Raw genomic sequence first — 66317 nt, forward strand, 5'->3', positions numbered from 1 at the left:
TCAGTGTGCAGAACAGGTTGAAGTATTTCCTGTAGAGCTGGTCTTGCTGTGGCGTATTTCCTCAATGTTTGTATATCCGTAAATGATTTGATTTCTCCGTCAATTTTGAAGCTTAGCTTAGCAGGGTACAGAATTCTGGGCTGGAAATTGTTCTGTTTAAGTAGATTAAAGATAGATGACCATTGTCTTCTTGCTTGGAAAGTTTCATTAGAGAAGTCTGTGGTCACTCTGATGGATTTGCCCCTGTAGGTCAACTGGCGCTTACTCCTGGCAGCTTGCAGAATCTTTTCTTTTGTCTTGACTTTGGACAGGTTCATCACAATGTGTCTTGGAGAAGCTCGGTTAGAGTTGAGGCGACCTGGGGTCTGATAGCCCTCTGAAAGCAGTGTGTCAGAATCTTTGGGGATGTCTGTGAAGTTTTCTTTTATAATATTCTCTAGTATGGCTTCCATTCCTCTGGGGCATTCTTCTTCCCCTTCTGGAATTCCTATAACTCATATGTTGGAATGCTTCATAAAGTCCCATAATTCTGACAGTGAACGTTCTGCTTTCTCTCTCTTCTTTTCTGCCTCTTTTACTATCTGAGTTATCTCAAGAACTTTGTCTTCTACCTCTGAAATTCTTTCTTCTGCATGGTCTAACCTGTTGCTGATACTTTCCATTGCATCTTTAAGTTCCTTAATTGACTGCTTCAGTTCCTTCAGCTCTGCTATATCCTTTTTATATTCTTCATATCATTCATCTCTTATTTGATTCTGTTTTTGGATTTCCTTTTGGTTATTTTCCACTTTATTAGCAGTTTCCTTCATTGTTTCCATCATTTCTTTCATTGTTTTCAACATGTGTATTCTAAATTCCCTTTCTGTCATTCCTAACATTTCTGTATAGGTGGAATCCTCTGCAGTAGCTACCTCATGGTCCCTCGGCGGGGTTGTTCTGGACTGGTTCTTCATGTTGCCTGGAGTTTTCTGCTGATTCTTACTCATGAGTGATTTCTTTTATCTGTTTCCTTGCCCTAATATTCCTTTCACTTCCTCTTGCTCTTTAAGTTCTCGCGCCTGTGGACTAAGGGTTACAGGACCAGAAGGGTGAGAAGGTGGAAGAGCAAAAAAGGGATGAAAGAAAGGAGGACTGAGTGAGAAGAAAAACAAAGAAAAACAGAGAAAGGAGAGGGGGTGGGTAAAAGGAATATTGAGAAAAAGAACAGAGGCACAGAAAGAGGGAGACAGAGCAATATAGGTATACAGTAGGGTACTTTGATACAACCTTAAAAAAAAACCCACCTTCTGGGGGTGCCCAGTTGGGCGGTTCCCTTGAGGTCAGCAGCTCTTTGCTAACCTGATCAGACACAGTACCCCACCTCCACCAAGTAGAGAGGAAAGACAAAAATGCTATAAATCAAACCAAAACAAGCAAACAGAAAACTTAAGGGATAAAATTGGGTGGAAAACCAAATAATAGCAGTAGAAACACTAGCAAAAATGAAGTTCTACTTATTGAAAAAGGCAGCAATGGGAAATTATAATTAAACTAGAAAAATTGAGAAGGAAAAAGAATCTGTATGGAAAAGGTTGAACTTAAAAAACAATACAACATCAACAGCATCAAAATAAACAAAAAAAAAAAAAAAAAAACCAAACCAAAAAAAAAACACACAACCGAAAACAAAGCAGTATGTATATGTTATTGAATATTGTCTGGGCAACACGTGGTCTTCTCGGGTATGAGATGTTAATCACAGTTCTGATACGTCTGGAGGCTGCTAATTTCTCAAACCCCAGCAGGTAGACACCCTAAATCTCTCTTCAGCCCACTTAAAAGGCACTTTGAACTTGTTCACTTGATGAGCGGAAGCTTTCCCAGGAAAGTGCTTGTCGCTGGAATCACTGCTGAAGTGGCTATCCACTTACCCAGTGTGCCAAAACTGGTCTCCCTCTGCCCCTGAGGGTTAGGGCTGCAAGGCGGCTCAGACCCCGCCCTTAGGCTACTTGGTCGCTGGGTTACCAGCTCCCACCCAATTCTAGCTCTGCAACCCTGAGGGCGGGGCTTGCCGGGGCAGATCGCTCACAATGACTCCCTGTGACCCAGAGCCAAACACTATTAGCTCTGTCTGGCTCAGCAGCTCAGACTGGGGCCCTAGACAAAGGCCAAAGTTCTCCACACTCCCGCTCAGGCTCTCCCCAAGGTAGTTCAACTGAGTGCCAAGTCCAAAGACACCAAAACAGTTCACAGGTAAGGCCTTTCTGGTTTGCAGTCTTGCTGCTACTGAACTTACAGTTGCAGGTGGGTTTAGACGGATTGAACACACGCGACCACTTGCCAGTTTTCCACTGTTTTAGTCCTCCTCTTGGGGTCCAGAAGTCTTTTGCTGACTCCCTGTATCCTCGCAGGGGTGATGATAGGCAGATCCCACCAGCCAGAGATGCCTGGAGTCCTATCTCCCCAGACTCACGGTGCCCAGATGCCAATACCCAGCTATTTTTAGAGATGAGGTCTCGCTCTGGCTCAGGCTGATCTTGAACCTGTAAGCTCAGGCAATCCACCCACCTCAGCCTCCCAGAGTGCTGGGATTACAGGCATGAGCCACGGTGCCTGGCCCCTCATTGTGTCCTTAGTGGCAGAAAGACAGCTCTGGTGTCACTTCCTCTTCTTTATAAGGCAACAGGTTTATCAGATTACGGCCTTAATTACCTGCTGAACGTCCTGTCTCCAAATGCAATCATCCTGGGAATTCACTGTATGGAATTTTGGAGGCCACAGCAGCTACAGTAACACATAGAAACAGCAACAGCTGCTCTTTATTCTGTGGTTATACACTTCTGTGCCTTGTCCACAATACTTCATTTGATGCCCCAATATCCTATCCTGTAACTGTCATTATTGTCCACTTTTTACATATAAGAAACAGAACCCCAAAAGGTTACATAATAAAAATCAGAACATGCCTCCCTTCTGTTTAAAATTCTCCAAAGGCTTCCTATTATCTTAAAATTATCCCCAAACCCTTTACAAGGCCTTCCTCACGCAGCCTTTAGGTCCTCCCTGCTAACCCTCTTCCCCTTCACTCACTCTGTTCCAGCTACACAAGGTCTCTTTCTGTCCCACCTCAGGGCCTCAGCACCTACTGGTCTCTTCAGTTAGAACATTATTCCCAGAGATCCTTGTGGTGTCAGCTGTTTTGGATTTAAGTCCTAAATGAAATAGATCTTCTCTGATCCAGCCAGTCTATCTGCCCCTCCCAATTAGCCTCCACTACAATAGTCTGTCTTTACTTTCTTCATATCACCATTTCAAATTATTTTATTATTTTATCATTTGTTTTATTTCATTTTTGGTTGATATTAGAATGTCAGAGCCGTAGGATAAAGGCCTTGTCCTTCTTCTTAATCTCGTCATCTCCAATGCCCAGAGTCTGGCACACACAGGCACGGATCGACGCTGAATACGCACATGAATAGATAAATGAGTGAACCACACAAGTAATGTCTGAAAGAATTTACTCCAAAATTATATGTCAAAGTTAAAAACAAGGAATAGATTAATTTTTGGAAGGATCTGATTCAATAATAATTATAGCTACAATTTAGGAGGGCTTACCCGATGCTGTGCATGCTGCTAAGTGTTTTCTAAGCACTGTCTATTTAATCCTCAGAATCATTCTATAAAGTAGCTATTATTATCCTCATTTTGCACTGAGGAATTGAAGCTCGTGGAGATTTGAGTAATGTATTCATGTCATGTCTAGGAGGAGACTGAACGAAGACAGAATCCAGGTCTATCCGTCTCCAGAATTTGAGCTATCAGACTCTGGAAGATAAAAATTGAGTCTGTTTTAAAATAACGTGTCACGATGTACATATTTCCTGGTCTAGATATGTATTTACTTGGTGCCTTAAAAATAAATTTTAAACAATTTGTGTCAAAAAGTAATATGTAAATTTTAACATCACTCCTGACAATTTTTTTTGACTAAAGAAACAAGATGTTATTTGATAGTGAAATTTTCCCAGCACTAAAATCTAGTATGTTATATAGAAGAACAGTTCCACTAGATAGAAATGATAAATGGCAGATGTCCAGAGCTAATTCATTGCCTTTTATATGAAATAGCAAGAATGTCTTTGAAGGGACATTTACTCCACCTAATAAGTAATCGTCTGAAGTGTGGTGTGTTGGTGATTAGCTAGTAGTTAGCTGACCAGCACAAATTACTGGAGATCATGAATGACACTAATCTGAACCCATCTGCGTTAACTCTTTCTCTCCATCTGCTTAGGATTTTTTTGTTCTAGAGTTCTCCTGAGATGTCTATTTACAAGCCAAAGTCACACTGACCCACTCAGGTGATAGACAGTCCTATTGACCCAGGTGATAGAGAAAGTCTCTAGACTGTTCCTTATCCAAGTAGTCTGTACCCAGCAGGCCTTAAAAAATAGCTTTCCAAGCAGACAAGTTACTGCATGTTAGATATACGATTCTCCAGGAAAACAAAAACTAAAAACATATACAACTAAAACAACCCCCCTAAGCAACCCAGAAATGATGATCAGATAGAAAGTCGTATAAGTCGCTAACGTGGGTAATATTCTAGAGCAGGCAAGTGAAGTGAAGACTAATTCCTGCCACTTAAAAAAAAGAACAGAAGGGAGGTTAGGAACTTCCCAGCTCACAGAGCCAGTACATAAATCCAATGCCTCCAATTTTATGAACATTGAAACATCAGATGCTATTGTCAAAATGGGTTTATCTTCACATAGTTAAGTTTTTCTAAATAAAAAACTAACATGTATCATTCTGTCCAGTGCTTCCATTTCTCTCTCTAAACTACTATGGGCGGCAGAAGGATCAAATTCCATGGTGGAAAAGTTCTCTGGATTCTCTGGAGTGAAGAACCCAGAACCAAATACCTCTTTATTAAAATCCAACTTTATCAAAGACAGGAGAAAGAGTATGGAAAACTTCTTCCAACCTGACCCTTCATTGGTGCTCCTCGAGTGTTTTCTCAGTTGGACGAACTTGCTTCCCAGCATCTGGTCACTTACCTAAAGTTATTCATCATACCTACCACTGTTAAAGGAGTTTACTTAAATTCAAAGATAAATACATCTCTTGGCAGCTCAAAACCTCTAATAATGCCTATTTCCTACAAAATAGAGTCCAAATTCTTCAGCCTTACCCTGCAGGCCCAGGAAATTTTTCAGTTTCCTAGTTCTTCAAACGAGTGTTCAGTAGACTCAACTGTATTTTAATTACACAGTTAGACACAGTTCCCTAAATGAACTCTAGAGTTACTTCTCTATGGCAGCATTTCCCAAACACCAGTACTCACATGCGTTTCTCAGAAATAATTTAGAAAATAATGTTCTGGTCTTTGCTCAGACAGCCCCAGTCTTCTTCAGAGACCCACATCAAAGTCTGTATCTGGCAAGAAAACAAATAAACCTATCTTTCCCAAGCTCTTGCAGATAATGTGGAATCTCTTTTATCAGTTTATAAACTAATATCTATACAATGCTTTATCACTTACAAAAAAGTTTTTACCCAGGCTGGGTATAGTGGTTCATACCTGTAGCCCAGGCAGGTGGATCCCTTCAGCTCAGGAGTTTGAGACCAACCTGAACAAGAGTGAGACCCCCCTCCCCATCTCTACTAAAACTAGAAAAACTAGCCAGGTGCTATAGCAGGCATCTGTAGTCCCAGCTACTCAGGAGACTGAGAGGAGAGAATCACTTGAGTCCAGGAGTTTGAAGTTGCTGTGAGCTTTGTCACCATAGCACTCAACCTAGAGTAACAAAGTGAGACTCTATCTCTAAAAAAAAAAATATATATATATATATGCGCACATATATATGTAAAATGTTCAAACGTATTGCCTCTTTAAATGCTCACAAAAGTCTTATATTTTCAGTAGTATTTTCTTGGGGAAATAGGAAGAGATTTTTCAGGACCTCAGATATGTTACTTTTATATGAACATTATTTTTGTTTGGAAAATAGTAATAATAATAACACACAACAAAGGAATCTTTGAGAATGTTGGTATTTTTAAACCAAGGTAGTTATATCTTACATAGTTCTCATACATAAAGTAAAAATACTCATAGACTATAAATAAAATTTGACAGGCACATAAATAGAGTTCTGTCTGCACAGTATTTTTTCAATTGATCCAATATTTAAAAATTAAAAGTTCACGTAAAATCCAAATCAGCTGCCCAGCTTCTCTCTCTCCCCTCAAAAGAAGATGATGAAAAAAGGAGAAGGAGGTGACGAAGATGAAGGGGGAGGAGGGGAAACGAGGAGGATATGACATTTCTGTAGCTGATAAGACCCTGGAGTTGAGTAGCTGGTGTTCCCTTTGGAGAATTTACTAGTTTCTAGTGTGTCACAGTCCCCACCATTCCTTATTACCTCCCTGATGCTGAAGCCAAATGTCAGCCCTCCTTCATTATCATACATTGATGTTTTCCTCATGTAAGATGTCTTTATCAGAAACGGAAGGGTGAATAATAATCTAAAAGTAGCTCATGTTTCAAGAAAAGAAGAAAGCACATGAACTGCAGAAGTGAAAATTATTTCTACGACCGGGTGTGGTGGCTCACACCTGTAATCCTAGCACCCTAGGATTGTCCTAAACTCAAAGCTTCAAGACTAGCATGAGTCAGAGTTGAGACCCCGTCTCTACCAAAAAAAAAAAGCCAGGCCTTCTGGCAGGCACCTGTAGTCTCTCAGCTACTTGGGAGGCTGAGGCAAGAGAATCGCTTAAGCCTAGGAGGTGGAGGTTGCTGTGAGTTATGACGCCACAGTACTTTACTGAAAGCCACAAAGTGAGACTCTGTCTCAATAAAAAAGAAAGAAAGAAAGAAAGAAAAAAAATGAAGAAAAACTTCAAAGTAAGAAGATTGAAAGCAAAATTAAAAAAAGAAAAGAAAAATATTTTCTTTAATAGTCAAAGAAAGTGAATCTGTGTCTCACGCCCAAGCTGCTTCACTCAAGCAGCCTGGTCCCTGTAAAATATTAGAATTTGCAACACCTAATCTAGACTTCAGAACCTGTGGAGAGAGTGAAACCATATTGTGTCACTGTTATTACTGAGTCTTCCCGGCCTAGAGCAATGCCCAGAACAAAGTGGGTCCTCAGTAAGTGTTTGCTGAATAAACATAGTTGAATGGTAAGGGAAACAGCTTTTCAAAAATAATAACTGCAATTGCATACTTTCAAGTTCTATAAAAGAAGTGTAAGCAGGATATACTTACAATGGAAACACAAACATCCTGCCCCCTCGTCCATTGTAACATATAATAAAGGTGAGCAAATGCCACCTATGCTGCCTTGCCCGTTACTCTCCACTCCACTCCCCACACTAAGTGGAAGTTTCTATAGCTGGAGTCAGTAAACATTTTCTATAAAGGACCATGTAGTAAATATTTTAGGTTTTTAGACTTGCCAAAACTTTACAACCCTGTCATTGTAGCTCAAAAGCAGCCACAGACAATATGGAAACACATGAACATGGCTGTGTTCCAATAAAACTTTATTTATAGGTAGTGAGCCGTATCTGGCATGCTGTAGTTTGCTGAACATTGTTCAAGAGGAAAGGAACTGTATTTGTCATCTTTGTAGTTTGTTGAATTGAATTGGAGAACATTATTTTGATTTGGGGCTCTGATCTTAGCTGACACACTCACACACATATGTATGTATGTGTGTCTGTGTGTGTATGCATTGGAGAGGTGGGGAGCAAGGGACAGGAGAGGGAAAATGGTAACTAACACTAACCACTTCCAAAAAATTCCACTACAGAAATGGAAAGGGAATGGGACATCTTTTTTATACAGTTTATCAATGGAAACAAAATCTCTGGACTTTCATAAAGTCCTGACCTCAATACTACTACTTGGAGGTAAAAAGATCCAAGGAACTATCAATTTAGAAACATAAGTACTGGCATAGAGAAAATTGACCTATTTTCTCTGATGAGAACTCTAGGAGTGATATTTACTGAGATTATGTTGCTTCCCTATATTATAGTTTGCATACTCGGAGATAACAAAAAATAAAAGGGTAACAGACAGTATAGTATATTATACATATGTAATACTCTCTTAATGAGAAAATAAAGCATCTCCTCAGATTAAAGGAAGGAAAATACATTTGAGTAGAAATTAACTGTCTGGTCCTGACTCTCCCTGATAGGCCTGGAAAATAACTATTCTGTGATAGAAAGTTAGGGAAATTACAGGGAAATAAGACAAAGAAAATAAGGAGATCAAGTAATGAGAATAAAAGGGACAGAAATTATAAGAAACAGACGAAAAGAGAAAAAGAAGAGATTAATGGGCCTACAACAGGGAGTGACAGTCTATCTGTAATTTCTTAAATGTCAGGCAAAAATTCCAGGGTCATGAATGACTAAATCCTGGTTCACAGCACTTTTCTAAATCTGTTCCAAGGTATTTTTACAGAAGTAAATGTAATTGGCTTATTTCAAGTCTATGAAACCAAAACCCTCTTTTTTTTTTTTGGTAGAGACAGAGTCCCACTGTACCGCCCTCGGGTAGAGTGCCGTGGCGTCACACGGCTCACAGCAACCTCTTAACTCTTGGGCTTACGCGATTCTCTTGCCTCAGCCTCCCGAGCAGCTGGGCCAAAACCCTCTTTTAAAACCGAGACCAACATAACTGACTCGATGAGACAACCTGCGTCTGCGCCCCCAGGGCCCGCGCTGTGCGCCCAGCGTGGCATCTCCGTCAGTGTGACCTCGTGCGTCCACGTCCTGCGTGGTGCCTCCATTCGTGTGACCTCTACGTCTGCACCCCCAGGACTCGTGCCGTGACCTCTACGTCCACACCCCCAGGACGCGTACTGTGCGCCCTGCGTGGTGTCTCCGTCATTTCAGATCTTTGTTGTGGGAGGAGCTGTGGTATGTTTGCCAATGAAGAAACATACCTGGTCCGTAAGACAGTCCAGATCCCACTAAAACTGTAGCAGCTGCCATTTAACGTGACTCGCTGATTTCAGTGAGTGACTGAGAACATGACTCTTAGAAGTGTGAAAGAGGTGTCATAGGAACTCCAGAGAAAATTAATTCCCATGGTCTAGATTCTGAAACTGTTGTTGAATCAAGATGGTGAGATAAAAATATGTGTCTTCTTCCAGTAGGAAACTATTCTGTCTACACCTCCATCTGTGACCTCAGCCAGACCTTCCAGATAACTCACCCAGCTTCTGCGTCAGCACCTGCTGCCCCCCGCACCTCACGCGTGAAGATGGCTTCTTTCCTTCAACCTCATGAACATCTGTGAGCTTCCAATTTTTATTCTCCAGCTTCCTCACCTCTTTCAGCCTTCATGGAATTAAAGGGCATCATTAGGGTCTTTCTCTGGATTAGGTCTGGTTTTAAGGGAATGTTGTGGCTTGTTTGATTTTCTGTCCGGACCCCTCAAACTTTTTCCATATCAGCAAGGCAGGTTCATGTTCATATCACTTGTGTGGTCACTGGAGGGACACTTGGCTGTTGGGTGCAGGAAGCTTTCACCCCATTCTGGCTTTTGACATTTCTTCCTCTCTAAGCTTAATCATTTCCAGATATTTTTAAATTTCAGAATATTACAGGTTACAAATGTTTTGGTTCCATGAATTGCTTTTATACAGTTGAATCCAAGTTTCCAGTTTTTTATTTAAGGTGAAGGATTTAAACCCTTAGAAGGGTTATTAACTGGCCTCCTTTCAATATTGTTAAGTCTCAGGGAATGGGGAGGTCCAACAATAGGGACAGAGATGGGGTAATCGTCAGTCAGTGGAGCCACCAGAACACACAACATTGATTAATACTGTCTTATATAGATTTGATTTGTGGTGCCCACAAAAGATTACAAAAGTAACATCAAAGATGTTTCCAGCCATCATAACAGACATAATAATAATGAGAAAGTTTGAGATACTGCACAAATTACCAAAACGTACATGCTGGATTGCTACAAAGTTTCGAATTGTACAAAATGCAGTATCTGGGAAATGTAATAAAGTGAAGTGCCATGAAATGAGGTGTGCCTATAAAAGAAATCTCTTACACCTAAGTGTTGTGTTGGAAGGAAACTCACTGCTGCTGTGGCACTTTTTAATGAGTCACTTTAATTTTGTACAGTTCAGTCACATCTCACATTAAATGCAAAGTATAATCATTCTGATTCTCAGCCTCCTCCACTCCCAACTCATGAGCTACAATGTGTCAGACACTGCTCTAAACAGTTTACCTCAACCTTGCAAGGGAGATATGGTGGCTGCCCCGGTATCACAGAGGAGGAAACTGAGGCTTGGGGAGGTTAGGCAACTCACTAAAGTCTCTTCTTGAAAGCGAAAAAACTAGGACTCACAGCCAGGTGAAGGGACTCCAGAGGCCACTCTGCACACAGATTACAGCCGGTTGCTCTTCCGGCTCTCCAGGCCTAGTGGGGCCTCTTGCCTCCAGACAAGCAAAGTCTAAATGCTGCAGGGTGAGAAGTTCCTTGGGCCCTCAAAATCCTGGTGTAGCCATACGACAGATGTGAAGACTCTGAACATGAGAACAAAATCAGCACCAATGAATAGCTGTTGATTAACTGAATGTTTTCCCTGACAAGCTTCAAAAGCAGAAACTTAAAAACCTCTTTCTATGATGCAGCATTATTCCAGTGCTTTAAAATTTAAAAAAAGGTGTGCTGAGGTCCAAGCAGTCCTTTGTTTTAGCATTCCACTGTGACAGAGAAATCCTCATCACACCCCTCTCTTTAAATCCCAGTGCGCCCTCACACAGAGAAAATGCCCCCCCACCCCCCCCACCCCCCCGCCGGCATGTGGATGTGGCTCCAGCCAGGAGCGAAACCGACAGGAGTGGCCGAGCCAAGAGACTGTCAAAGGAGGCAAGTGCAGAGGGAAAGAGGACATTCACTCCTTTGTCTGTGAAGCACCATGTATATCTCCTTCCCTCTAGACCCAAGAGGAAAACCATATTGTACTTGATACTTAGGTGGGGGTGGAAGGGTGGGAGAGGAGTATTATAAAAAATAAGGAAAGACCTGATTAAAACCCCACTGCATATGCTAGGTCTAATCGCCTTTTTTCCCTACAACCCGATTTCAGCAATTATGTTTATCATTTAGATGCCTTCTCTTGTTCATAACGTTGATGATTCTCACATGGGCTGTAGACTGTTTAATTGTGTTCTTATTAACATTCCCATTTTAAATGACTAAAAATAAGACTTTGACCTTCCAAAGCGAATAACTGCTCACCACCCTTCCTTAGGGAGATATTAACTTTGGAAATTTCTGCAAAGCCTGTCCATGATGGTGTGTCCCTTCGTTTTTCTTCCTGCTTGTTTCTTTAAGGCAGAGCTTCCTATTTCTTTTCTGCAAGAGGTAAAGACAAAGGATCGCTGGATCCCAAAGAAAATATCAGGAGATCACAGAGACAAAAGGAAAGGCTTCTGTAGGAGAATGCTGGGATGGCTGTTTCTTTCTTTTTTTCCTCAGAGTCACCAATCTATTGCTTTTATTTTAGAAGAGAGATCAAATACTGAATATGTTTTTCTTTTCTTTTCTTTTCTTTTTTGGGGGGGGAGACAGAGTCTCACTTTGTCGCCCTCAGTAGAGTGCCAGCTGTGGTGTCACAGCTCACAACAACCTCAAACTCTTGGGCTTAAGTGATTCTCTTGCCTCAGCCTCCCAAGTAGCTGGGACTACAGGCACCCACCACAACGCCCAGCTGTTGTTGCTGTTGTTGTTGTTGTTGTTGTTGTTGTTGTTGTTGTTGTTGTTTGGCAGGTCCAGGCTGGATTCAAACCCACCAGTTCTAGTGTATGTGACTGGCACCCTAGCCGCTGAGATACAGGCCCTGAGCCAGAATATGTTTTTCTTAACATATGCCAGCCACTAAAAATGACACCATTTAAGTGCCTTTTTTTTTATGTAAAGAGAACTATTTTGATCATTTCAGCAGGGAAAACCAAAATGATGCATTGCTAGAAAAAAATATCGTCCTTTGGGATGTAGAGCATGAAGCAGGATAAGGAGGAATTGTTTCCTGTTCAAGTTACAGTTTAAATATGAATTTAGAAAAATTTAAATTTGAATGAAAACAAAGATCAGCAGAGCTGTTTATAAAGACCTGGAAAACCTAATCCAACATATCCCCTGTGCCTTTACAAACGTGTGTGATAAGTGGTGTGTCAGTGGTAAATAATAATTCCACACATTTTGTTGATAATTGTCTTCAGCCTGACTTATAGAAGGGGACATAATGGTTGCAGAGAATTGCAGCAATATATTTATTTCCTTTAAACCTCTACTTCAACAGCCTTTCATAAAGTAAAAGAAATGAAAGGAACTTTATAAAATATACAAAGGAAACTAAACTTATGGATAGAAGCTAAGACAAGCAAAGGAATTCCTATAATCCAGACACACATAATTCTTACTGCAGACCAGCCTCCATTTCAGGGGGTGAGCAGTTACTACCCCTGTTAGAGCTTGGGAAGAATGACTATCTCTGATTATGTAACAAACACTATCATTAAAACTAAGGCAATATGCCCACCCACCCCTTGCATATATGAAAGGAAAGAAAAGTTAAAAAATAATAATAATCACCAGCTTCCAAGCACTGACTTTTTATGTCTTTTATAGAGCTCCATGAATCTTCCAAAGTTAATGACAATGGATAAGCTTCCTCAAAGATTTTACAGGATGCTGCCAGCACATTTCTGCAAGGTAAAGCGATTTATCTTGTCCTGGGTGGAGGAGGGAAAAGGAGGGCTTAGAAAAATAAAATAGCTTGAAAATAAAATTATCAATCTGAAGAAATAACATGAAAAAAACAACTCACCTACTCTCAATTTTAATCATCTTGAAACCTAAAGGAGAATTAAACTTATTTATTTCCACTACTGAGGCAATTTTTGCTGAAATTTGCAAAACCAGTCATTTTATAAAAGAAAAGACAGAAATCATGAAGATGTCATGCTACCCAGAGTAAAGATTATAGATTAAACAAAAACTAGAAAAAAAATTAAAGCTCATTTGAAAAGAAGTAATTTCAATGCATATATCTCTATTATTTTAAGAATAATTTACCAAAATCCAAATTATAAAAAAAAATTGGCAAAATAATTTATAAACCCATATAGAAAACTATAAATAACAAACAGTAATTCAAAAGTTAAACATCATTAGATGTGTACTGGTAATGTTTCACAAATAAGCAAAGAAATAATCTTTCTGCTCATTATAAACTAAACACTTATGAAACAGGAAAATTCATTCATTCATTTATCAAAGATGGATCTATTAAGGATCTACTATATGCCAAACATTATTTTAGACAGCTGAACAGGAACAAAAGCTCTGCTAGAAGTTATAAAAATCGAGTTTATATTCTAGTAAATAAAGTCAATAAATAAATAGATAAGCAAACAAACATATAAAGCATGAGTTACATGGTGACAAGTATGAAAAAACAAGGCAAGAAAGGAGAACGGGGAGTGCGAGGGTAGCAAGATTTGAGGCTGAGCGAAAAGGAGCAAACTGAATAGTTTAGGCCACACTGAGAAAGTAGTGTTTTTTACAGAGACTTGAGGAAGTGAGAGAACAAGACAGGGTGTCTGGAGCACAAGCATTTCAGGTGGAAGGGATAGCAAGTACAAAGATCCTGAGGCAGGAGTGTGATTGACGTCTCAAAAAATATCAAGAAGTGCAGTATGCCTGGAGCAAAACCAGACAGAAGAAAATAAAGATGAAATCATAGAAGTAAGGGGGTGGGATCAAAAGCTGATACATTCTTTTAGGCCATTGTAAGAATCTTGACCTTTTCTGGGTGTGGTAGCTCACACCTAGAATCCTGGCACTATGGGAGGCTGAAGGATCACACTTGAGTCCAGGAGTTGGAGATCAGCCTGGGCAACATAGCAAGACTCTGACTCTTCTAAGGGAGGGAGGAGGAAAGGAGGGAGAATTTGGGGGTTTTAATCTATGATCAAAATATTTTAGAAGGATTCAAAAATAATGGCATATCTTGATAGGACCACTCTGGTTATCTTGTCAATAAATGCCATCAAGAAAAGAAAAAGTTATCAGCACATAGACTGTCCTCCAAAATTGATCACATCTTAGGTCACAAGTCTAACCTCCACAAATTTAAAAGAACAGAAATTATTCCTTGCATCTTCTCGGACCATCTTGAAATAAGGGTTGAACTCAGTAACAACAGGAATCTGCATACTGATACAAAAACATGGAAACTAAATAAACTTATGCTGAATAATAGCTAGGTCATAGACAAGATTAAGAAGGAAATTACCAAATTTTTGGAATAAAACTATATGAAGACACAAATTATCAGAACCTCTGGATACCACAAAGGCAGTCCTAAGAAGGAAATTTACAGTAGTGCAAGCCTTCCTCAAGAGAACAGAAAGAGAGGAAGTTAACAACTTAATGAGACATCTCAAGCAACTGAAAAAGGAAGAACATTCCAATCCCAAATCGAGCAGAAGAAAAGAAATAACCAAAATTAGAGCAGAATTAAATGAAATTTAAAACAAATGGGTTATACAACAGATCAATAAATCAAAAAGTTGGTTTTTTTAAAAGGTCAATAAAATAGATAAACCTTTGGTTAACCTAACCAGGAATCAGAAATGGTAAAGACAAAATAACAACAGACTCCTTAGAAATTCAAAAAAATCCTCAATGAATATTACAAGAAACTTTATTCTCAGAAATATGAAAATTTGAAGGAAATTGACTAATACTTGGAAGCACACCACCTTCCTAGACTTAACCAGAATGAAGAGGAAATGTTGAACAGGCCTATATCAATTTCTGAAATAGCATCAACTATACAAAATCTCCCTAAAAAGAAAAGCCCGGGACCAGATGGGTTCACATCAGAATTCTATCAAACCTTTACAGAGGAACTAGTACCTATATTACTTAACCTTTTCCAAAATAAAGAAAAAGAAGGAATACTACCCAATCAGAATTCTACCAAACCTTTATAGAGGAACTAGTACCTATATTACTTAACCTTTTCCAAAATATAGAAAAAGAAGGAATACCACCCAATACATTCTATGACACAAACATCACCTTTAGCCCCAAACCAGAAAAAGACTAAACAAGAAAAGAAAATTACAGACCAATATCACTAATGAATATGAATGCAAAAATATTCAACAAGATCCTACCAAAAAGAATCCAGCAACACATCAAACAAATTATAGTCCATGACCAAGTGGGTTCTATTCCAGGGTCTCAAGGCTGGTTCTATATACATAAATCTATAAATATACTTCAGCACATAAACAAAATAAAAAACAAAGACCATATGATTCTCTCAATTGATGCAGAAAAAGCTTTTAATAATAACCAGCATCCTTTAGAAAATGGGGATAGAAGGGACATTTCTTAAACTGATAGAGGCCATCTACAGCAAACCCACATCCAATATTGTATTGGATGGAGTTAAATTGAAATCATTTCCACTCAGATCAGGAACCAGACAAGGTTTCCCATTGTCTCCACTGCTTTTTAACATTGTAATGGAAGTCTTAACCATTGCAATTAGGGAAGAAAAGGCGATCAAGGATATCCATATAGGGTCAGAGGAAATCAAACTTTCACTCTTTGCAGATGATATGATCATATATCTGGAAAACACCAGGGATTCTACTACAAAACTCTAAGAAGTGATCAAGGAATACAGTAGCATCTCAGGTTACAAAATCAACACTCATAAATCGGTAGCCTTTATAATATACCAACAATTGTCAAGCTGAAAAGACAGTCAAGGACTCTATTCCTTTTACAGTAGTGCCAAAGAAGATGAAATATTTGGGAGTTTACCTAACAAAGAATGTGAAAAATCTCTATAAAGAGAACTATGAAACGCTAAGAAAATAAATAGCTGAAGATGTTAACAAATGGAAAGACATACCATGCTCATGGCTGGGAAGAATCAACATTGTTAAAATGTCCATTCTACCCAAAGCAATATATAATTTTAATGCAATCCCTATTAAAGCTCCACTGTCATACTTTAAAGATCTCAAAAAAATAATACTTCTGTATTTATGTAGAATCAGAAATACTTCTGTATTTATGTAGAATCAGAAAAAAACTCAAATACCCAAGACATTACTCAGAAATAAAAACAAATCAGGAAGAATCACACTACCAGACCTCAGACTATACTATAAATCAATAGTGATCAAAACAGCATGGTACGGACACAAAAACAGAGAAGTAGATGTCTGGAACAGAATAGAGAACCAAGAGATGAATCCAGCTACTTACCATTATTTAATCTTTGACAAGCCAATTAAAAACATTCAGCGGGGAAAAGATTCCCTATTTAACAAATGGTGCTGGGTGAACTGGCTGGCAACCTATAGAAGACTGAAACTGGATCCACACCTTTCACCATTAACTAAGATAGACTCTCACTAGGTTAAAGATTTAAACTTAAGACATGAAACTATAAAAATACTTGAAGAAAGTGCAGGGAAAACACTTGAAGAAATTGGGCTAGGCGAGTGTTTTAGGAGGAGGACCCCCTAGGCAATTGAAGCAACACCAAAAATACATTACTGGGACCTGATCAAACTAAAAAGCTTCTGCACAGCCAAGAACACAATTTAAGTAAAGCAAGCAGACAGCCCTCAGAATGGGGAAGATATTTGCAGGTTATTTCTCTGACAAAGGTTTAATAACCAGAATCCACAGAGAACTCAAACATATTAGCAAGAAAAGAACAAGTGATTCCATCTCAGGATGGGCAAAGGGACTTGAAGAGAAACTTCTCTGAAGAAGACGGGCGCATGGCCTACGGACATGTGAAAAAATGCTCATCATCCTTAATCATCAGAGAAATGCAAATCAAAACTACTTGAAGATATCATCTAACTCCAGTAAGATTAGCCCACATCACAAAATCCCAAAACCAGAGATGGTGGCATGGATATGGGGAAAAGGGAATACTTCTGCACTGCTAGTGGGCATGCAAACTAATACGTTCCTTTTGGAAAGATGTTTGGAGATCTTTTAGGAATTTAAAAATAGACCTGCCATTCGATCCTACAATTCTTCTACTAAATATATATCCAGAAGACCCAAAATCACACTATAACAAAGATATTTGTACCAGAATGTTTATTGCAGACCAATTCATAATTTCTAAGGCATGGAAGAAGCCCAAGTGCCCATCGACCCATGAATGGATTAATAAATTGTGGTATATGTACATGATATTATGCAGCCTTAAAAAAAGATGGAGACGGTGAAGATGGCGGGTTCAGTGCAAGACTAGGCCTGGCCACTGGCCTTAGCTGCAGAGTGGGAGTAAGGGTGGAGCCCCTGCCCTAGCTGGGCGGCCCCTGGGAGCACAGGTGCATGGAGGGGTTTTGTTGCCCTCCCCCCTCTGCACTTGATGGGGAGGAACTTCCTTCTAGCTTCCTGTGCATGCAGCCAGGCCCGGCTACTGTATTTCCGGTGACCTAACATCCGGCTCTCCATTGATTTGAAATTCACCTTTAGGGTGTGCGCCCCCTGGCCCAGAGAGATATTTTTCAGTTTGAAAAAAAGAATTGTGGTGAAATAATGGGATTGAGGAGGAATATATCGAAGTATTTGCTATCTTTTTTCTTTTTCTTAATTTTTGGTCGTTGCTAACGTGAGTGGTTTTGAATCTGTTGAAGACGTTTAGGAAAAGGTCTGAAGATTTAGGACATGAATTTGGTCGTTATGGTCCTATAGTCGATGTGTATGTTACACTTGATTTCTACGCATGCCATCCAAGAGGATTTGCTTATGTTCAATTTGAGGATGTTCGTGGTGCTGAAGATGCTTTGCATAATTTGGACAGAACATGGATTTGTGGATGTCAGATTGAAATACAGTTTGCACAGGGAAGTGGGAATACACCAAATCAGATGAAAGCCAAGGAAGGAAGAAATGTGCACAGTTCTTCATGCTATGATGATTATGACAGACATAGACATTCTAGAAGCTGAAGTTATGAAAGAAGCAGATCAAGAATTCAGTCTTCTGATTACAACTATAGAAAATCCTGCACTCCTAGAAACAGTAGACCATCTGGAAGACCACGGCGTAGCAAACACCGAAATCGATCTTTTTCAAGGTCTAAATCCAATTCAAGATCATGGTCCAAGTCCCAGCCCAAGAAAGAAATGAAGGCTAAATCATGTTCTAGGTCTGCATCTCACACCAAAACTAGAGGCACCTCTAAAACAGATTCTAAAACACATTATAAGTCAGGCTCAAGATATGAAAAGGAATCCAGGAAAAAAGAACCACCTAGATCCAAATCTCAGTCAAGATCACAGTCTAGGTCTAGGTCAAAATCTAGATCAAGGTCTTGGACTAAAAGTTTAAGTCCAGTGGCCACTGATAGTTCAAACCATGATAATTTTAGGCATGTATCATTCATTTACTCATAGTTTGGTTTACTCAAATTATCAGGAATACAATGTTGCAATGATGCTTAAAAAACATTTGTTAGTTTTCCCTGTGCCAGGCAATGGTTATAATTAAAATATGCTGTTGAGAAGCCAAAAAAAAAAAAGATGGAGACTTTACCTCTTTGATGTTTCGATGTTTACATAGATGGAGCTGGAACATATTCTTCTTAGCAAAGTATCTCAAGAATGGAAGAAAAAGTATCCAATGTACTCAGCCCTACTATGAAATTAATGTATAGCTTTCGTATGAAAGCTATAACCCAATTATAGCCCAAAAAGAAGGGGAAAGAGGAGAGGGAGAGGAGGGAAGGGTGGAGGATGGGTGGAAGAGGGTATTTGGTGGAACCACACCTACTGTTTATTTTACAAGGGTACATATTAAATTTACTAAGTGTAGAATATAAATGTCTTAACACAATAACTAAGAAAATGCCTTGAAGGCTATGTTAACCAGTTTGATGAAAATATTTCAAATTGTATACAAAACCAGCACATTGTACCCCATAATTGCATTAATGTACACAGCTGTGATTTAAAAGAAAGAAAGAGAAGAGAAGAGAAGAGAAGAGAAGAGAAGAGAAGAGAAGAGAAGAGAAGAGAAGAGAAGAGAAGAGAAGAGAAGAGAAGAGAAAAGAAAAAAGAAAAGAAAAGAAAAGAAAAAGTTGACAGCAAGGAGACTGGACAGAAGACTATTATGGTTACCCAAATAAGACATAATGATGACTGGGCCCAGAGTGGTAGCAGTGAATATGGTGAGAAGTGACTAGATTTGGGATGTATTTTTGAAGATAAAGTGAACAGAATTTATTGATTGAATTCTGGGGGGAAGGAGGGGTGAGAAAGAGGAATCAACAACAACAGCAAGAATTTTGACCAAGTGTGATCAGCCAAATGACTGGCCTTAATTCTCCATGTCACCCAGCATCCTGCCCCTCCCATGGCCCCACTGTGGGCAGCACCCCTTTTCCCACTCCTTGACTATGGGATCAACCATGCACTTAATTTTGGCCGATGACATGAGTATGGAGGTGACTGCCTGCCGTTTATGAACCTAAGACTTAAGAGCCCTGGCATATTATTTCTTGCCCTTTTACACTTGTTCCATCAGCATGAAAGCAATATGCCCTGACCAAGCAATATGCTTGTTCTACGGAAATAAAAAACACATCTGTATAGAGTTGCTCAGGTGACCAGCAGACCTACAGCGGGAAGTAGGGCTGCCTTGCCTCCAAAGCCTAGAGATAACAACATACTAGGCCCAGCCAGACCAGCCAAATCCAAATCAATCTTGACATGTGAATTAATAATTAATCATTGTTGTTTTAAGCTTTTAATTCTTGCTGTGATTTGTTATAATGCAATAGCTAACTGATATACTGAGCACCTTAAAAAATAAAATTATGTTTACTAAAATAGAGAATCGTACAGGAGAGTCAAGTTTTAGGTGAGAAGATCAAGATATTAGTCTTGGATATATTAAATTTGAACTTCCCATTAGACTTAAAAGTGGAGATTGAATAGGAATTGCCTGTACCAGAAGGAGATCTAGGTTAAAACACAAATGTAAAGGTTTAGATGGTATTTAAAGCCATAAGATTAGTTAAGTTCTCCAAGGAAGTGAGTGTCGATAAAGAATAGATGAAATTCAAGTCCTGAGATACTTCAGTGTGAAGATGTTGGTTGGAGAAATGAGGATGAACCAGCAGAGGAAACCTCATAGGAGCTGACAAAGGTATCAGAGAAGGTTCCACAGGGCCAGTCCCTAGAGGTTCAGGGAATGGAGTACAGGGAAGTGGTCCACTGGACCCAACTGGCTTGCAACAGGTGCAGGAAGGCAAAGACTGAAACATCAGTATCAGGTCCCTCAGTGTGCAGATCTGGTGATGTCACTACATTTTGGTTGGTGACAGGGTAAAAGCTCGATTGGAATGAGTTCAAGAGTGGGGGAGACAGAAGGGCAGTGTGCCGGGCTCGCTCTGTGACAGCCCTCAATGTGCAGAGGAGCAAAGAAGCGGAGCAGAAGCCAGGGAAGGAGCAGGGGCCAAGACAAAGGGGGTTGGGGTTTATTTAATGGCAGCAAAAAATGGTGTTTAAAAATCTACTGAAGAGAATGATCCAGCAGCAGGGAAAACTTGATGGGGAAGAAAGTGGCCAATCAGGAAGAGGAGAGAAGGCAAAGTGTCCTGGAACTGAAGCTGGAGGGTGAGCAGTGTTGCCTGGGAACTGAGGAAAGTGCCTTTGAGCTGCTTCTGAGAGGAGCGGGAGCAAGGTCAGCTAAGAGCGGATGGGAGAAGGGATGAGCATTCAGAGCACAGGGAGGAAGAGTGCAACAGGCAGGAGAGAGGGAAAGTGAGGGAGTCCGGAAAGTCAGGCTGCTTTAACCCCACCTGAGGTCAGCTATCAGAGATTTGTTCAAGTAAGACTGACCACACGCTTCTGCATTTGTCTAGGACCACATGGGTACAGTCAAAGAAAGATAATTAGATTGATAAAAGGTTAGAATTTTCCCATACAAAAACTTACAAAGCGAGGAGGCCATCGGGGGTTGAGAGTGTAAGCAGGGGAGGGAAAATGATTGACCATGGAATACAAGCCAGAGAAGAAGAGGAATGTGTACTAGAGCGGAGTGAGGGAAAGTGGAGGGTCCCGGGGAAGGACTGCCGGAGTCATGGTCACTGAAGGGAGCCTCACAGTTGGGGTGGTGATGGCAAGAAGCAGTTGTTTGAAATGAAGCTTATGAAGGGATTTCAGTTACTGACACCAGCGAAGCCAGGGTTTGTGTTTGAGAACAGAAAATTGTCTGAAGCGTGGAGGATAAGATGGAGGGGAGAGAGGAGGTGACAAAGTGAGAAATCAACATATGGGAAGACTCATCTTCAAATATCCAATAGTCTCAGATACTGAAATTGCCCAGAATTAGGTCCAAAGAAGTGTTAGAGAGTGCCAAAAAGTAAAAGTTAAAATTCCCAATAACTCAAGTGAAAAAGGTTTGAGTTTGTGCAAAATATTCACACCTTAACTGAAATCATAGTAAGTACTATTTAAATTTCTCCATAAAACATTTAATAAAGGTCTTACAAAGTATAGAAGAACTCTCTTAATCTATCTCCCATTTGGCCAACTTGCCAGATGACCCAATGCCTCCCACTCTGTGCAAAGCATTTCTGTCAAGCCGAGAGTCCCCTGAGCCCAGAACAAGCCTGCAGGGGAGACAGCTCTCTGTCCCCATCAGTCCTGCTCCCACCCAGTGAGCTGGGTGCGGGGACACTGCTCTCTGTCCCCCTCAGTCCTCTTCACACCAGGTGAGCTGGGTACTTAACAAGAGTCAGTTATGTTTGTTTCCAACACTGTTTGTGCCTCTTAAACCTGTTTTTGTAATTATATAATTACATAATTTCACAAAATGTTATGTAAATCAATGATCTTTAAATGCAAAAAAAAGAAAAAAGTGGCTTCTTTGAAAAGCATATTGAACACTAGAAAGATTTTGTAAAGTTGAGTCACTAAGAAATACACTGTCAGATTAGGTGTGAGAGAGACAGCCGTAAAATATTTTTAAGGAATCGTAAAAATGTAGACGGTGTCGGCACTGGGATTGCTTCACCCATGTCTCTCAGTTATTGCTCCACTTACAGAAGCAAAACCAGAACTCACAGACAATGAATTATTGGCCGGGTTGATGCAAGAAAGATGAAGCAGGGCTCCACTCAGGGGGGACACACATGAGAAATGAAAACACTGGTGAATGAACACAGATTTATATATTTTTGAGGTAAGTAAAATCTTAAAGATGTCTTTTTAAAGCAATTTCCTGTTATAACCACCTTCTTCACTTAACCACTTTAGTTAACCAACTACTGTTCTAATTAAATTGAATTCAAGGGCCTCTGAGGTTACATTAAACTAGACCAGAACTTAGACGAGCAAAACATGGAGCTCAGATGATGCATCTTAAGGTAAATCCTTTAGAAACATGGAGAAAACACATTTGGTCGCACTCAACAGTGACTTTGATTTTTGTTATTATTCCTGTAAAGTCTTATCTTATAATTATTGAAAGGAAAACAATGTTACAAGAGCATGGACCCCACACTTGCCTTTAAGGCAGACTCCTGAAATCCTCAAGAGATGAGAATCTCTGCATTGAAGTTTTCCTTTGATTCTTTTTGCATCTGAACAAGAGTTTTGCTATAATAAATTATGTCATAACTTTACGGTCATCATTCACGAGTGTAGGCTGCATGAATATGTTTAAGAAGTAGTTAAATATTTAAAATGACCTGCTCCAGCCCAGAAGGGCATTTAACAATGTGACACAGAAACCGTCATGGTAACTATGCCACTACACGCACAATTTGATCTGGTATTTCTGCCCAAATCCAGAGCTCTAGATGAAACTACCATAACCAGGCAAGCTACAGAACATGGAAACTCTAAAGATGACCTCAAAAACAGGGGAACATGGCTCAGGGAGTGGGGAACAGAGCAGAAATATTCAGCACGGTAGAAGAGAAAAGCAGTCTCTTTTCAACACTAGGGTAGACTTTATAGTTTAAAAAGCAGAAGGAAACTAAAAATTTGCTGCAAAGAGTAAGAAATGTCCTGTTCAGAGAAAGTAACCTTCTAATACAGAACAAGAACACTATGAAATACACAGAAAATGACCAGCAGAACTCGGACAACCCAGGAGGAAAAACTGGAACCAAAACTGTTCTGTCAGCCACATTTGACTAAGGTTTGTACTTATTTTTTAGCGAGGATGAATCGTAAACTATAATATAATCAAAATTATAATAGTTTTTAGCGAGGATGAATCACAAACTATAATATAATCAAAATTATAATAGTTTATCCTTAGGTTAACCAGATACTAAACTGTATGTAGTTTTCATTTCATACCATGAATTCAGTCAACATTAAAGTTCAAAGTTAAAGAACCCTTCCCAGGTATTCTAGGAGCTCTGATTCCAGACTGAGTTGTAACCCTACTAACTACTACAGGCAAAAGTCTAATCCCCACTGATAATACCTTTCTTGGAACAACTTAGTGAAATGTATGAGGTCTTATGAATTCTTCATACCTATTTACCGGGTAATATTACATCTAGAAATTTAGTCTGTGGAAGTGGACAGTAAACAAACTTCTATACACAAAGATTTGAAAACAACTCAAATTAACAATTGTAGAGAAATAGTTAAATTATGATACAATTACATTAATATCTTACTATTTTATCTACGCACCAGATAAATGGCAAAATGAGTGATATTCCAATTTAGCATCATTTAGGGGAGCAGCATATTTGTTATGTTAAGAGTTGAGCACTTTGATTTTATCATGATGGAAACTGTTTCATGATGAAAGAGAGGTAGCAGGCTCACGGGCTTACAGGAGTCCAGCAAGTGATATAAATGGGCAACACGGTCTGGTAAGAGACAACACAGGGTAATTGGTGGCGGGATATCCAGGACGCTCTGAGCAGCACTGCCCATCTGCAGGACAAAACCAATGCCCAGGCCCACGCCAGCTGCACCTGAAAATGTGCAACCATTATTGCCATATCTTCTGCTTTTTTTCCCTAAGGGAGATTACCACCTGGAATTTACTGTGTTTTATATGTAGAAATTGATGCTGTAAAGGGTCACTATTTACTAACCAAGGGTGCCAAGGTTTTTTTTTCATCTAGATTAGATGTTAAAATAAATTGAGATGCCTACATAACTGATTTTTTTGTGACAAACAGGCTCTCTAGGCATAACCTAGACAGGCAGGAGTTAGTCTAAAGAGTCGCTGGCTAAACTGCTCTACAAAGAAGGCTGAGTTTGGGGTGGGAGAAAAATATGCAAAGTGAGACAAAGGGGCAGGAAGCCAAGTCACAGTGCTGACTGGAGCGGAGACTTCTAAGAACATGGACTCTTAAATATCTAATTCATTGAGATCGCTGTGTGGGTCATTATGAAAGTTTTGAGATACACAGAAATCAAGAAACATAGAATCTGCACAGAGGAAAATAAATGAATCCCTCCCAACAACACTGACAAGCTGAGCAAGTTGAAAGGGAAATGACAGACCATAACACAGTCTGTCTCAAAACTTTCCTGGTGACCCAGGTATGAACCTTCAGCAGCATAGGCCACGCCCATGTAGATGACTGGGATGAAGGACAGGGCTATTCGCTCTTCCACCTGATTTGATGTGAACGAAGAAGGAGAGCACCACTCTAGGAGTCGAGAGATGCATGATTTTCAAAGGTTTAATGAAATGAGAAATCAGAAAGAGAGGTACTATCAAAAGATACCAGCTTCTAAACGACAGAAATCATAACTAAGATATTGGGCACCTCATAAGACAGAAAATAGTGACTATATTAAGGTAACCCTACCTGCTACCTTGGAAATTTGTTTCTAATTTATATTATAATTCAATTGGTGTCAAGCGGCAGGGTAGGAGCTCTGCTCCACACTATTCAAGTTCCCGGGTTAATGCAGCACACGGATGCCAAGGTCACCTTGAGGAGTCAGCTAGTTGGTGGTAGGAGAGCAAACACATAGAGAATTGTGCAAGAATTATGGTTCATGTTCTCTTAGCCATTACACAATCATATGGCCACTCCTAGCTGTACGAAAGGCTGAGAAAGGTGAACTAGATACACATCTAGTTCCCGGGGGAAAGGAGAACCATGTTCTCTGAAGAATTATGTAACACATGGTAGATGGATGGATGGTTGGCTGGGTGGGTGGGTGGGTGGAATAAAGATAAGAATACATAGACTGTGGTGAGAGGGACAGAGAGACAGAGAAAAGAGGAGAATCCCAAAATAAATATTTGTGTGTGCATTTTTATGTCCAGATCTTGAGAACAGTATGATAGGTTCATACATGGATGGGTGCTTTTGTACACTCTGCCCCTCCTTGGTCTTCTCCCAGGATCCTGTGACGTTGCTACCATCCCCATGATCCTGTGACGTTGCTACTGTCCCCAGGATCCTGCCTCCCAAGGCAAGAACTGACTACACCGCTGTAGACACCTTCCCCAGACCCGACTATGAGCCCCATCAGGAGAGTCTGGAATTGGCTGTAGTGGGTTCTTCAACTAAAATAAATATCCATTTTTGATTAAGCTAGTTTGAGTTTATGTGTTTATAGCTATGAAAACTGAGAGAGAGACACCAAGAATGAGAGCAAGAAATATGCCAAAATGCCAAAAGTGCCTGTGTCTCCACTCAGAGGGCCACGCGCCATTTTATTTACCTTTTTATTTTTTTAATTTTTCAAGCATCCTGTAATGAAATGACATTATGTTTCTAATAAGAAAAAGATGATATTGAAAAAGTTTCTCATATAAGAGAGGGCACATCAGAAAAATAATCCTTCTGTAGAATTCTCTCTTAGGAGAGGTAGGACATCATACCAAAGGCTGCTAGTTATCACCAGTTCCCTTTGTCTGTAACGAAAGGGCAGCCGCTGGACACAGGAGGACAGCTGGGTTGAACATTTCCCAGCCTGTTGCAGGTGTCAGTGGTTATATAGTTTACTTTCAGTCAAAGGACTAAGGATGACGTAAGGCACCCAACTTCTGGATTATCTGCTAAAGATAAGCCCTTTCTCCTGAATTAGCTTTCTCCACCTCCTCCCATCAGTTGTATTAATAATTTGGACATGCCTATGAACCAGCTTCAACCAGGAAAACAGGATAAAAATGCAGAGCTAAACAAAAAAATTGGCAGGGTGTGGTGGCTCACACCTGTAATCCTAGTACTCCAGGAGGCTGAGGCAGGAGTTGCTTGAGCTCAGGAGTTCCAAGACCAGCCTGAGAAAGAGGGAGACCCTGTCTCTAATAAAAATAGGAAAACTAGCCAGGCGTTGTGGGGGGCACCTGCAGTCCCAGCTATTGGGAGGCTGAAGCAAGAGGATCACCTGAACCCAAGAGTTTGAGGTTGCTGCAAGCTGTGACACCACAGCAGTCTACCCAGGGCATGGAGTGAGACTTTCTCAAAAAAATAAAAATAAATTCATGGAGGAAACCTAGATCCCAGAATAACCGCGTGGCACAGACCTGTCTCATCAACCTGAAGTGAGACAAAAATAAACTTCTTTTGAAATCACTATTTTTTGCAGGTTCTTTGATGCGGTGGCTCAGCCTTTTCTGAAACTTATCAAAGATGACTGAAAGCCCGAACTGGAGTCACCACGTGTGCGTCCAAAGCTGAGGAAGCCCGTCCTCTAGAGGAGGAACATGTCCTAGGACAGACGTTGCATATTTAAAAAAATAAATAAAAAGAGCAGAAAACACCAAAAGGGAGCAAAGGCAAGAAAACATTCTACTTTGGAGAAATGAAGAGAATACGTTATTGCCATCTTTTCAGTTACTAGTTCCATTCTTTCTTGATGTTCTTGAATTTCATTAATACCCTTTAAAAAAAATGTTGTCCTGGGGTTACATTTTTTATGGGGTTTATGTTGCTTACAGCTGTGAAAATCTCTAGCTAAGACTGTGGGAGCATAACAGCGAGAGCTGGAAATACAGCAGAGATGTCACGGTGCCCATGTCTGGGGGGCAGGGGGAACACATGCCACTTTATTGACTTGCTAATTTTTTTGTAATTTTTCGAACACTCTATAATGAAAAGACATTATCTTTCCAATAGGAAAAGATCACCTTGAAAAAGTTTCTCATACAAGATAGAGCCAATCAGAAAAATAATCCTCATAACAATTCTCTCTTAGCCACACTCCCTGTCTGGGTGGACCAGATATTACACGCACAACAAGGATATTCTTTACCAAACAGCTGGCATGTGTGAGGCACCAGACTAGGAATTTTTAATATGTTATTTCATTAAGCCAAACATATGGGGAAAATAATATGATCTCTATTTTAAGGAAAAGGGAATGGAGCCTCTGACTCCATTAAGTAATTTTCCCAGCGTCACGGAGCTTAGTAAGTGATTGGTACAATCAGAATTCAGACTTGGTAGAATTAGGATTCAGAGTTAGAATTCAGCCCATCTCTTGTCATTAGTCAACAAATAGTTTAACGTCTTAAAGAAGAAAAGAAAATGACATGCAAGGGGCTCGGCCAGCTGTTTCTCAGCAAGTAAGGACTTTACTCTTTCCGGAAGACTTGTCATTGACAAGTGGACCAAAGACATTGGCTCCTATGTGGTGGCCCTTCAGAGGGGAGTGCCTGGAAATCAGGGTCTGGCTATTTTTGTAAGCTCAGACCTAGTCAGGAACAATGAATGGCTCCAAGAAGTCGTGCTATGACATTTTCTCAGCACCAATGTTTAGTTCTGTAGTTAATAATTTGGGCCTTCAGATTTAGTGCTTTGTACTCAGCAGCAGCGAGGAGGAAACTGAATGACAACCTGAATCAGTCCAAAGACACGAAAATAAATGTGTTCTGAACTCCTTAACAAGAAATCTGCAATCTATACATCCATGAAAAAGAGAAACTGCTGAAATAAGCTTTGTATTCTAGGAGGGAACGCATGAGCAGAAAGCAAGGAATTTCCTTCTTTTTTTTTTCCCCTGGTTTTTTTTTTTTTAATTGTTAAATCATAGCTGTGTACATTAGTGCAATCAAGGGGTACAATGTGCTGGTTTCATATACAATCTGAAATATTCTCATCAAACTGTTCAAGGTAGCCTTCATGGCATTTTCTTAGTTATTGTATGTAGACATTTGTATTCTGCCTTTAGTAAGTTTTGCCTGTACCCATTCTAAGATGCACCATAGGTATGGCCCCACCCATTATCCTCCCTCCACCCTAACCTCCACCCTCCCTTCCCCTTCCTTGGCCCTTTCCTCATAGTCTTGTGCTATAGTTGGGTTATAGCCTTCATGTGAAAGCTATAATTTAGCTTCATAGTAGGGCTGAGTACATCGGATACTTTTTCTTCCATTCCTGAGATACTGTGCTAAGAAGAATATGTTCCAGCTCCATCCATGTAAACATGAAAGAGGTAAAGTCTCCATCTTTCTTTAAGGCTGCATAATATTCCATGGTATACATGTACCACAATTTGCTAGTCCATTCATGGGTCGATGGGTACTTGGGCTTCTTCCATGACTTAGCGATTATGAATTGGGCTGCAATAAACATTCTGGTACAGATGTCTTTGTTATATTGTGATTTTTGGTCCTCTGGGTATAAACCTAGTAAAGGTATTATAGGATCGAATGGCAGGTCTATTTTTAGGTCTGTAAGTATTCTCCAAAGATCCCTCCAGAAGGAACGTATTAGTGTGCATTCCCACCAGCAGTGTACAAATGTGCCCTTTTCTCCACATCCACACCAACATCTCTGGGGATTTTGTTATGTGAGCTACTCTTACTGTGGTTAGGTGATATCTCAAAGTAGTTTTGATTTGCATTTCTCTGATGATTAAGGATGATGAGCTTTTTTTCATGTGTTTGTAGATCGTGCATCTGTCTTCTTTAGAAAAGTTTCTCTTCAAGTCCCTTGCCCACTCTGAGATGGGATCACGTGTTCTTTTCTTGCTTAAACATTTGAGTTCTCTGTGGATTCTGGTTATTAGAACTTTATTGGAGGTTTAACCTGCAAATATTTTCTCCCATTCTGAGGGTTGTCTGCTTGCTTTACTTACTATGTTCTTGGCTGTGCAGAAGCTTTTTAGTTTGATCAGGTCCCAGTAGTGTATTTTTGATACTGTTTCAATTGCCTGGGGAGTCCTCCTCATAAAATATTCACCCAGGCTGATTCCTTCAAGAGTTTTCCCTGCACTTTCTTCAAGTATTTTTATAGTTTCATGTCTTAAGTTTAAATCTTTTATCCAGTGAGAGTCTATCTTAATGGTGAAAAGTGTGGGTCCAGTTTCAATCTTCTACAGGTTGCCAGCCAGTTCACCCAGCACCATTTGTTAAATAGGGAATCTTTTCCCCATGGAATGTTTTTAATTGGCTTGTCAAAGATCAAATAACGGTAAGTAGCTGGATTCATCTCTTGGTTCTCTATTCTGTTTCAGACATCTACTTCTCTGTTTTTTGTGCCAATACCATGCTGTTTAGATCACTATCAATTTATAGTACAGTCTCAGGTCTGGTAGTGTGATTCCTCCTGCTGTGTTTTTATTGCTGAGTAATGTTTTGGCTATTCAAGGTTTTTTCTGAATCCCGCTGCCAGCGGGATTAGGTTGATCCGACACACGCAACCACTTGCCAGTTTTCCACTGTTTTTGTCCTCCTCTTGGGGTCCATAAGTCCCTTGGTGACTCCCTCTATCCTCAAAGGGATGATTATAGGCAGATCCCACCAGCCAGAGATGCCTGGAGTCTTATCTCCCCCGACTCACTGTGCCCTGTTGCAGGGAAGCTGTTACTTGGCCACCATCTTGTATTGTCCACCCCAGGAATTTCCTTCTTCTTGAAAATCTATTCATCTTGTGTGAACAATAGGGTGTATGAAGAAGGCCTTCAAACCTGACATCATCAACCTAGAATATTCAGCAACTCTCAGCCCATGCCGCTGGTGGTCCCTTCAGAACTCCTCACTATTTTATCCTGTGAGGAAGCATAATTTGTCAATGATGCTGTGTCTGAAGTCCAGACATGACAGCCCCTGTGTGAAATGATGTCTCTACCTTTCTGTGGTAGGCAAAGTAATGCCCCCCACGTATGTTCATCTCCTGATCCCCAGAACCTGTGAATATTTTGTGTTTCATGGTGAAAGAGAACCTGGATTGCTGATAGAATTAAAGTTGTGGATGGCATTAGGATTGTTAACCAGATGACCTTGAAATAAGCAAGTTATAGATTATCCAGGCGGACCCCATGAAATCACAAGAGTTCTTATAAGTAGAAAAGGGGTGTGAAAGAGCCAGAGGAGGTGTGATGATGGAGGCATGGTCAGATTGATGCAATATAAAGCCTCACCCACCATTTCAGTCGTTGAGGATGGATGAAGGGAGCCATGGGTGAAGAAAGGCCACAGTCTCTGGTAGCTGGAAAAGGCAAGGAAACAGATTCTCTCCTCAAACTTCCAGGAAGGACTGCAGCCCAGAAGGCAGCTTAATTTTAGCTCCATAATCAGGTTATAGACTTCAAACTTAGAGAATTTAAGGTAAAAAGTTTGTGTTATTTTAGCCATGAAACTTGTGGTAATTGGTTTTGGCAGCTATAGAAAACCACCATACTGCTAAATGCCAGACACAGTGGCGTGGGCCTGGAATCCCAGCCCTTTGGGAGGCCAAGGTAGAAGGATCACTTAAGGCCAGGAATTTGAGACCAGCCTGGGCAACATAGTAAGACCTAGTCTCTACCAAAAATAAGAAAAATTTGCCAAGCATGGTGGCATGCACCTGTTCTCTCAGCTACTTGGGAGGTCGAGGTAAGAGGATCACCTAAGCCCAAGAATTCAAGGTTACAGTGAGCTGTGATTGCACCACTGCACTGGGTGAGAGAGTGGAAGCCTGTCCCATTAAAAAAAAAAAAAAAAAAAGAACCATTACTGCATGAGATATGAGATATCTACATATAAACATGGGTAAATGAGAAAGCAAAAACTTAAGGGGAGAGGTGAAAGAAAATCTGTCTGCCTGTATGTTTCAAATGGGCCACTGGGGAGAGCTCCTACAAGTGGTTAGAAGTAGTTGTAATTAGTGATTGGAATCTAATCACTCCAGGGACTAGAGGGAGGGGACTGAGGAGGCATGGCAGGAGGACCCCAAGAAAAGTACAACCATGCTAATACACTTCCTGGCAGGCCAATCTGCTCTGAAAACCCCTAAAAACCTTTAATAAACACATGTGTATATGGCAGAGGAGAATACAGGTTTTGTGTAGTCTCAGGAAAATCTGGCCTGTATAAATTGACATGGCAACAAAATCACAGAATTACATGCTGAATGAATTTCAGAAATAAAAGTAGTCTTGGAAATTATATGACCCAATTCTCTTTTTATGCACAGAAAGAAACTGAGGCTCAGGGAAATGAAAAGGCTTGCCCAAATTAGTTGATGTCAGGACCAATGCAAGAATATCATTCTTCAAAGTAGTAGATTTGCCTCAAAATAGGAGGATCTGGCTACAACTTCAATGTTATTTTACTTCCTACTAAACTCTAAAAGTAAACTGTAGGAACAAAATAGTTGTCACTGCCTAATGAGAACATGTGAATTACTCTAAACCCCAGCCGCAATGGGATATTAATTGTTGTCCAGGAAGAAGGAGATACTCTAAGCTTATGAGGCACTATATCTTGGAAGAAAAGCTACTTTTTTGGAGTCTTGGCAGTGAAGCACCACAAAAACTCCCAAATCAGTCTCCTTCAGCCTCCCACGGTTTGGGAATGGTAAAGAGCCCCACTGAGACCCTGGATCTAGTCTTGTCCCTACAGCGGTTATGACACTGGGCAGTCTCAGCCAACCGCAGTAGCAAAGACAAGGATGGTAGGAGCAGCCCCAACATTACTGAACACATCACCTGCCACTCCAGATGCTTCACGTGTATTCTCGCGTTTCCTTCTCCTCAGGTAGGAAATATCATTATCCTTGTTGTACATGTAAGAAAGACTGAGAAATTTGTCAAAAATCATTCAGCCACTACGTGGTCGAGCTAGAAGCTGAGGCCAGAAAATGCGACTCCGCAGCTGAGCCATGGACAGGCTGTGACTTAGCTCTGTGGTCAACAACGGCCTCCACAGGGCGAGAATCACGTCGCACTCTCGAGTGCAGTCCCTGTGCCTGGTGTCATTTCAGGACAAATACAGTAGATAAAACACAACAGAGGTCAGAGGCAGGGCCATGGGGTCAGTCATTACAGGTTTTAAAAAAACGCCACCTTGGGCGGCGCCTGTGGCTCAGTGAGTAGGGCGCCGGCCCCATAGGCCGAGGGTGGCGGGTTCAAACCCAGCCCCGGCCAAACTGCAACCAAAAAATAGCCGGGCGTTGTGGTGGGCGCCTGTAGCCCCAGCTGCTCGGGAGGCTGAGGCCAGAGAATCGCGTAAGCCCAAGAGTTAGAGATTGCTGTGAGCTGTGTGAGGCCACGGCACTCTACCCGAGGGCGGTACAGTGAGACTCTGTCTCTACAAAAAAAAAAAAAAAAAAAAAAAAATGCCACCTTGGCTCAGCGCCCATAGCACAGTGGTTACGGCACCAGCCACATACACCAAGGGTGGTGGGTTCAAACCTGGCCCAGGCCAGCTAAACAACAGTGGCAATGGCAACAAAAATTAGCCGGGCATTGTGGCAGGCACCTGTAGTCCCAGCTACTGGGGAGACTGAGGCGAGAGCATTGCTTAAGCCCAAGAGTTTGAGGTTGCTGTGAGTTGTGATGCAAGGGCACTCTATCGAGGGCAACATAGTGAGACTCTGTCTCAAAAAAAAAAAAATGCCACCAGCACCCTGTGGGTAAGTTATTTACCTTCTCTGGATTTCTGATTATTTACCTAAAAAAAGAAAGAAGCATAATAAAGAAAGCTACCTCATAAGGTTGCTGTGAAGATTAATGATATAATACATTTAGAAGAGGTAGCCCAACCACATGTAATTTGATAAATAATAAACAAGATTCTGCACAACTGGGGTTACATTTATTGTTTGTTTGCCTTTCAAATTTATTTTTCAAATGTTCCTAAAGTCTGAATGGCTCCCAAATCTCTTCCCATGTATTGTGAAAAGTCCACCTAAAGAAGAATAATTTTTAAAAAGGTTAAAGAAAAGAAAACAGTTTAAAGAAAAGGCCATTCAAAAGAAGTTTCACTCCTTTGAACTTTTTTTTTTTTTTTTTTTTTTTGCAGTTTTTGGCTGGGGCTGGGTTTGAACTGGCCACCTCCGGCGTATGGGGGCGGCGCCCTACTCCTTTGAGCCGCAGGCACCACCCACTCCCTTGAACTTTAAAAAGAAAGCCAGGCTATAATTTAGTGAGCCTGGACAGCAGCAATGGAAAAGAACTAACAAAATACAGAATTTCTGTGAACGTTTATAGGAGTATTAAGATACGCAGTCCCATTCTCCTACCTACCAGTAGATATTCTTCTGCATAAATCTTTCTGTTCCTTCAAGAACTATTCACACGACAAGTTTCCCGAACCTGCTTTATCTTGCCTGTCAAAAAAATATATCAGAGCATTTACGTTCTGCAAAGCATAATTCTAGCTCTTGCGACACAAAAACACATAAGACACAGTCCTTATCCTCAAGAAATTTATAGTCTACTCAGAGAGACAGAATACATCCATGCAAAATAATTAAAATAATAAGAACCACAGACTAACCACCAAGCAGAGCATCCAAACGCCTTCCTCTTCATCTCTCATGCTAGTCATTGACATCTGTCACTTTTTTGTATGAACTAACAAACATCTCTCAGGAGTTGATCAGTTTGGTAGTTACTCTTTTACAACAAGAGAGATCAGAGCCCAGAAAAATACACAAATTCATCCTACCATCTTCTCAGTTTGGCTAAGATCTCATTCTGACAGATGACGTGTTTATCTGCAGATCTCTCTCCCAGCTACCTGAGCATTAGTTAAGAGAAATGCCCGCATTTGGGTGTATTTCCATTATCAGATGAGGGGCTCAGTTAGTAGTGGTCGAATGAATGGACATCTATGGTTTATCAGACATGGCTGACATAATTGTCTAAAGTTGGATATTTTATCATATTTGACATCCCATAATTTTTCCCCTTTAGTCTGATAAACCCAGTACCATAATTATGTGGCTTAACTGTAACTCTCTGTCATCGAGAAGCTGGCCGTACAGGCCTAACGTTTGCAAAAGGCCTGGGTAAGCTCCAAGCACACACGGAGAAAGAAACAAAGCTATCCATGGCCACTCTGGCACTGGCCTGTCAGTCCTTTACAGTGGCAGGTGCCGTTAGCTGCCTCTTGGTGGAAAGCTGTCTCCACCCCCATCACGCCCATCTGTTTCTTCACTGGGTCACCACATCATCATCCTTGGATTTCATACTTTGCTGCCTCAGGAAAGATTTCCCAGACAGCCTGTGATGCTGCCAGCACCAATACTTCTTCTTAACAGCAATCATTAATACCTGATGAACTAACATTTTCATCAATATGGTCATTTCATTAATGTCCATCCCTGTTTCAGATTGTCAGGTCCACAGATGAGCATCACATGTGCACTTTGTGAACCTTTCTGTCCTCATCACAGCGCAGTGAGGCCTGTGTGTGTGTTTACATCCATACACATGTGCACGCACATGTGACACAAACACAACTGTGCACACACAACACACCACGGCACAAACACAACTGCGCACACACAACACACCACGGCACAAACACAACTGCGCACACACAACACACCTTTCTCGGTAATCTACACATATGAATGTACAGTTGGTAATCAACAAGTATTGTGAATGTATGAATTCCACAAACTTCTCCCATGAATTTTAAAGGAAGATACGAGAGCATGGCTGGGACGCATAGGCAGAGACATTTTCAAATAACCACTCATTCTGTTGTCGTACCTCTCCCAGGAGACGCGCTCTAGCAGTGCTTGTAAGGGCCATGCTGCCAGCACCCGCCCCGCCCCCACACCCCCATGTAAGGAGCACGCAGTGTGATACTCTGTGGCTCACGGAGAGTGAAATGCAGAGGGGAGCGGTAAGACTCTGCCCACATCCCTGTGGCTCTGCCCCTTTTCTGGTCAGGATATTAACTCGCCTGGAAACACAGTGCCTTCACCATCTCTTCCTCATTAGCAGACCCCGTAGCCCCTCCCTATCTCTGCTTCTGTGTCTCTGTGTTACTTTTTCTTTCTTTCCTGGAAATTACAGATGAAGCAAACATAAGACTTTGAAAAGTGGAGAGAAAAGGGCGGACCAGCTAGAGACCCCAGGACCTGAGGAACAGCACAGCCACAAATCCCATGGGGGTTCTTCTTTGTCTTCTACATTATAAACCGGGTGGTGAAGAGGCCAGAAACCTACACATAATAACAGGTGCAGAAGAAAAAAAAAAGAATGCTCAGCCCCCTTAGCACAGTGGTTACAGCATCAGCCACATGCACCAAGGCTGGCAGGCTCGAACCTGGCCTGGGCAGCTAAAAACAACAATGACACCTGCAACAACAACAACAAAAAGTAGCCAGGCCTTGTGGCAGACACCTGTAGTCCCAGCTACTCGGGAGGCTGAGGCAAGAGAATTGCTTCAGCCCGAGTTTGAGGTTGCTGTGAGCTATGACACTACAGCACTCTACAGAGGGTGACATAGTGAGACTTTGTGAAGAAGAAGAAGAAGAGGAGGAGAAAAGGAAGGAAGGAAGAGGAAGAGGAAAAGAAGAAGAAGAAGAAGAAGGCATCGTCTCTAACCAAAGGACCAGGAAAGGTGCAGCCTGCCAAGACACCACTACTCTATTGCAGCCAAAATGGCAAAAAAGGCTGTCGCCCCACCAGCAAACCCCAAGGGGAACCCAGACTACTGTCCTTTCCAGGCTGTGATGAAGCAGCTCACCCTACCCCCCTCACCAGGGTGATATCAGAGGAGAATGAGTAGGGAGCCGGGAGGTACCTGGGGCCGTTAGTGGGGACCACGAGGGGACTGGAAGTCACCGCCACCCTCTCTCGGGGTGCCCCCCCCACCTCCAGTGTCAACAGTAGTCCCATCAGGAACCTGGACTTCTCCCCACACCTGGCAGTCACAGGGCGGTGTCAGAGGAAGCCAAGGAAAACAGCAGACATGGATAAGACCAGGAGTCCATAACACAAGGTCAAAATCCTCCAGGTTTCTGTCAGCAATGACTTAGAAAGTCTCAGCAGAAGTACAGAAGAGATGAAGAAGAATCAGATGAAACTTTTAGAACCAAAAAATACAAAAGCCAAAATAGACAATGGTCGGCTCCACAGGAGAATAGATGGGACAGGGAAAGAATCAATTAGCTTGAACAGTGAACAGCAAAAACCAAACACCAGGAACAGAGAAAATAGATTTACAAAATGAAAAGAACCTCAAGGACTTATGAAACTAGGACAAAATATCAAATGTCCCTGTTATTGGAACCTTCAATGGAAGGAGAAAGAAGGAAGGACTAAAAGGTACTCAAAGAGGTCATGGCTGAAAACTTCTAAAATGTGACAAAACTGAATGAACCTCACTGGTAATTAAGAACGCAAATTGAACAATAAAATGATATTTTTATTCTTTGCTTCTCCAACCAGCAAAAAATATTTATGATTGATAATATTTCAAGTGTTGGTGTGAATCTAATAAATGGGATTCTTACACTTAGTGGTAGCTTAAGTTGGTGAGACACATTTCATGAAACTTTTCCTAAATGGAATTTTAGCTGTTGCTTCAAAACAGTGGATGTGCATGTGCCCTGACACTGAGACTCCACTTTCAGATATAAATTTATTTCATAAAATAGCTCCATGAGTTCAGAAACTATACAAAGAATGAAGGATGGTTTTTTGAAATATTGTATAAGAATGAAAAATTGCAAATAAAAATGTCCATTAGCGGTGGTTCACGCCTGTAATCCCAGCACTCTGGGAGGCCGAGGTGGGGGGTTGCCTGAGCTCACAGGTTCGAGACCAGCCTGAGCAAGAGTGAGACCCCATCTCTAAAAACTAATTGGACATCGTGGTAGATGCCTATAATCCCAGTTACTCAGGAGGCTGAGGCAAGAAAATCGCTTGGGCCCAAGATTTGGAGGTTGCTGTGAGCTATGACACCATGGCACTCTATTTAGGGTGGCAAAGTGAGACTCTGTCACAATAATAATAATAATAATTAATGAATCATGTCCTATTTGTACCATAGATGTGATATAGTTGTTGTTGAAGAAATGTTTAAGGCAGACTTACACATTTTGACCTGGAAATAACTTCAAGACGAAAAGTACTAGTAAAGAAACAATGCGTATACTATGACCCTGAAACTCCCACACACAGACAGGTGTACATTTGCTGTAAATACAACCGTAGGAAGTGGATACAGAGCTCAGAGATTGTAAGCGATTGTAAGCACTAAGCTGTGTTTGCTTGGAACTTTGCATAAATTAAAAAACAGAAAATGTCACTATCAAAGAATAATATGGAGGGACTGATAGTGATTATGGGGGGACAAAATCTCCATAAAACAAAGGTTGACAATTTGTTGAGTTTGATGGGGGTAGAGGACAAAGGGAAATGTTCATACTTTGTTCTCCACACTTTTTTATCTTTGGCTCCTGCCCAGTGGAAAAAAATGTATTGATGTATTCATTGTATGGTAAATAAAGTTATGGAGATTTAACCATATGGTTTATAAAAAAAAATGGATAGAATAATAATAGTTCATACTATGTGGCTGTCTACAAAAATCATGCGTCAGCCATTGGGCCTAAGTGCTGTGCATGTATTTTTTCATTCACAGGAACTCTGTGAGATGGTCAATAGGAGCCATTCTAAGTGCCTTAAATACATCATCTCATGTAACATTCACAGCCACTCTGTGAGATCAGTACTATTATTAACTGCCATTTCACAAACAAAATAGAATGCTTAAACCAATTACTCAAGTTCATAGCAGAGCTGGGTACTCAATTGTGTTGTGTCTACCTCCACTATCTTGCTGCACCTACATCACAGAGAGAGGAAAATCCACACACCTGCTAAGCCTGGGAACTGTTTCTTCATCTACATCAGATGAGCTTTCACAAGCTTAAAAACTGGTTTAGGAATGTGTTCACGTTGGCAGTGCATACACTAAAATTGGAATGATACAGAGAAGATTAGCATGGCCCCTGCACAGGAATGACACACAAATTCATGAAGCATTCCATATTTTTGCCCACATCACAAAGTCTCAAAGCTGCAGATGCTGGTGTGGATGTGGAGAGAAGGGAACACTTTTATACTGTTGGTAGGACTACAAAGTAATACAACCTCTCTGGAAAGAAGATGGAGAATCCTCAAATAACTCAAATTAGACCTCCCATTTCACCTTGCAATCCCACTACTAGGAAAAAAATCCTTTTATCATAAAGATCTTTGCACTAGATTGTTTATTGCAGCTCAATTTACAATTGATAAGATGTGGAAACAACCTAAATGCCCATCAACCCCGGAATGGATTAATGAACTGTGATATATGAACATCATGGAATACTATTCATAAAAAAATATAGAGACTTTACATCTTTTGTATTAACCTGGATGGAGTTAAAACACTTTCCTCTTAGTAAAGTATCACAAGAATGGAGATGCAAGTATCCAATGTACTAGATACTAATATGAAGCCAGTAGATGATTTAATACATGTCCTCATAAGAGAAAAATTCAATTCAACTCAAGATGGGGGAGGGGGAAGAAGAAGAATGGAGGGGGACAGGTATGCTCCCACTTAATGGGCACAATGTAAGGCTACACAGCACAGCTCCTGGGTGTGGAACACAACTACAACAGGGACTCTACCTAATGAATATAAACATTGTAACCTAATTGTACCCTCACATTAATCTGAAATTTAAAAAAAAAATGAATCAGGTAGAAGAAAAAGAAAATTATTTTATAAAATAAAAGAGATTTTTTTAATTTTGTGAGCACCTCTAAAATATAGGATAATGTATGTCATTTTGGATAAATCCACCATTATATTCTCTTTGATTTTATTTTATATGTAGAAATTACACTAAAAATAATAGATATTAAACTAATCATGAGAGAACAAGCTAACTAATACTTGTGTGCAGGTACCTAATTTCCCCTAGACTGAGATAGGTAATTCTAAATGACAGACTATGATTAGCTAGTGAAACTTCAATTCATTGAAAAAATACTACACATCTCAAAGAGAAAGGAGGAAACTATAAATACCTTCCAATATTAAGTGTGATCACTCAAAGACAGCTAGTTTTTTTAGTCTAGGAGGTTTCTGCTCTGAAGCGATAGTGAAGTTAATGAGTCAACTTCCTTCTAAGATTAAAGAAGGCAGATGACACTGCATGGGCCTCTCAAGCTTCCGACTCTGCCTTTATTTTTCTAGGTTGTCCAGCCCAAAGCATGATAGCTAAAAGGTCATAGTATACCAAGAAAAAAAGCTTTGGAAAAGTTTAAGACAGAAAAAATATGCAGATCCTTTGGAAGTGCAGTAGTTGAAATACATATATATAGAGAGAGAGAAGATAAAAGAAGCAGGACCGAATTTTCCCATAGTAGGTACCACAAACCTCTTGAATATGTGACACCTATTATAGAATGGGTTTAGAACTATGGCATCCTGTTTTTTGGATAATATCTTAATAGAACACAGACCACAAATAAAATTACTAAACTCTTAAAAGCAAGAAAAATACCACTTCCAGATAAGGCAGGAATTCCCCATATGAAACTTGCCTGGCCAAGCATCATGGCACCCAGGGCTCAAGGCTCCATCAGCACCTCCAGAGGGGCTGTGGGCTCAGCTGTGCAGGGCCTGTAGCTCCTTCACCATAACCGTAAGGCTTCTCCCGAGGTTTCTGGGACACACTGCGCTGAGCCTACCCCACCCCCACCCCAGTGCTCTTTCTCAGCTTGCTGTTTCTCCTCTCTGGCCACCACTTCCCCAGGAGCCATCTAGCCTACATCTGAAATGATGTCTGGTACAGAGTGGTTAAGGGGCAGAGAGAGAAGAATAGGTGAGCAAAAGGTGATTTACATCTAGTATGAGTTCACTTCACCCACTGCAAAAACTGGACCATTTGGATGAAAAGCTAGCAAATCCAAAGGGAGGTCATAAAAATGAAACATGGGGTTAAGGCCACCCCTTTAAGATCCCAGGACAAGCTCCACTGGGCATGGTGATTTTCAGAATGGGACAATAGTTGTATTTTTGGAGTATGAAAACTTATTTGGGCTTCTTCCTAGCCCATCTTTTCCTGAACAGCCTCCCCACCCTGTCAGGTCTCTGTAGCCATATTTAAACCACCATTCCACATGGACGACAGTAAATTAGACCAGGAATAGATGGCTCACCCATCATGGATCGATCAAATTCTCATTCTCCAAAATTTGGAAATTGATGTCAAAAGTAATGAGTATGTCTTTGTCTAAAACTGTAACATGTAAACTCAGAAGTTGTAAAGTCACCATACTCCACCATGCAGATGGGTAAGCAGAAAATTCCCATCTGTAAAGAAAAAAGAAGAAGAAAAGTGAGTCATGAAGAATAGAATGAGGGAGGCAGAGGCAAGATGGCTGACTGGAGCCAGCTTTCCACAGAGGCACCCATCCAGAAGATTGCACACTGCAATGCACAGCCTCCAGTGACAGCTTCATCAGCATTTAATGTTGTACTAAGTTCTTTACCAAAAAAATTGCTGATCTTCTCTTTTACTGCAGGAATTCGTGTAGCACCACCAACTATCTCCACTGCATAAATATCTTCTTTCCTTAACTTGGCTTGTTCCGAAACACTACGAAGTGGTGGCTCCGCTCTAGCTAAGAGATCATCACACATTTCCAGAAATTTGCCTCTATTCATAGTTCCAGATACATCAATGTCATTCATAAAACACTCAATGCTCAGAGGGAGATCTGAAGCATTTGCACTCATCAATTTCTTGAGTTTCTCACACTCCTGTGAGAGTCATTATAATGCACGAATTTTGGACTTTATGTCTAGCTTGTATTTCTTCCCAAATTCTTCACAGAAGTGATTTACTAAAACTTCATCGAATTTTCTGCCTCCCAGTGTTGTATTAAATGCAGTGGCCAGAACCTTCAGTTTTCCTCTATTAAATGCACATACAGAAACTTGATAAGCAGAATGGCCCATATCTACAAAAACTACATTTCTTGGTTTCTCTTCTAAGGCAGGAAGATCTTAAGAGAGTTAAAGGATAGAAGTTTAGTAAGTAAGCTGATGATTTGGAGCTGAGCCAAGAGAGAAAGTTGAAGAATGCACATCAACTCTGCTGAGGCAAGCTGCAACCCCAAGGATACAAACAATAGGTACAAAATCCATCACCAAGCAGATGGGAGTCCACTCCCCCATGAGAATGGCTCACAGTATACTTTCTACAAACAAGTGAGCAGAGTTCAAACATCCTCCCATTTTATCCCACAGGAGAGACCCTCTAAATACTGGACTTCCTTCCCCTACTAGGGTGCCATGGCACTCTCCTGCCAGGCATAAAACTGTATAAAACTGTATATATTCTCTATCTGCAATCCTGAACTCCCAGTACTTCCCTCCACTCTCACCCCAAGGTCTGGAAACCTGTCCCCCATAGAGTCCAGATTCTTGAGCATTTTCTCGAGAGGTGTGGACTAGGCATGAGCTGTGGCAGGTCTGTGATGATTCTGCAGCATGGGAGTAAGGAGAAAACAGTGGACTGAATGAACTGTATGGAAAAGGGAGAGGTGGTGCCCCCAGCACAGAGCAGCAACTGCAGCAGCGGGAACAACAGGACTCACACACCTGGGGATATTTTGGAAGGACACTCCCTGTCTCTCTGGGCAACCAGAGAAAGCTGGGCATCTTGTCCGGTGGCAGATACTGGCAGATGAATCTGGGATGGTAACATAGGCTCCATGAGCAAAGGGTATGCCTGAGGCAGTATGGGCCTGAAAAGAGTGCAGCAGGATGGAGAATTGAAGACACATGCTCAGAGACCACATACTCCTAGGGTGAGGCTGAGCCAGAGGACTGCTTTAGTGAGCATGCACAGAAACAGCATACTCCCAGGGCAAGGCTAAGCCAAGAAGGATTTAGTGAGGCTAAGAAACACCTGGCACTCAGAGGATCATAGCTGAAACAAAGGCAGGTGGGGATAGGTTGGAACTGAGAGCTCAGCGTGAGCTCTAATTGCACCCACCCCAACACAAACTGCAACAGAGACAGACACTCTAGCTCTGGGCAGTGGCACAGACCAGGGCTGAGTCGCACTTTCTGTGAACTCAAACAGAGCCTGATCCACAGGGGAATATAGCCAGGACAGAATCACAAATTCTGCACAAATATAAGTGTCAGCAACATCAATCAGGGGCAGGGCTGTAACTGAGTGTACCACCCCAGCTTCCATTAACCACCCAAGGTTGTCAAGCCTCAGCTTCCCCTGCCAGATGGTGGCAGAATGCAGAGGCCTGGCCGAAGAGATATAAGATCTCTCTGTGACTCAGGCAGGCTCAAACCCCTGGAGCATCTGCTCACTGGAGGGAACTGGGTCATAGCCCTGCGGAGTTACCAGTGACTGAGTATGACAGAGGTGCAAGGTAGGGAAGGAGGAATCAACCTCCCCAGACTAATTTATTTGCTGTGTGTTGGGGGGGGGGTTCTTCTGACTCCACAGAGCACCAGAATGAGTCATACTCGAGCTGCCAGCAGTCCCCTGCTATCTAGTTACCGGAGACCATTTGAACTCACTCACTTGAGACCGGGTGCTGACTACGACAATTGATTTGGATCTCTTGGACTGGACCAATCACCCGAAGAATATCCAAAGTGGTACCCTGGGTATGTGGTTGTGGGAAGATTTGATTTTCCTTTTCCAATTGTTGCCCATGGGGGTAGGGTGACTTAATTGCTGGTATATCTCAACAGCTGAGACTTCAACCCAGAGTAACTAATTCAATAGGATAGGACATAGACACGCTAAAAACAAGACAGAGCCAATTAGCCCCACCACACCAAGTAAGCCCCCAGTGTCTCAGACTGTAGCACTGTATGGGTCCTTTGTGAAGCTCTAGGAGAAAAGGTACAGACACCAGTCACAGCTCTTGGGCAAAGGGCTGGTTAATCACTACTCCTGGAGACCCCCAATCCAACTTCACCTTATCTGCTTATCTAGCCAAATGGTGTAAAATCATCATGGGGCAGAATCAGTTGAAAAACTCTGGTAACATAAATAACCAGAGTAGATCAATTCCCCCCAAGGAATGATACGACAGATGCAACTAAAGATCCCATTCAGAGACAAACGCCTGAGATGTCAGAAATTGAATGCAGAGTTTGGATTCCAAATAAGATTAATAGAATGGAGGTAAAGTTGGAATTAGATATTCAAGGAGCATTTCAAAAGTTGTCTCAAGAATTCAATAAATTCAAAGACAAAATCACCAAAGACTTTGACACATTGAGGCAAAAATTTGCAGCCCTCAAAGATCTGAAAAATACAGTAGAATCCCTCAGTAACAAAATGAAGCAAGCAGAAGAAAGGATTTCTGACATTGAAGATAAAACTTAAAATGCTCCCAAGCATCAAAGAGGAAGAGAAATGGAGAGCAAAAATGGATCATTCTCTCAGAGAGCTGTGGGATAATTCGAAGAAAACTAATATTCACCTTATAGGAATTCCTGAAGGTGACAAAGTTGCTTCGCAAAGCACAGAGGCCCTTCTTCCAGAGACTATGAAGGAGATCTTTCGAGACATGACAAGAAATTTGGAAATTCAGATAGCAGACAGCTTCAGAATCCCAGCATGACTCAACCTGAATAAGACAACCCCCAGACACAAAATAATTAACTTCACTAAAGTTAATATGAAGGAGAAAATTCTGAAAGCAGCCAGACATAAGAAAACCATAACGTACAAAGAGAAGAATATTAGAATGACTGCAGATCTCTCTGCTGAAACTGTTCAAGCTAGAAGAGGGTGGTCATAAAATTTTAATCTCCTAGAACAAAATAACTTTTAACCCAGGATCCTGTATCCAGTTAAACTGAGTTTCATTTATGATGGAGAAATTACATACTTTAATGACATTCACATGTTGAAGAAATTTGCCATCACTAATCCAGTTCTCCAGGATATTCTCAGAATAATCCTCCACAATAGCCAGCGCAATCCTCCACCACAAGTGTAAACTCACTCAGAAACTTTTGATCAAACTCCAACTTCCACAGTGGCAAAAGGATTAAAAATGTCCACTGGACTTTTAAAAAACTCGATACCCAAAATTCTACCAGGCTCATCAATATTCTCCATTAATGTGAATGGCTTAAATTGTCCTCTAAAGAGGCACAGTTTGGCTGACTGGATACAAAAACTCAACCATATATCTGCTGCATACAAGAATGTCATTTTGCCTTAAAAGTTAAATATAGACTCAGGGAAAAGGAATGGTTATCTATATTTCAGGCAAATGGAAATCAGAAAAAAAGCTGGTGTTACAATTTTATTCGCACATACAATAGGCTTTAAAATAACAAAAGTAAGGAAAGATAAGAATGGACACTTCATATTTATTAACAGTAACACTCAACATGAAGAGATTTTAATTATTAACATTTATGCACCCAACTAGACTGTGCCTCAATTTATAAGAGAGACTCTAACAGACATGAGCAACTTGATTTCCACCACCTCCCTAATAGTCGGAAATTTCAACACTCCTTTGTCAGTGTTGAATAGATCCTCGAAAAAGAAGCTAAGCAAAGAAATTTTAAATTTAAACTTAACCATTCAACATTTGGATTTAACAGACATCTACAGAACATTCCATTCCAACATAACTGAATACACATTCTTCTCATCAGCCCACAGAACATACTCCAAAATTGATCACATCTTAGGTCACAAGTCTAAACCTAGTAAATTTAAAGGAATAGAAATTATTCCTTGCATCTTCTCGGACCACCATGGAATAAAAGTCGAACTCAGTAACAACAGGAATCTCCATACTCATACAAAAACATGGAAGTTAAATAACCTTATGCTGAATGATACCTGGGTCATAGACAAGATTAAGAAGAAAATTGCCAAATTTTTGGAACAAAACGATAATAAAGACATGAATTATCAGAACCTCTGGGATAATGCAAAGGCAGTCCTAAGAGGGAAATTTATAGCACTGCAAGCCTTCCTCAAGAAAACAGAAAGAGAGGAAGTTAACAACTTAATGGGACATCTCAAGCAACTGGAAAAGGAAGAACATTCCAACCCCAAACCCAGTAGAAGAAAAGAAATAACCAAAATTAGAACAGAATTAAATGAAATTGAAAACAAAAGAATTATACAACAGATCAATAAATCAAAAAGTTGGTTTTTTGAAAAGGTCAATAAAAGGTTAGGTTTGGCTAACCTAACCAGGAAAAAAAAGAGTGAAATCACTAATTGCATCAATCAAAAATGACAAAGACGAAATAACAACAGACTCTTCAAAAATTCAAAAAAATCATCAGTGAATATTACAAGAAACTTTATTCTCAGAAATACGAAAATTTGAAGGAAATTGACCAATACTTGGAAGCACGCCACCTTCCTAAACTTAACCAGAATGAAGAGGAAATGTTGAACAGGCCTATATCAAGTTCTGAAATAACATCAACTATACAAAATATCCCTAAAAAAAAAAAAAACAGCCTGGGACCAGATGGGTTCACATCAGAATTCTACCAAACCTTTACAGAGGAACTAGTACCTATATTACTTAACCTTTTCCGAAATATAGAAAAAGAAGGAATACTACCCAACACATACTATGAAACAAACATCATCTTGATCCCAAAACCAAGAAAAGAAATTATAGACCAATATCAATAATGACTATTGATGTGAAAATATTCAACAAAATCCTAACAGAATCCAGCAGCACATCAAACAAATTATAGACCATGACCAAGTGGGTTTTATCCCGGGGTCACAAGGCTGGTTCAATATATGTAAATCTATAAATATAATTCAACACATAAACAAATTAAAAAACAAAGGCCATATGATTCTCTCAATTGATGCAGAAAAAGCTTTTGATAATATCCAGCATCCTTTAGAAAATGGGTATAGAAGGGACATTTCTTAAACTGATAGAGACCATGTACAGCAAACCCACAGCCAATATTGTATTGAATAGAGTTAAATTGAAATCATTTCCACTCAGATCAGGAACCAGGCAAGGTTGCCCATTGTCTCCACTGCTTTTTAACATTGTAATGGAAGTCTTAGCCATCACAGTTAGGTAAAAAAAAGGCGATCAAGGATATCCATATAAGGTCAGAGAGATCAAACTTTCACTCTTCGCAGATAATATGATTGTGTATCTGGAAAACACCAGGGATTCTACTACAAAACTCTTAGAAGTGATCAAGGGGAGAATAAGCCAAGATGGCAGCCAAGTAACAGCTTCCCTGCAACACGGCACAGTGAGTCTGGGGAGATAAGACTCTAGGCATCTATAGCTGTTGGGATCTGCCTATAATCATCCCTTTGAGGATACAAGGAGTCATCAAGGGACTTCTGGACCCCAAGAGGAGGACAAAAACAGTGGAAAACTGGCAAGTAATTCCGTGTGTCCTATCGACCTAATCCCACCAGCAGTTATAAGTATAAGCAGCAGTGAGACTGCAAACTGGAAAGGCCTTACCTGCGAACTGTTTCGGTGTTTTTGGACTTGGAACTCAGTTGAACTGCTATTGGGGAGAGCCTGAGCAGGAGTGTAGAGAACTTTGGGCATTGTCTAGGGCCCCAGACTGAGCCGCTGAGTCAGACGGAGCAAATAGTGTTAGGCTGTGGGCCATAGGGAGCCACTGTGAGAGAACTGCTTCAGCAAGCTCCACCCTCAGAGTCACAGAGCAAGGATTGGGCAGAAGCTAGTAAACTGAGCTGCCTTACAGCCTTAACCCTCAGGGGGAGAGTGAGACTGGTTTGGCACACTGGAGCCTCGGGCTGTTGCCCTGGGTAGAATGCTGAGGTGTCACAACTCATAGCAACCTCAAACTCCTAGGCTTGGTGACACCCAGACCTCCATAAAAGCTGTGCCACAAACCCGACCCATGACCCACACCCGCTGGGCCTCTGCATGCCCAGACCAGTAACTGTGGAAGCCACCAACCCTGCATCCTCCCTCCTGTACCCTCCCTGCCTCCACGCTGGCCCACTCATCTGGCCAGGGACTCTGGTAGCTGCGTGCCCTCCAGAGCCCTCCCTGCCACTGCACAGAGCCCTTCTCCTACCCAGAGACTGCTGGAGCCTTGGGCTCTCTTTGCCAAAGTCACTGGGTGACAGGCACTCCCAGAACAGTGCACACCACCTCCCGCCATGTTGCTGGATCCAGGGGTGTCACACTCCAGAGCTGCTTCCACAACCAGAACTCCCTGGCTGGGGCAGCCCCAGAGGAACTACATAGCATCAATCCCTACAAAGATCCAGCAACAATAGAGTGATCCTGCTGGGGTCTAATCTTGGAGAGACCTTCCCCAACTCTGAGGACAGCCAGAGGTAACAGTGAAAAATAATCATGAGGTAAAATCAACAGAAAAACTCTGGCAATATTAATAGTCAGAGTAGATCAACTCCCCCAAGGATCAATGGGGCAGACACAGCACAAGATCTCATGCACAAACAAATAGCTGAGATGTCGGAAATCGAATTCAGAATCTGCAAAGCACATAAGATCGAATTAGAATTCCAAGCAGTAACCCAAAAGATAGTTCAAGAATTCAATGAATTCAAAGACCAAATGACCAAAGATCAATTTGACACATTGAGACAAGAAGTTGCAGCCCTCAAAGATCTGAGAAACACAGTAGAATCCCTCAGTAACAAAATGGAGCAAGCAGAAGAAAGGATTTCTGACATTGAAGACAAAGCTTTCCAACGCTCCCAAACTCTCAAAGAGGAATAGAAATGTAGGGCAAAAACAGATCACTCTCTCAGAGAGCTCTGGGAAAATTCGAAGAAAACCAATATTCGTCTTATAGGGATCCCTGAAAGTGACAAAGTGGCTTCACAAGGCACAGAGTCTCTTCTCCATGGGATTATGAAGAAGAAATATCCAGACATGCCAAGAGATTCTGAAATTCAGATAGCAGACAGTTTCAGAACTCCAGCATGACTCATCCCAAATAAGACATCCCCCAGACACATCATAATCAATTGCACTAAAGTTAATATGAAGGAGAAAATTCTGAAAGCAGCCAGACAAAAGTAAAATATCACCTACAAGGGCAAGAATATTAGAATGACTGCAGAAATCTCTACTGAAACCTTTCAAGCTAAAAGAGGATGGTCATCAACTTTTAATCTCCTAAAACAAAATAACTTTCAACCCAGGATCATGTAGCCAGCTAAACTGAGTCTCATTTATGACGGAGAAATTAAATACTTCAATGACATTCACATGTAGAAGAAATTTCCCATAACTAAACCAGCTCTCCAGGATATTCTCAGACCTATCCTCCATGAAGACCAGCATAATCCTCTACCACAAAAGTAAACCCATCTAGGAAATTTTGATCAAATTCCAACTTCCACAGTCACAAAAGGATTAAAAATGTCCACCAGACTCTCGAAAGGCTTATCAATATTCTCAATTAATGTGAATGGTTTAAATTGTCCTCTAAAGAGGCACAGGTTGGCTGACTGGATACAAAAACTCAAGCTAGATATCTGCTCCATACAAGAATCGCATCTTACATTAAAAGACAAATATAGACTCAAGGTGAAGGGATAAGAGTCATCTATACTCCAGGCAAATGGAAAGTAGAAAAAAAGCAGGCATTGCAATCCTATTCACAGACACAATAGGCTTTAAACCAACCAAAATAAGGAAGGATATGGATGGATACTTCATATTTGTTAAAGATAATACTCAGTATGATGAGATTTCAATTATTAATATCTATGCACCCAACCAGAAAGCACCTTAATTTTTAAGAGAAACTACCAGACATGAGCAACTTGATTTCCTCCCGTTCCATAGTAGTTAGAGATTTTAACACCCCTTTAGCAGTGCTGGATAGATCCTCCAAAAAGAAGCTAAGCAAAGAAATTTTAGATTTAAACTTCACCATTCAACATCTGAACATAACAGACATCTACAGAACATTTCATCCCAACAAAACTGAATACACATTCTTCTCAACAGCACACGGAACATACTCCAAAATCGACCACATCTGAGGCCACAAATCTAACCTCAGCAAATTTAAAAAAATAGAAATTATTCCTTGCATCTTCTCAGACCATCATGGAATAAAAGTTGAACTCAATAACAACAGGAACATGCATACCCATACAGAAACATGGAAGCTAAACAACCTTATGTTAAAGGATAGATGGGTTATAGATGAGATTAAGAAGGACATCACCAAATTTTTGGAACAAAACAACAATCAAGACACGAATTACCAGAACCTCTGGGATACGGCAAAGGCAGTCCTAAGAGGGAAATTTATAGCACTGCAAGCCTTCCTCAAGAAAATGGAAAGAGAGGAAGTTAATAACTTAATGGGACACCTCAAGCAACTGTAGAAGGAAGAACACTCCAACCCCAGACCCAGCAGAAGAAAAGAAATAACCAAAATCAGAGCAGAATTAAATGAAATTGAAAACAAAAGAATTACACAACAGATCAATAAATCCAAAAGCTGGTTTTTTTAAAAGATCAATAAAATAGATAAACCTTTGGCCAACCTAACCAGGAAAAAAAGAGTAAAATCTCTAATTTCATCAATCAGAAATGGTAACGATGAAATAACAACAGACCTCTCAGAAATTCAAAAAATCCTTCATGAATACTACAAGAAACTCTACTCTCAGAAATATGAAAATCTGAAAGAAATCGACCAATACCTGGAAGTATGCCACCTACCAAGACTAAGCCAGAATTAAGTGGAAATGTTGAAGAGGCCTATATCAAGTTCTGAAATAGCATCAACTATACAAAATCTCCCTAGAAAGAAAAGCCCAGGACCAGATGGCTTTACATCAGAATTCTACCAAACCTTTAAAGAAGAACTTGTACCTATATTACTAAACCTCTTCCAAAATATAGAAAAAGAAACAATATTACCCAACACGTTCTACGAAGCAAACATCACCTTAATCCCCTAACCAGGGAAAGACCCAACAAGAAAAGAAAATTATAGACCAATATCATTAATGAATATTGATGCTAAAATACTCAATAAGATCCTAACAAACAGAATCCAATAACACATCAAAAAAATTATACACCACGACAATGTGGGATTTATCCCAAGGTCTCAAGGCTGGTTCAATACACGTAAATCTATAAATGTAATTCAGCACATAAACAAACTAAAAAATAAGGACCATATGATTCTTTCAATTGATGTAGAAAAAGCTTTTGATAATATCCAGCATCCCTTCATGATAAGAACACTTAAGAAAATTGGTATAGAAGGGACATTTCTTAAACTAATAGAGGCCATCTACAGCAAACCCACAGCCAATATCGTATTGAATGGAGTTAAATTGAAATCATTTCCACTTAGATCAGGAACCAGGCAAGGTTGCCCATTGTTTCCATTGCTCTTTAACATTGTAATGGAAGTTTTAGCCATTGCAATTAGGGAAGAAAAGGCGATCAAGTGTATCCACATGGGGTCGGAAGAGATCAAACTTTCACTCTTCGCAGATGATATGATTGCATATCTGGAAAACACTAGGGATTCTACGACAAAACTTTTAGAAGTGATCAAGGAATACAGCAATGTCTCAGGCTACAAAATCGACAGCCATAAATATATATATACTTTAAAAATTATATACTTATAATTATATATACCATGTATATATGTATATGTATTATAATTATATATGTATAATTATATATACACAAATTATATATACCAACAATAACTAAACCAAAAAAACAGTCAAGGACTCTATTGCTTTCATAGTAGTGCCAAAGAAGATGAAATGGGAGTATACTAACAAAGGACGTGAAAGATCTCTACAAAGAGAACTATGAAACTTTAAGAAATGAAATAACTGAAGATGTTATCAACTGCAAAAACATACCATGCTCATGGCTGGGAAGAATCAATATTGTTAAAATGTCTGTACTACCCTAAGCATATATAATTTTAATGCAATTCCTATTAAAGCTCCTTTGTCATATTTTAAAGATCCTGAAAAAATAATACTTCATTTTATATGGAATCAGAAAAAACCTCGAATAGCCAAGACATTACTCAGAAATAAAAACAAAGCAGAAGGAATCACGCTACCAGACCTCAGACTATACTATAAATTGATAGTGATCAAAACAGCATGGTACTGGCACAAAAACAGAAAGGTAGATGTATGGAAAAGAATAGAGCACCAAGAGATGAACCCAGCTACTTACTATTATTTGATCTTTGACAAGCCAATTAAAAACATTCAGTGGGGAAAAGATTCCCTATTTAACAAATGGTGCTGGGTGAACTGACTGGCAACCTGTAGAAGATTGAAACTGGACCCACACCTTTCACCATTAACTAAGATAGACTCTCACTGGATAAAAGATTTAAACTTAAGACATGAAACTATAAAAATACTTGAAGAAAGTGCAGGGAAAACTCTTGAAGGAATCAGCCTGGGTGAATATTTTATGAGGAGGACTCCCCAGGCAATTGAAACAGTATCAAAAATACACTACTGGGACCTGATCAAACTAAAAAGCTTCTGCACAGCCAAGAACACAGTAAGTAAAGCAAGCAGACAGCCCTCAGAATGGGAGAAAATATTTGCAGGTTATACCTCCAATAAAGGTCTAATAACCAGAATCCACAGAGAACTCAAACGTATTAGCAAGACAAGAACACGTGATCCCATCTCAGAGTGGGCAAGGGACTTGAAGAGAAACTTCTCTAAAGAAGACAGATGCATGATCTACAAACACATGAAAAAAAGCTCATCATCCTTAATCATCAGAGAAATGCAAATCAAAACTACTTTGAGATATCACCTAACTCCAGTAAGAGTAGCCCACATAACAAAATCCCAAAACCAGAGTTGTAGATGTAGAGAAAAGGGCACACTTCTACACTGCTGGTGGGAATGCACACTAACACGTTCCTTTTGGAAGGATGTTTGGAGAACACTTAGGGACCTAAAAATAGACCTGCCATTTTATCCTATAATACCTTTACTAGGTTTATACCCAGAAGACCAAAAATCACAATATAACAAAGACATCTGTACCAGAATGTTTATTGCAGCTCAATTCATAATCGCTAAGTCATGAAGAAGGCCAAGTGTCCATCGACCCACGAATGGACTAGCAAATTGTGGTACATGTATACCATGGAATATTATGCAGCCTTAAAGAAAGATGGAGACTTTACCTCTTTCATGTTTACATGGATGGAGCTGGGACATATTCTTCTTAGCAAAGTATCTCAGGAATGGAAGAAAAAGTATCCAATGTACTCAGCCCTACTATGAAGCTAAATTATAGCTTTCAAGTGAATGATGCCCCATGATCATATCAATGTACACAGCCATGATTTAATAAAAAAAAATAAAAATAAAAATAAATTATAGCTTTCACATGAAGGCTATAATCCAAATATAGCACAAGACTATAAGAAAAGGGCCAAGGAAGGGGAAGGGACAGGGGAGGTTAGGCTGAAGGGAGGTAGTGGGTGGGGCCACACCTATGGTACATCTTAGAATGGGTACAGGCAAAACTTACTAAAGGCAGAATACAAATGTCTACATACAATAACTAAGAAAATGCTATGAAGGCTATGTTGAACAGTTTGATGAGAATATTTCAGATTGCATATGAAACCAGCACATTGTACCCCTTGATTGCACTAATGTACACAGCTATGATTTAACAATAAAAAAAAAAGAAGTGATCAAGGAATACAGCAATGTCTCAGGTTACAAAATCAACACTCATAAATCGGTAGCCTTTATATATAACCAACAATTGTCAAGCTGAAAAAACAGTCAAGGGCTCTATTTCATTCACAGTAGTGCCAAAGAAGAAATATTTGGGAGTTTATCTAACAAATGACGTGAAAGATCTCTATAAAGAGAACAATGAAATGCTAAGAAAAGAAATAGCTGAAGATGTTAACAAATGGAAAAACATACCATGCTCATGACTGGGAAGAATCAACATTGTTAAAATGTCCATATTACCCAAAGCAATATACAATTTTAATGTAATCCCTATTAAAGCTCCACTGTCATACTTACAGATCTCGAAAAACTAATACTTCATTTTATATGGAATCAGAAAAAAACCTTGAATAGCCAAGACATTACTCAGAAATAAAAACAAAGCAGGAGGAATCATGCTACCAGACCTCAGACTATACTATGAATCAATAGTGATCAAAACAGCATGGCACTGGCACAAAAATAGAGAAGTAGATGTCTGGAACAGAATAGAGAACCAAAAGATGAACCCAGCTACCTACCATTATTTGATCTTTGACAAGCCAATTAAAAACATTTAGTGGGGAAAAGCACTATTTAACAAATGGTGCTGAGTGAACTGGCTGGCGACCTGAAGAAGACTGAAACTGGACCCACACCATTAACTAAGATAGACTCTCACTGGATTAAAGATTTAAACTTAAGACACGAAACTATAAAAATACTAGAAGAAGGCAGCGGCGCCTGTGGCTCAGTGAGTAGGGCGCCGGCCCCATGTGCCGAGGGTGGTGGGTTCAAACCCAGCCCCAGCCAAACTGCAACAAAAAAATAGCCGGGCGTTGTGGCAGGCGCCTGTAGTCCCAACTGCTCGAGAGGCTGAGGCAAGAGAATCGCGTAAGCCCAAGAGTTAAAGGTTGCTGTGAGCCGTGTGATGCCACAGCACTCTACCCGAGGGCGGTACAGTGAGATTCTGTCTCTACAAAAAAAAAAAAAAAATACTAGAAGAAAGTGCAGGGAAAACTCTTCAAGAAATCAGCCTGGGTGAATATTTTATGAGGAAGACCTCCCAGGCAATTGAAGTAACATCAAAAATACACTATTGGGACCTGATCAAAATAAAAAGCTTCTGAACAGCCAAGAACACAGTAACTAAAGCAAGCAAACAGCCCTCAGAATGGGAGAAGATATTTGCAGGTTATGTCTGACAAAGGTTTTATAACCACAGAGAACTCAAACGTATTAGCAAGAAAAGAACAAGTGATCCCATCTCAGGGTGGGCAAGGGACTTGAAGAGAAACTTCTCTGAAGAATACAGGCACACGGCCTACAGACACATTAAAAAATGCTCATCATCCTTAATCATCAGAGAAATGCAAATCAAAACTACTTTGAGATATCATCTAACTCTAGTAAGATTAGCCCACATCACAAAATCCCAAAACTAGAGATGTTGGCATGGGTGTGGAGAAAAGGGAACACTTCTACTTTGCTGGTGGGAATGCAAACTAATACAGTCCTTTTGGAAAGATATTTGGAGAACACTTAGAGATCTAAAATAGACCTGCTATCATTCCTGTAATTCCTCTACTAGGTATATACCCAGAAAACCAAAAAATCACATTATAACAAAGCTATTTGCAGCAGAATGTTTATTTCAGCCCAATTCATAATTGCTGAATCTTGGAAGAAGCCCAAGTGCCCATCAACCCACACAAGGATTAATAAATTGTGGTACATGTACACCATGGAATATTATGCAGCCTTAAATAAAGATGGAGTCTTTAACTCTTACATGTTTACATGGATGGAGCAGGAACATATTCTTCTTAGCAAAGTATCTCAGGAATGGAAGAAAAAGTATCGAATGTACTCGGTCTTACTATGAAACCAATTTTAGCCAATCATAACCCAATTATAGCCCAAGAAGAAGGGGAAAAGGCAAAGGGAGGGGAGAGGAGGGGGGAGATGTGTGGAGGGAGGGTAATCGGTGGGACCCCACCTACGGAGCATCTTACAATGGTACATGTGAAATTACTAGGTGTAGAATATAAATGTCTTAACACAATAACTAAGAAAATGCCAGGAAGGCTATGTTAACCCATTTGATGAAAACATTTCAAATTGTATATAAAACCAGCACATTGTACCCCATGATTGCATTAATGTACACAGCTATTATTTAATAAAAAAAAAAAAAAAAGTAGAATGAAACAGATGTGCAGAGAAGACAGAAGTGAAGATGAAGAGAAGATTCTGGAATCTTCCCACTCACCAGCTTCAGTGCCTTTTCCAGGCCCACCACATCCCTGTGCTTGGATTCCATCAGCCACATACAGTGTAGTTCCCCTTTATTTGCCAAGCAAACTAAAATTATACAAATGATACAACTATAAGACTCCACAAAATGAATGTAGAAAATAAAGGGAAAATGAAGCAAAGACCAGACGGATCTTAATTATAAACCCTGCTGCAGTGAGGGAGGTTGTCTCATGCCAGTTCCTCCAGGCCAGGGTGGTCCCTGCATAAGGACAAGGCACTGTATCATTGCTCTGTGTCTGAGCAGGTGGTCAGAATCAGCACTCCTTGCAATGCTGTTTAATTTACAATGATGATAGAAAGGAGGAAAAAATAAATCTCAGAATGAAATTGAATCTAGCTACTGTTCCCCTTCCCATATTAAAATATTTTTCTAAAAGTGAATTCTCTAGAGAAGAGAACATCACAAAAGAAACAGATGGTTGCAAGAGGGACTTTACCTAACAATTGCAATCAGTGTAACCTGGCTTATTGTACCCTCAATGAATCCCCAACAATAAAAAAAAAAAAAAAGAAATCTCAAAAAAAAAAAAAAAAAGATTTTATAACAGCAAAAAAATAAATAAATAAATAAATAAAAATTAATCAAGAAAAAAAAAAAGAAACAGATGGTTATTTTAAGGCAGGTAAGAGATACTCCATATTCCCTGTCCCTCATTCCTTTCTTTTTTTTTTTTTTTTAACAGAAAGGACCCGAGCAGGTATGGTCATCACTCACATACGTTTTGGCTGTCCTGTCTGTACCATGCAAAAGACAGCAGGTCATCGCACTATTGCACTGCACAAACAAGCTGGGGGATGTGGGCCGGGCCTCAGAAATGGGAACCTTTTGTCAGTTAATATTAACACAAAACAAACTGTTCAATTTGCTCCACACATTAACTGCAAAGATAAAAAGAACTGCTCTTCCATCTCATAATATTCCAATTTCCTATATTTACTTAGCACTTCTCATTTATATTCAGCAAACAAAATGCATTTATAATCTGGATTTAATTTGTTCCCTCTGACTAGGACTTTTGGTTGTTTTTTTATTTTATTTTATTGTTGGGGATTCATTGAGGGTACAAGAAACCAGGTTACCCTGATTACATTTGTTAGGTAAAGTCCCTCTTACAATCGTGTCTTGCCCCCAGGAGTTTATTTTTGTCAGAGACAACTGTAAGCAATTGCTTTCTGAAATGGAGCCTTGGAAACATGCTCCCTGTGACACGGTGGAGCTGATTAGGCCTTCCTTTCGGGAGATGGTCTGGGGACTGGAACACAGCATCCACCCACCACTCTGCCCTCCATTTCAGTTTTTCTGAGCTGCACAGTTGTGGAATGGCTCAGAGTCCACCTGTCACAATTCAATGAGATAGCCAGATTAGACATATAGTAATAGATAATGATCATAAATCTGTAAATAAGGTATTTCATTCCTAGTTTACAAAAAACTAAACTAAAAGTATCAATAAGTCTAAAGCAATCACCCAGCCAGCTACTGAGCAGAGAAGCCAGAATATCTACTTCTATTTACCGGCTTTCAAAGCCCATGTTCTCTCTCCTATACTGGGGAGGGAATTTTTATTTAAAGGTGCCCAATTCAAATGAAAATCAGATCATCCTAAGAGTTACAGTGAAAAACTAGGCCAGCAAAAGTCTTATCCAGTTATCTAAGCTGCTCTCAGCTTAAGTTGAATTTGCTTTGATATTCTTTTTCCATGGAACAAACCAGTGACCTGCAGAACGAATTTCAAGTTGTCGCCTAGGACCTAATTAAACACATCTGTTGAGCAATTACACTGGCCGCATCTTACTGGAATGAAGTCACCTCACTCCCAGCATTAGCAGAGGACAAACAGGTCAGATGTCTCATATTTCTGTGGCATGCGCTAAGCCAAAGGGTGCAAAGAGTACAGGCCCCATTTCGGCACTTCACTTCATGGTGCTTCATAGGTAATTTTTGCAAATTTAACACTGAAGGCCCTGCCTCGAGCCCGTCTGTTGGTGCCACTTCTCCAATAGCACAGGCTCAGTTCCTGTCTCTGTGTTGCATTCTGAACAATATTTTAAAACTCTTCCATTATAATTATATCTGTCCTAGTAATGTGGGACCAGTGAGCTTTGATGTTACTATTGTAATTGTTTTAGGGGGCCATGAACTGCACCCACATGGGACAAACTAAATCAACACATGTGTATGAGTGCTCCCCCTACTGACCATTCCCATCTCCCTCCCTCTTCCAGGACCTCCCTATTCCCCGAGTCCCAACAATGTTGAAATTAGGCTAATTAATAACCCTACCGTGACCTCTAAGTGTCTAAGTGAAAGAAGATTTGCATGTCTCTCATGTTAAATCTAGAAAGAAAAGCTAGAAATGATCAAGGCCAGGGAGGAAAGTATGTCAAAAGCCAAGGCAGGCCGAAAGCCAAGTTTCCTGTACCAGATGATTGGTCAAGCTGTGGATGCAAATGGAAAGTTCTTGAAGGAAATGAAGAGTGCTGCTCCAGTGAACACACAAATGACAAGAAATTGCTGAAATAGACAAAGTTGGAGTGGTCTGGATGGAAGACCAAACTAGCCACGACATCCCTTCAGCCAAAGGCTAATCAGAGCAAGGCCTCATCTCTCTTCAATTCTTTCAAGGCTGAGAAAGATGAGGAAACTCCAGAAGAAAATTTTGAAGCTGGCAGAGGTTGTGCCATGAGGTGTAAGGAAAGAAGTCGTCTCTGTGACATCAGTGTGTAAGGACAACCCCAAGTGCCAAGCCACAGAAAGCCATGCAGGAGGCCCAGCCACCCTTGTGGATGCAGATGTCTGCACTGAACAACAGATTGCCTGTGGAGACACAACAGCCTTCTACTGGAAGGAGACACCCCACCCTCTGGGACTTTCATAGCTAGACAGGAGAAACGGTCACCTGGCTTCAAAGCTTCAAAGGTCAAGCTGACTCTCGTTAGGAGCAAATGCAGCTGACGACTTCAACTTGAAGCCAATCCTCATTCTGCAAGTTCTAGAGCACTGAACAATTGTGTTAAACCTACTCAGTCTGTGCTCTGTATCTGGAATGGCAGGCGTGGATGAAATGCATCTGTCTGTACCATGGTTGAATGAACATTCTAAGCTCATTGTTTAGGACTACTGCATGAGGGAAAAAAACGATTCCTTTCAAAATATTACTGCCCATTGACAATGAACCCAGTCACTCCAGAGCTCTGGTGGAGATGTACCAGGGTATTCAAGTTGTTTCCATGCCTGCTAGCACAACATCCATTCTACAACCAGAGAGTAGTATTGACATTTAAGTCTTATTATTCAAGAAATACATTTGGTAAGATTACAACTGCCATAGACAGTGATTCCAGTGATGGACTGGGGCAAAGTAAATTGAAAACCATCTAGAAAGGATCACCATTCTAGATGTCATCAAGAACGTTTATGATACATGGGAGGAGGTCAAAACGTCACCATTCGCGGGAGTTTAGAAGAAGTGGATTCCAACGTTTCTGCAAGACCGCAGTGGAGGAGGCAACTGCCGGTGTGGTCTGAATAGCAAGAGAAGCAGATTAAGAAATGGAGCCTGAGAATATTACTGAACAGCTAAAATCTCATGATAAAACGTAAACAGAAGAGGGCTGGCTTTTATGCGTAAACAAAGCCAGTGGTTTTCTTGAGATGGAATCTGGTCTTGGTGAAGACGCTATGAACATTGTCGAAATAACAACAAAGGATTCGGACTATTCCATAAACTTAGTTGAAATGGCCATGGCCGGGTTTGCGAGGATTGACTCCAGTCTTGAAAGAAGTCCTACTGTAGGTAAAATGCTCTCAAACAGCATCGCAAGCTACAGAGAAGTCTTTCATGAAAGGAAGAATCGATCAATCAATGCAGCAAACTTCATAGCAGTCTTATTTTAAGAAATTGCCACAGGCCCCTAAACTGTCAACAACCACCACCACAAACAGTCCATATTATCAGCATCAAAGCAAGGCCAGCCCTTCACCAGCAAGCAGATCGTTATTCACTGAAGGTTCAGATGATCATTAGCATTTTTTAGCAACAAAGTATTTTTAATTAAGATATGTGCATTTTTTTAGACATAATGCCACTTAACAGACTACAGTGTGGTATAAACATAACTTTTATACACAATGGGAAAACAAAACATTTATGTGACTCCCTTTATTGTGAAATTTGCTTTGTTGCAGTGATCTGGAACTGAACCCACAGAAGGGCTGTGCTTCTCCCAGAGGTTGTGATTCCCAGAACTAAGAGGCAAAGTGTGAAGAAAGTAAATCTAAAGTCTCCTGCCTCTTCCCTGGTGTTTTCATCCTGGGCCTTGCTCTTCTCTGATCCACTGATAGCAGCTGGAACTTGAAAGCAGGAGAGGGGGGACCATTCATTAGTTCACAGACCTGGAAAGTCCAAAGGCACATCTGGCCATGGGCACAGCTCCGTGAGCTCGGCAATGTCATTTAGACATTGTCTCTTTTACTCTTCGCCTTGCATGCTTTGAATGGTGGCCCACGGAAGCTCCAGACTCATTTCTACGCCTTATAATCAGAGAAGTGGCACACCTCTTTCTCAATGGTTTCAGAGAAGTCCAGGGTTTGACTCTTATTAGACCAATTCAGGTCATGTCCCACTTCTGAACCAATTGCCATGACCAGGAGCATATAATATCCCATTGACGATTGGCCAAACCTCAGTTGTAAGCCCGCCCCTAGGACTGAGAGATGGAATCAGCAACCACCTCAGGGATGGACTTAGAATCAGGGATGGGATTCACAAAAGGAAAAATGGGAGTGCAATTACTGGACAAAGCAGACAGCAGGTGCTGGGTATGAATAAAGTGACAGCCATCCTGAAAGACTATCTCCAACATGGAGAAATAGTCTACATCCAGGCTCGGAGTTTCTCTCTGTTCTCAGGCAGGAGCTCAAGAGGCAGACTCAGTCTGGCAATTAGCCGTCAGCTCATCACCAATTCAAATGTCCTGGAGTGGGCCATGCTGATGATCTGCACTTGCAGTAATCATTTGGCTGGGTGAATCAAATTATACTTTCCAATGCCACTTCAAATCAGGATTGCTATGTCTGCACTCATTTTCAGTGGTATTACCGTGCAAGGTATTTTCTTTGATATTGACTATACGTGGGCAAGGGAGGAATTTAGGCTTCTTTTAAGTTCTTCTCAACAGGAAAGACCAAAAAGTTTTAGAGATTTGTGAGGAGACTAATTAGGATCCATTCCAATTTAATGGCTAGGCTTTCAGGCTGAAATAGATAGGGAAACATGTTCTGCCCTTGCAAGGTTGAGATTTTTCTTGCAAGCCGCTATCTGATTTAGAAACCTCATTCTTTCATAATGCCATGTGCAGTGATCAATCAGATGTAATGATCAAAAGGAAGTTTGCCTCAATCAATCCCGATAAACAAATAACTGCTATAGTAGCAAACCTAATGTGTTCTTCACGTCAAATTCACTTGCCAATAATTGGCCTCATTAACGTCTGTGAAGTTAGCAGTTCACTCAAATTGGGCAAGCTGTACATTAGACGTGTTCAGTGGTTTTCAAACCTTTGGGGATAATAGACCTACTGAATCAGCATCTTGCAAGTTCCATGGAAATGAACAAGCTGAAAAGCAAGGAGACTGCAAGGGACCTAGAAAAGGCAGAGGGGACAGAAACTTCTGACCACCTTCCTGTAATTAATATTATCTTTCCCAGACTATAAAATGAGGGCCAGCTTTGCATGTTTTTTTTTAAAGATTTGATTTTGACAGAAAATGAACTTGATTTCTTTGTGCCATCTAGCTTTCAAATTACCCTGCCCACATCTGTCAGATGTTTTTGTTGTTCAATTATAAAAACTGTATCCAGACTGGATTATGAGAATGCTGTTCACAGGCACCATAACCACAGACGCCCTTGGGTGGAACATCAGGCTCACTGCAATCTTCCCCAAGAAGCACATATACTTCCAGCTGCCGCAGCAGACCCATCCTTCTCGGAGAGAGGATGAAATCACAGCTAGGGAACCTTGCCTGAAATTTCTTCAATCCACATTTGGGGAGATAGGAGGCAACAAGAAGGGTGGAAATAGACTTGACTCATTCACTGACATTTATATGGCCTATTCCTATAGAAATGGCCAGAGTGGACAGTTTGCCTGGAGGTGAGGGGGGTTTTATTGTCCTGAATTAGACTACATGTCAGCACCACCAACATTCACCAATCATGCCTCATTTTCCGCTTCCTTTATCTCCTGTCATAATATCTCCTGTCATTAATATCTGTGACTCCCAAGAAAGAAAAATATATTTTCTTTCCAGTCTAGCTTTTCTTCCATACAGCTGATGTGAGAAAATTTTTGTAAAAGGAAGTGTCAGGCATCAGGAAGGTCAGAGGTGCTCACCATGTGACTGTTTTTTCATTCAAATGAGAATCAACCTGGTTCCAGTTGTTCCAGTTTGCCCCAGTTTTTTATCTGATGGTTCCACTCACCCACTTACCTGTAACTTATTTCATTGCAGCTATTCTAAATAATGTCCACCGTGATCCAGCAAGAAAGTGACTTTGTAGATCCTCAGTTTTGCACTGGCCTCCTAACTTGCTCTGTTGCTGTTTTTTAAACTTCAGTTCATATAAGGATTCACACAATTAGGTTACATTGTTTGCATTTGTTAGGTAAAGTCCAAGCTGTAATGGAGCCTTTCACCCAGGGTGTGCGCCATGCACCCCCACATTGCACCTGCTGGGTGAGAGGACCCCAACTCCTCTTCCCCTCCCACCTCCCCTGCCCCCTCTTCCCCTCCTCCTCCCCTGCCCCCTCTTCCCCTCCCCTACTTGAATTTAACTGTGTTTTATTCTTGTGTTGGCATGTAGTTATTTATGGCTCTGCGGCTTCTAACTCCTGTCCCCACCCCACCTTCCACAGAGTGGACCGAGTGAGCCTGAACAATGTAAATCAGTTGGTATCAGTTTCTTCCTTGCAGCTCTCCAGCAGCTTTCCACTGCTTGGAGGACACCTGACCCCTGTGAAGTCCACTGTTACCTCTCACCGCTGCCTCCCACGCTGCCCTCATGCCATTCCATTCCTGACCACCGCAGTCTGTCCCTCCCTCACACGCTGCTCTTGCTGGTCCACTCCCAGGGACGCTCTGCCCACAGCCCTCTCCATGCCTGGCTGCTTCTCATTCCATGCTTCTTGTCAAATACCAGCTCCTTAGAAAGGCCTTCCCAGGCCCCCTGATTTCATCTCCCCACTGCTCTATCAAGTCACCCTGGTTTTTTTTTTTTTTTTCATAAAACTTGCCACAATTTCAAATTATCTATTTTTTTTATTTGTCCCTGCCATAACATACGTTCAAAGCGGGTCTAAACATCCTCTGTCAGATTCACCACTATATTCTCAGGGTCTGCAATACTGCCTGAAACAGTGCCTGATAAGTTCTAAGAAACAGCATAAATGTTTTGAAAACCACTGTCACATCATAAAGAGCTACCATTTTATGTTCCAGAACTGGTTTATTTCAAACATATACAAAGCCAGTACTGGAAGCAGTATCCCACTGTTAATTCCCTGGACTTTCCCCAGAAGATGGCAATCTGCATAAAAATCATTTCCCAAAATAAGAGAATGTCTTTGGAAATAGAAGAAGAAGGGAAAATAAAAAACTCAGACACACTGGAAAATTCTGGGCTGCTTTCTTATTCATTATAAGTAAGACAAGGTTCATGAGAGTAAGCGCCAGGGTCTGATTTTTTACAAGTTGGAAATTAGATCAAATGAATTGGAGAACAACATCTTACGTTAATGTTTTCCTTCTCGAACTAAGAAAATGAGATGATGTGAACCATGACTCCATTTGAAAATGAAACTTTGTATTTCGATTTGATTCCATTTTAGAGCACACTGTTTTTCGTTTTAGACGTTGGTAAATGTTGCAACACTTTGCAATCATTAGGCTCAGGCCCATTTACCATAAGAAAGCAACACACATACCCAGATACATCGTCCCCATAAAGCATCATTTCTAAATTACACAGTAAATAAATGAGACTAAACCAGGAGCCCAAGTCTATGCCCCTTACACAAACATGAAAACAAACAAACAAAAAAACATAAGTGGAAGTTCTCCACTCTTAAAAGGTGTAATTTAGGCCAGGCGCAGGGGCTCACTCCTGTAATCCCAGCACTCTGGGAGGCCGAGTCAGGTGGATCACTTGAGCTCACCAGTTTGAGACCAGCCAGAGCTAGATCAAGACCCAGTCTCTAAAAATAGCCGGGCATTGTGGCAGGTGCCTGTAGTCCCAGCTACTCGAGAGGCTGAGGCAAGAGGATCTCTTGAGCTCAAGAGTTTGAGGTTGCTGTGAGCTATAACACCACAGCACTCTACCCAGAGTGACTAAGTGAAACTCTGTCTCAAAAAAAAAAAAAGAAAAGAAAAGGTATAACGTATAAACACTCTATTACATTCTTATTATGCCAAATAAGCTAATCATTTAAGAATACACTGTATGCCTGGTCCTAGCTCATAACAGGCAAAAATGCTTCAAGAGTAAATAACCCCGGACTAATCAGATTTTGGCTATCTTTTGCAAAGTGTGATGCATAAAAAATCTGGTCTTGCCAGGAACTTTGTGTTGATTTCTGATTAACTGATTAGAGAAGGCAGCAGCAAAGCCAAAATAAAATAACCACTCACGTGGAGATGACAGTGAGAAGGTGTCTTCAAATCTGTAATTGCCCTTGGATCTATCTAATTCAGCTTTAAGTCATGAGGCATAATTGAGACAAATGGTCATGCTGAGTGGGTGTCTGATATGACAAGAAGCCGGCTGTGATTATCTTGTCCCACTATTTCTATGCAGGGAATTTTTCTGCCAACACTTTTCCTTTGATGCCTATTAAATTTTATAGGATTTTTCCCACCATTAGCTGTAATGGCATTTGCATGTTAAATGCTCACAACAAATGAAAACCATGATTTCATCGTTTCACAGGGTGAAAACCATGGTTACTGCTATTCTGAATGGAGAACAAATCTAAAAAGAATCAGGTAATTCTTCCCGCTTGTATGATACCTATATAAGATCTGTGGGAAACGCTATTTGCTTTGCAACTCTTTTCTTATTTTAGAGACAAAATAGATTCTGCACATGTTAAAAGACTCCTCAAGTGTTATTTTGTGAAGGAATTTGTTTACAATTTAGTATACTTCTCCCTCAAGTACATTTAACGAAGGAGCTCCCATTTCATCGTGGGACAAAAGGGGAAAAACTTGATGGTTTCCTTTTTTTTTTTAATGAAAAGAAAATATGACAGAACTCTAGGACTTGTGTCTAAACAATCTACACACTGCCAAATTATGGAAACAACACGAAAGGCATATACTAAGAATTTCTTGGCCAATTTTCTTCTCTGAGAAAATTTAGCAACTAATTCTGAAAATTCAGGCATTTGTTGTTCTGGAATGTTACTCTGGATTATTACTTATAAGTACATTGTTATTCGGGGTCATCTAGACCTAGCAAACCATATATTTATGGATCTATTTAACTTAAAATATACAGCTGCTTAATCATACTAGATTGATTGATTTTGAGACAGAGTCTCACCCTTGCCCTTGGCAAAGTGCTGTGGCATCACAGTTCACAATCACCTCAATCTCTTGGGCTCAGGCAATCCTCCTACTTCAACCTCCCCCATAGCTAGGACTACTGGTGCCCACCACAACACCCAGGCTATTTTTTTTAGAGACGGGGGTCTCACTCTGACTCAGGCTATTCTTGAACTCCTGAGCTCAGGCACTCCACCTACCTCAGCCTCTCAGAGTGCTGGGATTCCAGGTGTGAGCCACCACACACGGCCCATTCTAGATCTTTTAGATTTCACTCAGCGTGCTCACCATTTCTCTACCATTCATGGCTTTTTTTTTTTTTTTTTTTTTTTTTTGTAGAGACAGAGTCTCACTGTACCACCCTCAGGTAGACTGCCATGACGTCACACGGCTCACAGCAACCTCCAACTCCTGGGCTTATGCAATTCTCTTGCCTCAGCCTCCAGAGCAGCTGGGACTACAGGCGCCTGCCACAATGCCCGGCTATTTTTTTGTTGCGGTTTGGCTGGGGCTGGGTTTGAACCTGCCACCCTCGGTATATGGGGCCAGCACCCTACTCACTGAACCACAGGTGCCGCCCCCATTCATGACTTTTCAAGGAACCGTCCCCTTCACCGAGAATAGTATTTAAATTTTGTGACCCTCACATTCTATGCACCAAACTCTTTTCTCAAAATTTAGTTGTTCTGAGAATTCTTTAGAAGTGAAAGATCCCCAATAGTGGGAATAACCAATATTTACACCCCTGAATTTTCATTTTAATTTGACCTGTACCTGATGTTTTACCTCTTTCTCATATTCTTCCTGAATATATTTAGTCCAAAGATTTCTAACCTATAATGTACCCCATATGAAAATATGAATTGTTTTAAAATTATATGTAATTTCTTATTTTAGAAAAAAATCTTTAAAATTCGCTCAAGTAATCATTTTTAATTTCCTAAATGTTATTGTGTCATCTTTTCCTTATCTTCCCCTTTTTCTTGCTCCCTCCCCTTTCCAACATCCAGTTTTCTCACTACCAAAAGCAGAATCAGAGGACAGCCATTGAGTTTGGTGAGGGAAGCAGATGAAGATGAAATTCACACACTCATTCAGCAGGTTTTTTATTTGTTCACTTAATCACCTGATTTTATTTTCTATGTCAAGGAGCACTGGAAATTTGTGGTATATCACTACTGTTTGCCCACAGTTGCCCAAACTTAAAGAAAGTGTACAACCTCCCTTGGATCTGGCCTGGTTTGGAGGCCATGAGGGGAAACAACATAGACACTGCTGTGAATCCTTGATCACAAACCAAGTCCTGCTTCATGATAAGCATTAACTTTAAGAGGCATTAGTATCCCTCCTCTGACAGCACATAACTA

The 66317-nt window shown here is 40.6% G+C and overlaps 1 non-coding gene and 1 pseudogene across 1 annotated transcript; both read left to right on the forward strand.

The window, feature by feature from the left end:
• The first annotated feature begins 8688 nt into the window (after window positions 1-8688).
• On the forward strand, window positions 8689-35067 carry LOC128580923 (serine/arginine-rich splicing factor 10-like; annotated as a pseudogene).
• A 3099-nt stretch (window positions 35068-38166) lies between these two features.
• LOC128582726 (U6 spliceosomal RNA) lies at window positions 38167-38273 on the forward strand. The gene has a single exon (XR_008379173.1). It is a non-coding gene; the product is annotated as a U6 spliceosomal RNA (small nuclear RNA).
• Window positions 38274-66317: the final 28044 nt, after the last annotated feature.

Source organism: Nycticebus coucang, chromosome 3 (assembly GCF_027406575.1).
Source record: "Nycticebus coucang isolate mNycCou1 chromosome 3, mNycCou1.pri, whole genome shotgun sequence".
NCBI lineage: Eukaryota > Metazoa > Chordata > Mammalia > Primates > Lorisidae > Nycticebus > Nycticebus coucang.